This window comes from Elaeis guineensis, chromosome 9 (assembly GCF_000442705.2).
Source record: "Elaeis guineensis isolate ETL-2024a chromosome 9, EG11, whole genome shotgun sequence".
Taxonomy (NCBI): Eukaryota; Viridiplantae; Streptophyta; class Magnoliopsida; order Arecales; family Arecaceae; genus Elaeis; species Elaeis guineensis.
In genome coordinates, this window is record NC_026001.2 from 26,440,325 (window position 1) to 26,502,292 (window position 61,968).

Sequence of the window (61,968 nt, forward strand, 5' to 3'; positions counted from 1 at the left end):
GTTGGATGGAAAAAAAGAAAAGAGACAGGATCTCTTGTTCTTCTTTTCTTTAGATCTTCTTTTTTCTCTTGAGAAGAGAAAAAAAATCAGATTAGATTTAATTTTTTGATCTTTCTATGGATCTCTTTGATTTTTTTAAGAAGAGAATCCAAAGAGTTCAAAGATTCGACAATCCAAGGAGCGATCTCTACAAGAGAGCTAGCATCTCGATAAGATCGAGATCTCCTAATCAGATCAGCCTTATATGGATATTTATAGAGGTCAGACATTTGTACAGCTTCAAAATGATCTTGAAGACATCCACAGATCATCAAATCATGAATTCAACGGATCATGAAGAGATCCATGGATCATCGGATCGCAGTGAAGATCTACCCATGCAAAAAAAAATAGATTTTTATTTTTGCTTATATCTTGACCTTGTACAAATGATAATGCCTGAATTATATTTAGATATGATCTCTATATGCATACTTGATTAGATTAGATCTATTTAAAGATATGTTTTAACATCATTCTAACATAAGGTTGCTCTAGCATAACGAGGGTCGCTATGTTGTCCTAGAACGAAGTTGAAAAACTTTTGAAATTTTCTTCTGCTGCATGTTTAAAATTTTTGAAATCTCTATATGCATATCGGATCACCATGTGATGGTGTATACTCACACTGGCTTCTTCAGCAATTCTGGAGGATCCGATGGTATATTTCAGCTCAGAGATTTTATCTTAGGCATCACCAAGCTTCTCTTGACAAAGAACTACCTTCGCAGCCACACCCCATCTGGCTTTGCTTGCCATCCGAATGAGCCTATCGTGCTCTTTGATCAATTTGCTCCTTTCCATGAAGTGTTCCTTCCAAGTTTGCTTGGAGCATGCCCTCAAATGGTTTATTTCTATCGAAGCCTTCTCATATTTCTTCTTCATTTTTTAGAGTTTTTATCCTGCTTCGGCTGCCTCTTTTTCAGCCTTCCAGATCTCCTTTTTGAGGGCTTTGATATGAGGTCGAATTGGCAAGATTGTGATTATAAGCGAAGGTTCAGCATAGTATTTACATCACTTAGACTAAGAGTAAAGACATCACAAGCACCAAAAATAAAGAAAACAAAGAGAACAAAAGAAACAAGTTCTTTTCATTAACAGAAAAAATTTGTTTTACATTGACAGAAAGCAAAAGAAAAATGATATAAGATTAGGTGTCTGCAACCTCAACTTGGGGATCAGTGGAAGAACTTGGAGTAGTTTCAGTTGGTCGGTCAGATCCTTAGCTAGTGGCAGTGGGATCGACGAAGGCATAATGTTAGTAGTGGCAGACAGTGATGCTTCTTCTAGTGCTGGCTCTAGCCCTAGAAGCTTTTTGGCCATCATAGGTTCGGGAGCTTGATCTTCATCGGCTTCCTCTTCTTCATCTAAGAAACATAGGTCCAATTCGGAAAGCACACCACAATCTTCCTATGGTAGTTATCTTGTCTAACAGCACAAGCTTCCTCGCTAAACTCTACCTTTGCTTGAGAGAATTTCTCCGATACCTGAAAGGCTTTGACCACCAGATGCCCGACTTCAACGATTTTATCTTCTAGCTTCTTCTCTACCTCATCGGCCTTTGCTTGGGCTGCCTACCATTTCTCTTCTTAGAGGCCAGGTGGACCTCGGCTTTCACCTTGGAGGCCTCAGCCTTAGTCTTGGAAGCCTCGACTTTGTCCAGTGCTACCATCAGACATTTGGCTTTGGCCTCCATTGATTCTATCTTCAACCAAGCCTCAACCTCTGCAGCTTCCACCTTCTTCTGTGCCTTGGTGGTCTCCAACTTGGCAATCCTCAGCGAATTAATAAAAGCAGCAACATGATGGCGGATGAATACTTAATTTAAGCTACTAGAAGCACTAAATATTATAATAATTGATGTTATTTTATTGAAATTGGATGCTCTCTAGTCTATTTTGCAGGTGATGGGAAGTTTGAATTTATACGATTCAAATTGGACTTAAATCAGATCAGATTTGTGTGAACCAGACGACCAGCTCCTATTTCAGTGTGAACGGGACTTAAAGATCAAGGGTCCAAAAGTAGCCTCTCCAATCAAGGATCCAGATTAGAAGATAAATGGAATCAAGTGTGAACATGACTTAAATCTCAAAGGCTCAAATTAAAAGATCACTTTTCATAAAGATCTAAGGGTCCTTATTCACACTCCCACCTCTCTTTTCATGAAACTCTAGCCTCTTCACTCTATAAATAGAACCCTAAGGCCTCCATCTTCTCCAAAAAAAGCTAACCCTAAGTTATCTTCAAGCTTCTTATTTTCTCTCTCCCTCTTCCTCTTCTCCGTAAGTCTAGGGGAGGTACTAACTCTAGCACGACACCATATTCCTCCACAGATCTATTTTTCACATCCCATCAAATTTAGGAGAGATCCTAATCCTAGTGCCGCTACCCTTTCTCTTCTACATACCCGCTTCCATCTACCTTTCTTTTTTAGAGTTTTTAGACCAAGCCTTCCAACCATCCTGCCGCTGTCTGCATGGAAGAAGACAAAGGATTCAAGAAACACATCCACTATCAGGCACAGCGAGAAGATCAACTTAGTTTAATTATCTTGTATCATAATTTTATTTTTTTTTCTTTATGTATATTTTTTTATTGGATTAATGAAAAGTAATTGTATTGTAATTTTCATGCTTTTTTCTTAGTTTCTTGAATCTATTTTTTTTTCTTTTGTATTTTTGAAACAATCGATTAAGATCCCTGCGGATACAATCTCGACTTATCCTATCTACATAGTAGTGAGTAAGGTTAATTTTGGGGTGCTACAACATGCATCAAATTTTGAAGCCATTATCGGAGATCTTGTCGTGATTGTTTAAAAAAAAATCAAAAAAAATCTATAAAATAATAAAAAAAATATTTTACTGCTTTCTAAATTTTTATTTCTTATTTTAGATTACTTGACTGCCTTATATACTTTACTACTTTATATTTTTAATTAATTATTTTCTTCTCTTGCATCTGACTTTTCATACTTTACTTTGCTAATTAATAATTTATCTTTTATTGTTAGTTAATTTACTTAAATTGCTTAATTACCTTCTATTTACTCTTTTTAAAAAAAAAAATTACCTCATATTGCTTTTCGTATATGATAGATTTACTATTTTATATCTAGATTTCTTTATTTACATACATAAAAAAAAGTTTATACCTTTTATAACCTAGTGATTGACTGCTTTCTATAGCTTAGAATAATTTATTATTCTAAAAGTAAATTTGACTTGTTGCTTTATTTGTAGATTACCTACTTGTCTTTTAATCTTAACATTATTTATTCTCCATTTAGTTAGATTCACTAGATCTTCTTATACCTAATTAATCTAATTTAAAACTTACCTATTATTCCTTCTTGCTTAAAGATAACAAAATATAAAAAGAATACAAAGACACCATATAACACTTGACTAATATAAATAAATTAATTAAATCTTAAAAGCTACTTAACATGTTTGGATCCTTTTCTTTTTATATTACATATTTTCATAAAAAATCTTAAGGGCAAAATCCTAATCAATATAGGATGAGAATTTCATCACCCTTTCTTGGCCCACAAACCACCATCTTACAATTACATTGATCTAAACTGCTAATTTAAAATTAATTAGATGTTGACCCCTAAGGATCCTCGAACTCAGTAGGACAAAAAATTCTAAAAGCTGGATCGAATTCAGATTAGTCAGTTTAACTGGTGTCTAAAACAGTGGTTCAGAGATTACATTCTGAAGGAAGATGGTTCATTAATTGGTTCTCTTCGCTTATCTAGCCAATGCAGTTGGTGTCTAAGAAAAGCAACGGGAAGACCCCTACCAACCTTACACTTATCTGGCTAGTTGAGCAACTAGTTTGCTACTTGGAGTGTTTGAAGGTGATCTTGACAGTTAGGAGCTATCTAGATCTAGGATAACCCATAGTCAGGATTGAGTGAACCACTTATTTGTTAACTAAAAATATCAAACCTAATTAATTATTCTCTCTCTTCTTAGCCTTAAAACTCTTTAGGTTCTCTTTTTAAGAACTCTTTTCTCTCCCCCTCTTTCTTTTCTCATCTTCTTTTTCAAAAAAAAAATTACTGAAATTAAAACTCAGTGAGATCTTTTGGGTGCATACTAGGACGCCGATCATTAATACCTGATTTACACCCATTAGATCTAGAGCTAGAAAGAATGATTCAAACAAACCAAATCAAAATCATGGATCCAAAATAGAAGACTGACCCATCATGACAATTGAGGGAGTATTTTACTCCCTCATCATACACCTACTCGCCATGTATCCAGCCTCCTCCTGTGGAGGTGGCACAATACGAAATCAAGTCCAACATTATTCAAATGCTACCATCATTCTATAGACTAATGAATGAGGATTCATACAAATACTTGGATGAATTTCATGAGATACGCTCCATAGTAAAAATTCAAAACTTCTCCGATGATGTCCTTAGGTTGAAACTATTTCTTTTTTCACTTAAGGATAAAGCCAAGCATTGATTAAACTCCCTAGATTCCATAACCATTTCAACTTGGGACCATCTTCAAAGAGAGTTTCTCAAAAAATATTTTTTTAATTAAAAAAATAAATCAAATTAAAAAAGCCATCACTAGTTTTTTCCAATTGGATGGTGAATATTTTCATGAGACATGAAAAAGGTTAAGGGACCTTATTCGTAAATGCCCCCATCACACTGTCCCCAAATGGCAACTTGTTCAGTATTTCTATGATGGTTTATCGGAGAAATATCGATAAATAATCGATGCATCATGTGGTGGGATATTCATACTAAAGAGTAAAGATGAGTCTTGGTAGCTCTTTGAAACACTTAGTGAGAACTCTCTACATCACATATCTGCCACCTCTAGAGAACAACCTATGTCTCAACAAAAAAGAGGTAAAATTTATCAGATTGAAAACATTATGGATATCCACAGTAAGGTAGATGAGTTGTCTCAAAAATTAGATCATCTTCTGAATACTGAACGCTCTTCGATTCTACCTAATCCAGTCCAAGATGTTTGTGCATTTTGTATAAGTCTGATCCATTTTATTAATGAATGCCTAACCGCATCTCAATTTTTTGAGTTTATACATGAGCAGATCCAGTAAACTCAAACCCAACAAGCTTGTAGATCAGAAAATGATCCATACTCGAACACTTATAACTCTGACTGGAGAAACCATCCAAATTTTTTCTGAAGACCATAGTCACTGGTTGGCCCTACTGTACCTAGATCCAACTATCAAGACCTGACATATAAGCATAGACCATACCACCAGTTCCAAAATGCTCCTTAACCATCTACCACTGGTCACAGCTCAGCTTTTGAGGATAAAATTTTAAAAGCGCTAGAACGATTAGAAGTCAACATCCAGACCCTTAACTCTCACACGCAATCTATTGCTAAGCTAGAGATTCAAATAGATCAACTAGTAACTGCATTCAGTAGGAGGGAAGGAGAAAAATTACCTAGCCAACCTGAGAGCAATCTGAGAAGGCAATTCATGGTTGAGAGCTCCAATGCTCCAAAAATCTTTTCTGAACATGCCAAATCAATCATAACTCTTAAAAGTGGGAAGGTCATTGAACACACGAGTAAAATCAATGAGACCAACCCTAGACCTCTGACCAAGCCCGAATCACCCAAGAACAAGGAGGACCCAAAAATAGAGAATGGATCAACTGCATCGGAATCACCTTACTTACCTAAAACCCTATTTTTGAGTGTCCTAAATGCCCCTACTCCTATGGATAAGAAGCAAGGAAGACTCGACGAGATGTTAAAATTATTTAAGCAAATCTAAATTAATCTCCCCCTTCTAGACGCAATCAAACAGGTCCTAACTTATGCAAATTTTTTGAAAAAATTATGTACCCAAAAATATAAATCTCGATCATAACTTTCGAAGAAAGGATATCTCACCGAACAAGCTAGCTCTATATTCCTGCACGCTACCCCTCCAAAGCTTAAAGATCCAAGTACCCCTATCATTTCTTGCATTATAGAGGACTTTCACATCGAACAAGCTCTTCTAGACTTAGGGGCCAGTGTGAACCTTTTATCTAGCTTGATTTATGAACTTTTTGAGTTTGGAGAACTGAAACCCACATCGATCACTTTACAGTTAGCTGATAGATCAATTAAGACACCACGTAGGATGATCGAGGCTATTTGATCAAGATAGATGAGTTCTATTTTTCAATTGATTTTTTAGTCCTTGACATGGAACTGAGTGGCAATCCAAGGCAAATTTTCATTATCTTAAACAGACCCTTCCTAGCTATGGCAAATGCGTGCATCAATTGTAGGATAGGAGTCATAGACGTATCATTTGGAAATAAGAAACTGAGACTTAATATATTCAGTGCATCCCAGAGACCATCAACTGATAGTTGCTTCGAGATAGATACATTTGAGGACATCATAAAGGAAGCAACATCAACAATTTTTGCACATGATTTTCGAGACACCCACTTGACGCACTTTGGAGTGGATGACTGTGATATAGAGGGAGGTAGCGAAGAAATAAATATTCTAGTTGATACATCAAATGCTGAAACTACTTCTCCTTGGACAATCAAGTACGAGCCATTGCCCGCATTAGCCATTACACCTACAGCCTTGTTATTAGAATAACCACTTACATTAGAATTAAAACCACTTCTGACTGTACTCAAGTATACATTCCAAGGACTTAATGACACCCTCCCGGTGATCATTGCATCAAACTTGACCTCGGATCAGGAAACATAATTGGTTGGTGTTCTAAAGGAAAACAAACAGGCTATCGACTGGTCCATTACCGATCTAAAAAAAATTGAACCCTCCATCTATATGCACCACATTCATTATGAGGCAGGTACCAAATCTCATCGAGACATGAAGAGGAGATTGAACCCGAACATGCGAGAAGTAGTGAAGAAAGAGGTGGTAAAATGGTTAGATACTGGAATCATCTACCCCATATCTGATAGTAAATGGATCAGCCCTACCCAAGTAGTACCTAAGAAATTAGGTATTACTGTGGTAGAGAATGAAAAAGGTGAATTGCTTCCCATGCGCACACCATCTAGCTGGCGAGTATGCATTGATTATAGGAAACTAAATGTCGTTACTAAGAAGGACCATTTTCTATTATCCTTTGTCGACCATATCCTAGAACGACTAGCAGGTCAATATTTTTTTATTTTCTAGATGATTATTCGGGGTACAATCAGATACCTGTATTCTCGGATGACCAAGAGAAAACCATCTTCACTTGTCCCTATAGTACTTTCGCTTTTCGACGTATGCCGTTTGGACTCTGCAATGCATCTGCTACATTTCAACGATGCATCTTGACCATTTTTTTAGATATGATGGAAAAATATCTTGAAGTTTTTATAGATAATTTTTTCGTATTTGGAACCATCTTTGAAGATTATCTCCATAATCTCTCCAAAGTCCTCAAGCACTGTACAGAGATAAATTTGATTTTAAGTTAGAAAAAAAGCCATTTTATGGTTCGAGAAGAAATCGTATTGGGACATATTATTTCTGAAAGAAGGATTGAGATAGACAAAGCCAAAATTGAGGTTATTTCAAAACTACCATCCCCCACTTCGGTTCGACAAATATGATCTTTTTTAGATCATACTGAATTTTACAGATGCTTCATCAAAGATTTTAGTAAGATATAGAAATCCTTGTGCAATCTGCTGGTCAAAGATACGCCATTTGTCTTTAATGAAGAATGTCTACAAGCCTTTCACAAATTACAAATAGCTCTGACAACAGCACCCATAATAAAATCTCCTGATTGGTTCTTCCCATTTGAAATCATGTGTGATGCTTTTGATTTCATAATAGGGGCCGTCTTAGGTCAAAGAATCAATAAGGAGCTACATGCAATCTATTATGCTAGCTGTTGCCCAGCTATGCAACCCAAGAGGGGGGGGGTGAATTGGGTTTCTAAAAATTTTAAGCTTAACTAATGACTTATGAGAAATGTTTGACAAAGCTAAATAGATAGAGTGAGTAGAATTAATTCAAGTCTAATAGCAATAGCAAGAATGCAAGAGAATAATGAAGAGATAAAGAAGAGCAATTAGACACACACCAAACAAGAGAATTTATAGTGGTTCGGTGCCAACCTTGCACCTACATCCACTCCCCAAGCTCCTACTTGGGAATTCCAATCCACTAATCTTGTATTCAACCCGAATACAAACGTCGGAAACTCCGACTCTAGCTATCCCAAGCTAGTTCACTTATTTCTCGGGTACAAGCCAATCCTATACACTCTGATTCAAGGTTCGGATCAACCTTCCCTTGTTTTGAAACCCCTCCAAAACAAAACCAATCACTCAAACTGAGTATAACAATTTATAATACAATTAAGCACAAAGAAAGCTCCTTCAATGAGCGAATATAACTTTAAATACACTTTACTTAAGAGAAGAAGATCCTTTTTGGATTTTCTCAAGGTGGATGGAGACTTGATTGAGCACTTGAGGAGTTGGTGAGCTTGGAGTAAAGGCTTCTTGAAAGCTTTGAATGAGCTCTTGCTTAGGGCTGAAAAGTTGGCTTGAAATTCCTTTTTCAAAATCTCTCTCTTTGAATCCTCTCTTTTGTTCTTCTTTTTCTTCTTTTTGTTCTCCTTGTGTTCTCCTTGTTGATTTCCACATTTTTGTCCCTTTTATAGCTTCAAGAAATAGTGAAAAATATTCTAGGCTGAAAAAGAGCCGTTAGACCACTTTAAATGAGCATTAAAAGCACTTAAAACAGGTTAAAAACTAGCCATTGTGAAAAAATCCCGTCACAGGGGTCGACTCATGGGTCGACTCATGCCTGGGGGTCGACTCATGGGTCGACCTCTGTGGAAAAACAACAGAAAACAACCAGAAGACAAGGTTCTGCATTTTTTGGCCTAAAAACAGCAGGGGTCGACTCATAGGGTCGACTCATGCCTGGGGGTCGACCCCATCGGGTCGACTCACAGGGTGTGCCAACAAAAAATCTGCGTGCCAATCAGCTCATTATGCCATGAGTTGACTCATGGGTCGACTCATGATTTTCAAACATGTATAACTTTCAAAATACAAGTCCAAAATCAATAAAATTTTTACCATTGGATCACAAATTTTTTGTTCTATCATTTGATACCATCAAATTAGAGTTTTGATAAAATTATAATTTTACTCCTGAAGAGCAATAAGTCTTTTTCAAGTGAAAATCATTAGTATCCCTTCAACTGCTTTGTAATCATCAAAATCAATCTAAGGAGCAACAATCTCCCCCTTTTTGATGATGATAAAATATTTGAACAAAAGCATTTATATGAATCAATGATCATGAATTTCAAAGGAATGAAATGCATTATAGGCATTTTGAAGATAAAAAGGAGATTTACTACCAACTTATAAGTGCATTTGCTTGAAAAGAAGATTGATTCTTTTGGCATGTGATACATGTGCCCATTTGCATAAATAATTTGCCTATTGCTTAATGATTTAAAAATTTGCTCATTTGATTATGTGATTTTGGTATCAGAGTAGAAAATTTATTTTTGTTTTCAGAGCAAAGCAGAATTTACCTTATGATTTGAGAATTGCGTGTTTGAAAATATCTCATTTGTTCATTTGCTTGTTTTTCAAATTTCTTAGCATCTTAAAAATTTACTCATAATCATTTGATTATTTAGTTTTAGTATCAGAGCAAGTTGCATCTTGAAAATTTGCTCATTCTCATTTGATTATTTAGTTTTAGTATCAGAGCAAGTTTAACAATTAAGTGTATTATTGCATGTCTAAGAATTAATTGTAAAGTATATCAGAGCATGTCAAATTTTAAGATGTATCAGAGCAAGTTAAATTTTAAAACATATCAGAGCATGTCTAAGAAGTAATTTTAAAGGTTGCTCATTTGCATTGTACTTAGCAATTTACTCATTGTATTTTTAAGTCATTTAATAATTTTGCTTTTGATATTGTTCTTTAATTTCTCCCCAACTCATTTTATTTTCAAATCTTTTAATAATTTATAATTTTGCTTTTGATATGTTTCTTTAATTTCTCCCCAATTCATTCATTTATTTTCAAGTCTTTTAATAATTTATAATTTTGCTTTTGATATGTTTCTTTAATTTCTCCCCAATTCATTCATTTATTTTTAAGTCTTTTAATAATTTATAATTTTGCTTTTGATATGTTTCTTTTTCTTTAATTTCTCCCCCTTTTTGACATCATCAAACATTGTTAGCTCCCCCTCTTTCTCTGAATACGTTTTCTCTTTAGTGTTTCTTCAAACTTCTTGTGCTAATCATTAATGTTTGCTCCCCCTGAATACAGCAATCATTAACCAAAATATGCCATAGATTACCATAGATAAGAATTATCATCAAAGAGAAGATATATAATCAAGAGATGATTGACATCATAACAAAGAGTAGATAATTAAAAGATAATTGATACCATAGTTGTTTCAATACATATTCCATAAAAGTCAACCAGTTAATATCATTACATGGCCCAAAAGATAGATCCTAGAAAGAACAACACTTAGGATCTAGTAAAGCTCATGACTAGATGGATCGGAGTCATCAGAGATAGGGTGAGGAGATGATGGATCTGTACCAAGAGCACGTCCTCTACCCCGTCTGTCTCTGCCACGAGTGGAGGTGCTGGCACGAGCAAGTGAGCGAGATGAACTAGGAGGCTGAGAATGTTGAGAGGCCAAAGACTGGACTGAAAGAGTGAGTCTAATGGAATCAAAAATGTTCAGTGCTCTCGAAACAGACTGAAGCAGAGCAGTGAACTGAGTAGATGCATGCTCACTCGAGCCTCTGATCTCTCTCCTCAATAACTCATAACCACCCTCCAATGCACCTCTGAGCCTGCCAGCCTCTGCAGTAAGGTCTGTGACCTCAATAGTGCTCTCCTATGGCTGAGGATGGGCCAAAGCTAAGACTTGCCCCTGCAAGTCAAGAACTCTCCCAGTCAGTCTCAAAATACTGTCCTCGAGCTGCTGAATCCGAATAGACTGATCTGAGATCAACTGAAATACAGTAGAGATATGGGGGATCAAGGTCTGATCAGATGAATCTAATGAAGTGGATCCCGGTGCAAATGTAGAAGTGCTCCACTGACGAGAAAGCAAGGAAGCCACACGCTGTGAAATCTGCTCGATCTGATCATCAGCTAATCTGTACTTTGGAGGAGGTGCTCTGCTGTATGGCTGCTGAACTGGTGTGTACCTCTTGGTGAACTCTGAAGGGCCAGCCTCTGGGTCTGAAGCAAACTGGATATCTGGAGATGCTGCCCTGAAGTCATGGAGAGGAGATGAGGGACCTTCTTCCTCAGCTCTGTCTTCTACTCTGTCCTCAGCTCTTTCCTCAGAACCCTTGATCCAACCACCATCAGTTTTAGTAAATCCCATGCGGTGCAGAGTGTGTTGGTTGATGGTGTCTGCGTGAGAAAGCTTAGCAGATGCCTCCCCCTCAAAACTGACTCCAAACCTCCTAAAAACTAGTGTGAGAGCCATACCAAAAGGTAGATGTGCCTTGGATCTGTTCAGTGTCTCTCTCATGGCCTCAATCATTAAAGCAGGAAGGTTTAATGGGGTTTGAGTGATCACATGAAACATTATACAAATATCTCGGCCAGAAAGGAGGTCATGCCTACCACTCCTTGGGAAGAAAAGCTTTGTCACTAATTGATGTAAGATTCTCATTTCAATTGACAAAATTTTGGCTTCCAATTTATTCAAACTTCCCGAGTAGGTTCCTCCTAGAATTATATTGATCCCCTCTTCCTTCACTGGGAGTTCCATGTAAGAATATCCCTCACAGGGCAAATGTAGTATCTCTCCCAAAATAATAGGATCCAGACAGATATCAACTCCCTTAACTGTAGAAGTTACTGTTCCATTGCCATAATGCAGATTTTGATAAAATTCTCTAACCAAGTCTACAAAAGTAACTTCCTTGAGAGAGCAGTAAAAACCCCAACCCTGGTTTTTTATCTTTGTCCCAAAGGAGAAATCTTCTTTTTCAAAGAATCTAAAATCCACATTCTTGCTGGTTTCAACCTTCCTATCAGATAGAGGGATTTTGCTAGGGCTAAGGGGAGACTGAGAGGGACCTTGAGCAGACACTGAAGCCGGAATGGGAGTAGTGGAGGACTGAGCAGCTTGCCTTTTCCTGCGGACGCTTTCTTCCAGCTCACAGACCGATTTTCTTCTTTGAGGGAGCTTCATCTTTGGGGCCATTCTTACCACAAGAGCAGGCAGGAAGACTCGGAGGATCAAATAGATGAGTAGAAGGAGGGTTACAAGAGGATGTAAAGGGATTTTGGCAGAGAGAAGAGACGATTTTTAGAAGAACGGTGGAGGCTAGGGCACGCTCCAACCGCTTCAATCAAGGGAGAGAGATGCGAAAAGCTCCTTTCCCAGACGGTGATTTGAGGTGGAGAGGAGAAGGGAGAACATTCTTGGGTCAAATCCCTAGTTTTGGAGAGAAAGAAGATGAGGATGACGGGTCTTGGAGGGAGGAAGACGAAGAGAATAGAGGGTCGGCTCATGAACAGGTTTTAAGACAAAATGGAATGAGCCCGTGGGATGTTGGCCGAAAATTACAAGTTTGCCAATGGGTCGACCCTAGGGGGTCGACTCATGAATCACAAAAATTTAGAAAAAATATGAATAAATTCTGAAAAAATTTAAAATTTTGGGAGTAGGAATTTTGCTCAATGACAGGTTGTGAGAATGATAATCTTGAGCTTTTAGGACCAAGAGAGATGATAAAAATTGATCTCAAATCGATTCTTTGGAAATGGAGAAACACTTAGGCATAAGGAACAAGAATTCCTAGATTTCTCCTAATTTCATAGAATCTATCCTCGCTAAGGGCCTTTGTAAAGATATCAGCTAATTGATTTTCAGTGCAAACATATTCAAGAGTTATATCTTTGTTTTGAACATGTTCTCTTATAAAATGATGTCTTATTTCAATATGCTTAGATCTTGAATGTTGAATTGGATTTTTAGTTAGATTTATGGTACTTGTGTTGTCACATCTTATTGGTGTTTCATTAAGTTTGATACCAAAGTCTTCGAGTTGTTGCTTAATCCACAAGATTTGAGCACAACAACTTTCGGCTGCAATGTATTCGGCCTCAGCCGTAGACAGTGCTACCGAATTTTATTTCTTGCTAAACCAGGAGATTAGGTTAACTCCAAGAAATTGGCAAGTTCCACTTGTGCTTTTTTTATCTAATCTACATCCAGCAAAATCAGCATCTAAATATGCTAATAAATCAATTAGTGAGTCCTTAGAGTACCATAACCCTAGAGTTTGAGTACCATTCAAGTATCTAAGGATTCTTTTAACAGCATTCAAATGAGATTCTTTAGGATTAGATTGAAATCTAGCACACAAACAGACACTAAACATGATATCAGGCCTACTTGCAGTTAAATATAATAGAGAGCCAATCATACCTCTATAGTATTTTAAGTCTACACATTTACCTTCTTCATCCTTGTCAAGCTTACATGAGGGGCTCATGGGTGTGTCAATTGCTTTGGAGTTCTCCATTCCAAATTTTTTGAGTAATTTCTTGGTGTACTTGCTTTGGATGATGGAGATTCCTTCTTTTGTTTGTTTGATTTGGAGTCCGAGGAAGAAAGTGAGTTCTCCCATCATGCTCATTTCGAACTCCCCCTGCATGAGCTTAGCAAAGTCTTGACAAAGAGATTCATTAGTAGACCCAAAAATTATGTCATCAACATAAATTTGTATTACTAACATATCATTTTGATTTCTTTTAATAAAGAGGGTTGTGTCTACATTACCTCTTGAAAAACTATTATTTAGTAAAAATTTGCTTAGCCTATCATACCAAGCCCTAGGTGCTTGTTTTAATCCATATAAAGCTTTATTTAATTTAAAAACATGATTAGGAAAAGCATGATTTTCAAATCTCGGAGGTTGTTCTACATAGACTTCTTCAGCAATATATCTATTTAAAAATACACTTTTGATATCCATTTGAAATAATTTGAATTTCATAAAGCAAGCATATGCAAGTAGAAGTCTAATGGCTTCTAATCTAGCAATAGGTGCAAAGGTCTCATCAAAATCAATTCCTTCTTCTTGATTATAACCTTTAGCAACCAATCTTGCTTTATTTCTTATTACATTACCATGTTCATCTAATTTGTTCCTAAAGACCCATTTTGTGTCAATTATTGAATAATTTTTAGGTCTTGATACTAAAGTCCATACATTATTTCTTTCAAATTGATTAAGTTCCTCTTGCATTGCATTAATCCAATTATGATCATTTTCAGCTTCTTCAATAGTTTTTGGTTCAAGATGAGATACAAAAGCACAATGATTAAATACATCTCTAAGTGAAGAATGAGTTTTTACCCCATGCATAGGATCACCAATAATTAACTCCTTAGGGTGATTGTGAACATACCTCCATTCTTTGGGTAAGTCATTTGTACCTTGAGGTTGTTCTTGAATTTCTTCACTTCTCTCATCCTGTTTGTCTTCTTGTTCCTCGTCCTCTTGAGTTGTTGAATCTTTCAGAGTGATCTCCTTCATTTCTTCTATTAGAGGATCTGCATCATCAACACCCTCATTCTTCCTTGAAGGAAGATCGTTAGATTCATCAAAAACAACATGTATGGACTCCTCTACTACTAAAGTTCTTTTGTTAAAAACTCTAAAAGCTTTACTAGAGGAGGAGTAACCAAGAAAGATTACTTCATCTGATTTTGCATCAAATTTACCAAGTCTTTCTTTACCATTATTTAACACAAAACATCGGCAACCAAAAACATAAAAATATGCAATATTTGGTTTTCTTTCTTTCCAAAGTTCATAGGGGGTTTTCTTTAAAATTTGTCTAATCAAGGCACGATTTAAAATGTAACATGCTGTGTTAATTGCTTCCGCCCAAAAATATCTTGGAAGGTTGCTTTCACAAAGCATGGTATGGGCCATTTCTTCTAAGGTTCTGTTTTTTCTTTCTACTACCCTATTTTGTTGGGGTATCCTAGGAGCAGAGAAGTTATGGCCAATTCTATTTTCATCACAAAAGTTTTCAAAGTCTTGATTTTCAAATTCAGTTCCATGATCGCTTCGAATATTTTGAATTGAAAATCTTTTTTCATTAGTGACTTTTCGGTAAAATTTAGTGAAAATATGAAAAGTTTCATCTTTGCATGCTAAAAAGAAAATCCAAGTAAAACGAGAGTAATCATCTATAATTACAAAACCATATCGTTTTCCTCCTAGACTAGTGGTTCTAGTTGGTCCAAATAAGTCCATATGCAAAAGCTCTAAAGGTCTAGAAGTTGAAACAATATTTTTGGATTTAAATGAAACTCTTGTTTGTTTACCTAATTGGCATGCATCACAAATTCTATCCTTTTCAAAATTCAGTTTTGGCAAACCAAGAACTAATTCTTTCTTAATTAATTTTGAAAGAGAATGCATGCTAATGTGTGCAAGTCTGCGATGCCAAAGCCAACTTGACTCATTAATTTTAGCAATTAAGGATACTAGGCATTGCATGTTTATTTTGGCTAAATCATTTAAATCTACCATATAAACATTACCATGTCTATGTCCAATAAATTTAATGCCATCATTAACAGGACTAGTTACAATGCACACAGATGATTCAAAAATAACTTTATATCCTTTATCATAAAATTGACTAATACTTAGTAAATTGTGCTTTAAACCATCTACTAACAAAATATTTTTAATGTATTTGGAGGGAGTGATACCAATGTTACCTATACCGATGATCTTTCCTTTGCCATTGTCTCCAAAGGTGACCATCCCTTCATCCCTAGCATCAAGCGTGATGAATTGTGATTCATCACCAGTCATATGTCTCGAGCATCCACTGTCAAGATACCATTTTCTGTTTCCTCCTTGGGATGCTAGACACACCTGCAAGCAAAAGTCAAATTTTTGTTTTAGGTACCCAAGCTTTCTTGGGTCCTTTTTGGTTAGTCATAATGGTTCCTTTTGGAACCCATATTTTCTTTACATTTGTTTTTGCAGATTTGTTAGAGAAGCAAGTGTATGATTTATGTCCTACTATACCACATTTGAAACAAGTAATATTGGTAGACTTGTTACTTAAAGAGTTTATATAAATATTTTTCAGATATTTTTGTTTCTTCAAGGGGTTGTAGCCAAGTCCAGCCTTATCATACACGGCTTTTTGATTATCAAGAATCATATTGAGTTTATTTGAACTCAAGGTGAACTTTTCTACTATTGGTTTTAGCTTGGCGATTTCATTCTTTAAGCTTTGATTTTCTTGAAGCAGGGTGGATTTTTCAATTGAAATGTTTTCAGTTTGTTTCAATAAGGATTGATTTTTCAATTTTAGTTCTTTATTCTTCATCCCTAGTTTCTTTAATTCTTCAACCAAATCATAGAATGCTTCATGTAATTCTTCAAATGTAAAGTCACTAGGGGTTTCCGAAATTACCTAATTCTCGTGTGCCATAAGGCACAGGTTGGCTTGTTCGGTTGAGGTTTCCTCATCGGAGCTTGAGTCGTCACTCGCACTCCATGTGGCCATCATGGCCTTCTTCTTGAACTTCTTGGGACCTTTCTTCAGTTGTGGGCATTCGGATTTGAAGTGTCGTAGCAAATAAGGGGTTGGTCTTTCTCTTTTTCTTTGCTTTGTTCCCCTTTTGTGAATGGCCTCTTCCTCATCCCCTGTTTCTTTTTTCTCAAAAATTTTTTAAATCTTCGGGTGATGAGTGCCATCTCTTCATCCTGTTCTTCATCTTCAGTGTCATCAATTTCTTCATCTGGTGGAGCTGTGGATTTGAGGGCAATGGTTCTTTTCTTTTGGACTTCTTCCTCTTGATGTTGCTTCATGCTTAGCTCATGAGTCATCAAAGATCCAAGAAGCTCTTCTAGAGGTAGAGTGTTCAAGTCCTTGGCTTCTTGGATGGCAGTCACTTTGGCTTCCCAAGTTCTTGGCAAGGACCTGAGAATCTTTCTTACAAGCTCACTGTTAGTATAGGACTTACCAAGACTCTTTAAACCATTAATAATATCAGTAAAGCGAGTAAACATTCCAGTTATGGACTCATCATGCTCCATTTTGAACAATTCATATTTATGCACAAGCATGTTTATTTTAGATTCTTTTACTTGATTGGTTCCCTCATGGGTTACTTCTAACCTATCCCATATTTCTTTAGCAGATGAGCAAGTAGAAATGCGATTAAATTCGTTTGCATCAAGAGCACAATAAAGAACATTCATTGCTTTAGCATTTAATTAGGCCATCTTCTTATCAACCTCATCCCATTCTTTCTCGGGTTTGGTTGATTCCTCACCATCTATAATTTTAGTGGGTGTGTGAGGACCGTTCACTATGATACTCCACATATCATAGTCGAGTGCTTGTATAAATATTTTCATCCGAGCTTTCCAATAGGTGTAATTAGACCCATTGAAAAGTGGAGGTCGGTTGGTAGATTGCCCCTCGGCAAGAGAAGTACCGACGTGGGTTGCCATAGATCTTTGGCTCTTTGATTGTTTAGATCAAAGAAGGGCTAGAGCACCGGGCTCTGATACCACTTGTTGCCCAGCTATGCAACCCAAGAGGGGGGGTGAATTAGGTTTCTAAAAATTTTAAGCTTAACTAATGACTTATGAGAAATATTTGACAAAGCTAAATAGATAGAGTGAGTAGAATTAATTCAAGTCTAATAGCAATAGCAAGAATGCAAGAGAATAATGAAGAGATAAAGAAGAGCAATTAGACACACACCAAACAAGAGAATTTATGTGGTTCGGTGCCAACCTTGCACCTACATCCACTCTCCAAGCTCCTATTTGGAAATTCCAATCCACTAATCTTGTATTCAACCCGAATACAAACGTCGGAAACTCCGACTCTAGCTATCCCAAGCTAGTTCACTTATTTTTCGGGTACAAGCCAATCCTATACACTCCGATTCAAGGTTCGAATCAACCTTCTCTTATTTTGGAACCCCTCCAAAACAAAACCAATCACTCAAACTGAGTATAACAATTTATAATACAATTAAGCACAAAGAAAGCTCCTTCAATGAACGAATATAACTTTAAATACACTTTACTTAAGAGAAGAAGATCCTTTTTGGATTTTCTCAAGGTGGATGAAGACTTGATTGAGCACTTGAGGAGTTGGTGAGCTTGGAGTAAAGGCTTCTTGAAAGCTTTGAATGAGCTCTTGCTTAGGGCTGAAAAGTTGGCTTGAAATCCCTTTTTCAAAATCTTTTTCTTTGAATCCTCTCTTTTGTTCTTCTTTTTCTTCTTTTTGTTCTCCTTGTGTTCTCCTTGTTGATTTTCACATTTTTGTCCCTTTCATAGCTTCAAGAAATAGTGAAAAATATTCTAGGCTAAAAAAGAGCCGTTAGACCACTTTAAATGAGCATTAAAAGTACTTAAAATAGGTTAAAAACTAGCCGTTGCGAAAAAATCCCGTCACAGGGGTCGACTCATGGGTCGACTCATGCCTGGGGGTCGACTCATGGGTCGACCTCTGTGGAAAAACAACAGAAAACAACCAGAAGACAAGGTTCTGCATTTTTTGGCCTAAAAACAGCAGGGGTCGACTCATAGGGTCGACTCATGCCTGGGGGTCGACCCCATCGGGTCGACTCACAGGGTGTGCCAACAAAAAATCTGCGTGCCAATCAGCTCATTATGCCATGAGTTGACTCACGGGTCGACTCATGATTTTCAAACATACATAACTTTCAAAATACAAATCCAAAATTAATAAAATTTTTACCATTGGATCATAAATTTTTTGTTCTATCATTTGATACCATCAAATCAGAGTTTTGATAAAATTATAATTTTGCCCCTGAAGAGCAATAAGTCTTTTTCAAGTGAAAATCATTAGTACCCCTTCAACTGCTTTGTAATCATCAAAATCAATCTAAGGAGCAACACTAGCAAAACTCTATTCAATGCCTAATTGAACTATACCATGACAGAAAAGGAGCTACTAACAGTAGTATTCGCCCTTGATAAATTTTGTTCATATCTATTAGGGTCTAAGATTCTAGTGTATTTCAATCATACAGCTCTGAAACATCTACTCTCAAAGAAAGATACTAAACTATGATTGATCAGATGGATCCTTCTGCTTCAAGAATTTGATCTAAAAATTTGACATAAGAAGGATTTCGAAAATATGGTCACTGATCATATTTTTAGAATTTTAGTTGATCATACAATAGGTACAGATGAGATCAAGGAAAAATTCTCTGACGAATAATTTTTTGTAACCTCTTCTGACCAAATTTCATGGTTTGCCCATATCATTAACTATTTGGCAATAGGATAAGTTTCTCTCCATTGGATAAAACAAGAAAAGGATCGATTCTTTTCACAAGTCAAACATTATTATTAGGAGGAACCCAAATTGTTCAAACATTGTCCGGATCAAGTGATTCGACGCTGTGTCCCTGAGAGCGAGTATCAAAATATACTTATCTTTTATCACTCTCATGCATGCAAGGGACATTTTAGTGAGAAGAAAACGGTCGCAAAAGTATTACAAAGTGAATTTTATTGGCCGATATTATTTAAGGATGCACATAAATTTTATCTTGAGTGCTTGCGTTGTTAGCAGACGGAGAATATTTTTAAAAAAATATGATGCCCCTATCCCCCATCTTGGTCATGAAAGTTTTTGATACCTGAAAATTTGATTTTATGGGCCCCTTTCCTCCATCCTATAGATACGAATACATTTTGGTTACGATAGATTATGTATCTAAATGGGTTGAAACTATGGCAACTAAAATGAATAATCACAAGGTGATAATCAAATTCATCCAACAGAATACCTTAAGTCAATTTGATTGCCCAGGAGCCATTATTAGTGATGGAGGTGCACACTTCACGAATAGACACTTTGAAAGTTTAATGAAGAAATATGAAATCACTCACAAAGTTGTCACACCATACCACTCCCAAACTAGTGGCCAAGTGGAAGTCTCCAATAAGGAGATCAAACATATTCTCGAGAAGATGGTTAGGCCTAATCGAAAAGATTGGTCTGAATAATTAGATGATGTATTATGGACCTACCACACTACATACAGAATCGTAATAAGAATATCTCCTTACCGGCTTATTTTTGAAAAAGCCTATCATCTACCGATAGAACTAAAACACCACACATTTTGGACCATAAAGCAATTCAATTTCGACATAAAAAATACAGGTAGTAATAGGAGATTATAATTGAACGAATTAGAAGAGCTACGCAATAAAGCATACGAGAATTCATGAATATATAAGGCTCGAACTAAGGCTTATCATAATAAATATATTTCACGAAAAATATTTGAACCTAATCAAAAAGTATGACTTTATAATTCAAGGTTGTGACTATTCTCTGAAAAACTCCATTCACGTTGGGATGGACCATATGTCGTAACTCAGGCGTTCCCTCATAGAGCAATTAAAATCAAAGATCCTAAATAGAAAAATACCTTCAAAGTAAATGGCCAACAATTGAAATATTATGTGGATAAAATCAGAGAAGACGAACAAGTTGACTCAATTGAATTATAAGATCCAGTCTACAATCAAACTTTCACTTGGTCTGACTAAAGACCTTAAATTTAGTGCTTATTGGGGGGCAATCCAATATTTTATTTTTTTAGTTATCTAAATTTTTTTATTTTATAGGAATCTAATAAGGACGACTAGCTAAGTTGAGGGGAGAACATCATCAACATCTAACGAGGGCTCTTGAAAAATATAAAAGAACCTGCAAATAACAACAAATTAGATGGTATCCCTCTTTTTGTATTTTTCTTTTTCTTTTCTTCTATTAGGGATAATGAAAATTAAGTTAGAAGGGAGAATAACTAATTTAATTAAGTCCTCGAGTATGGTCAGAAATAATTAATTTTGTGTATATGGATTTTATCTCGATTTAAAATTAACTAGACATTCTAATCAATGAGTGATTAATGATCTAGATAATTTTAGAGATATCAAGAAAGAAATTATTAAAAATACCTAATTAATGGTAGAATTTAGATCAGACTAAATTTTGGAGTGATTCTAGAATCCTCTTTCGACCTACCTCAATGAAGAATTTGCTTCATGCGAATATGGGTAAAAATGTCAAAGTTTGCAAAAAATTTATCTTAATCATTAATTAAAAAAAAAAAATTTAGCATTTTTCACTAAATAATCGAGCTTCTTCATCTAAGTAAGCATTATTGTTCGCATCAAAAAATAAGAATGTGAAGAAACCTCTTATATAGTCAGTTTTAACTTGTAGTCTTTTTGACTCGAGTCAGTAAGTCTGAAGGATATTTTACACCTAATATCCTAAAGCCAACTAGTTTGAGAATCATTGGCCTAAAGCTCGCTACAAGAGTCAATTAGAAAGCTCAAAGGATTAGGATATTGCACCGACTGTACATATAAATATTTTTCTAAAAAAAAAGAAGAGAAAGAATAAGAAGAATAAACTGCAAAAAGACGCTACACTAAACCGACATTAAGTTAGAGGATTTAAAGAGAAGAGTGGAGAGTTGATAAAAGAAGATCTCTAAAAACTTTTATGGCTAATACTCAACCACTAATTGGGTCAAATTGATAATCCAATGAAGTACCTCTTTAATAGTCTAGCTGGATATCCACTACAGTTAGAAATGTCTAGGATAACTTTTGATTCAAGGATAATTTGGTGCACAATGCTAATGTATCTATTTTACTCGAAGATGAGTAAAAATTCAAGTTGGAGGGTGTGATGAATACTTAATTTGAACCGCTAGAGGTATTAAATATTATAATAATTGATATTATTTTATTAAAATTTGATGCTCTCTAATCTATTTTACAGGTGATGGAGAGTTTGGATTCATACGATTCAAATTGGACTTAAATCGGATTAAATTTGAGTGAACTAGGCAACAGCTCCCATTTCAGTGTGAATGGGACTTAAAGATCAAAGGTCAAGAAGCAGCTTCTCCAATCAAGGGCCCAAATTAGAAAATAAATGGAACCAAGTATTAACATGACTTAAATCTCAAAGACTCACATTAAAAAATCACTCTTCATGAAGATTCAAGGGTCCTTATTCACACTCCCACCTCTCTTTTCATGAAATCTTAGCCTCTCCACTCTATAAATAGAACCCCAAGGCCTCCATCTTCTCCAAAAAAAAAGCCAATCCTAAATTCCCTTCAAGCTTATCTTTTTTTTCTCTCTTCTTCTTCTTCATAGGTCTAGGGGAGATACTAACCCTAACACGACACCGTATTCCTCCATAGATTTTTTTTTTTACATCCCATCAAATCTAGAAGAGGTCTTAATCCTAGTGCTACTACCCTTTCTCTTCTACATACCTGCTTCTATTTATCTTTCTTCTTTGGAGTTTCTAGATCAAGCCTTCCAACTATCCTGCTACTGTTTGCATAGAAGAAGATGAAGGATTCAAGGAGACACATCCACTATTGGGCGTAGCGAGAAGATCAACTTGGTTTAGTTATTTTATATCATAATTTTATTTTTTTTCTTTATGTATGCTTCCTTATTTGATTAATGAAAAATAATTTATTGTAATTTCTATGCTTCTTTCTTAGTTTCTTGAATCTATTATTCTTTTTTTTATATATTTTTGAAACAATCGACTAAGATCCCTATAGATACGACCCCGACTCACTCTATCTATATAGTAGTAAGTAGGGTTAATTTTGGTGTGCTACGACATGCATCAATGACCCAGCTATATCTAGAAAAAGAAAGAGTCAACTATCCAAACAAAAAAGAAGAAGAGAAGAAAGAGAAAAGAAGAAAAAAGACTCACCCAAATGAAGGAGGTCACAGCCTCCCTCTGCCATCTCCTGATGCTCTGCTGCTTGATCTTGCTCAGATCGATATCAAGAAGCATCCCCTCGATTGCACAGTGGGCAGTTTTTCAATCCTCGAAGGTGGCATCCTTGAAAAATGAGGATGGTCCTTGCTCCACCCAACAAATATTTCGATAGAGTTCAGACTTGATTGTTCAACCCAAACAGAGATCCCCTCGGCCCGAGGGTAGGGAGAGCTGTAGGCTTCGAGGGATGAGATTGGATTAAGGGAGCCGATATAACTTCCACTTAAGTGGAAGAAGCCAAAGGAAGCATCTCTCTCTGATCAGCTTTAGGGGCTTTTTGCTTCTTCTGAGCCTCGACGATGGTCGATGAAGGTGCCTTCCTCTTCTTTAGTGCATTCTTCCTTCTCAGTGCTTCGAGCTCCTCAAGCTCCTCGGGTCTCATATCTGCAACAAGTCAAAATAAGTCAAAAAAAAAAAAGAGAGAAAGAGGAAAAGAAAATCAGATATCAGAAAAGCAACTAAACTGAACTCTGGGGTCGGTAGGGCTAAGACCAATATTAAAAAGGGTATGCTCTGACAGCAACTGTTTCAAAGGAGGAATGCTATACCTTTGCAATGTTGCAGAGTGCTCCAGATCCTCCTTTTCTAGCTTTTGGCTCTAAAAAATAGAGTCCCTCAGTCAACCCTAGAATGAAAGTCTCCAATTCTCAATGAAAGAATCCAAAAGAAATAAAAATTGGCTCTTCCATCCGTGGACCAAAAAGGGGGCCCTCTTTATTGAAGCAGGGACCCCTCTTAGAGGAGAGACGTACTATAATCCTCGATATGTCTCTTTATAGTGTAGAAGGATCGGAAGAGAGGAATAGATAGTTAGACTTTGGCCATGATACAAACAGCAACAAAGCCGATAATGAAGTGAAAAGAATTTGAGATGACGAAATAAAGGAAGATGTTGAAGAAGCAAAAGATTTCTACAATGAATGGATGGATGGACAACCTAAGTCCGGCTCGAAATGCTTCTTCATACAAGCCAATCCGATGAGAAGGAGGATCATCGATCCTATCATTGGGCCTTAGAGGCTCCAACTCATATGAAGGAACCCCCTATTGAGCCCGAATTAGACTTAGATCTCTTGAGTCCAACATGGACCCAATGGTGCCAAGCACGAAAGGTGGTCTGACCTCATGCCCGACATCGGAGCCTACGAAATTTACCATTGAATAATAGAAGGAACTGGAAGACCAACCCTCCTTAAAACCAGCCATTAAAAGGTAGAAGAAGGAAAAGGAGAAAGAAGAAAGAATGAAAGAAACAGAGGAGTCAAGGAAAATCGACAAAAAATGAAGGAGAGAAAATGAAAAATTAGCAGAGGATCAAGGAAACCCATCTGTGACTGCACAGGAGATAAGGACGGTTAATCGGAGGAAGCCATCAGAAGAGGTCACCGGCAATCCAAAGGAACTGAAGGAAATAGCCAGAGGGAGAGCTTCTCAAAATGCTCAAAGAGAATCGAAAACCTAACCTAGGGAAAGAGGAGGAGAATGGTCTGGGAGCGTAAGGAAGGATAAAAGAAGTTATCACCCCTTTTTATGAGCCTGGGAGGCAGTACGGCGTACATATAATCATCTTTGGCCTTTCAGTGATCAGCATCTAACGCACTCTTATTGGCTCACAAAGCTGTCAGATGCCCATTTATGGATTGCATCCAAAATGAAGCACGCCGTCCTTTGAATCTTGCAAAATCGTTCCACTTTTTTTTATCATGATTAACCCTTGACATGACCTTTCCTTTCATCGAAAAAGCATGCATGTGTCATTTCGGCTATGATAGGAGCGCATCTTCAGCAGCCTTGGATCAATGTACTTCATTTGTTCGAACCTCTTATGATTCGAACTTGGGAGTAGGGGGCATATGTTAGGGGTTGATGTATCATCCATGCCAAAGACATGAACCAATGAAGGATCCATAATGAAGTATACAAGGTTGTTGCCATAATATCGATTGGAGATAAATGAGTGTAATTTCAGTGGTAGATATGTAATCCCAGTGATAGATATGTCATCCCAGAATTATTGAAAAATTATGCTAAAAGAAGTCATTTAGTACATAATGAAGTAATGTAAGATCTCATTTCAAACCTCACTAATTTTCACTCTCTAACTGACCCTTTCGAATGAAGCTTTCTGATGAAAAATTCTACCGATCTCGCTTTGGTCGCTAATCTTAACTTTGACAACTAATCTAGGCTTTGACAGCTAATTTTAGTTTCGATCGTGGGTCATTAGCCACTGACATTAGGACGGCACCCAGACATCGGACATCGATGCATGAAAGGATCTCTCGTCGTCCTCGCCTTTAGCCGTAGGCTTCATTTCCTTTAACTATTGTTGACTACCATATTTGAAAAGGTCAATCCCATTCGGTCCCATCAAGTTACGTCACTCAACGTCTGATCATGCTATTCTAACGGCTGACTACACGCCAGATGAAGTCATATCAAATCATGCCACCCCTGAGAATGGCTAACTGTGCACCAGATTAGGTGACATCCGCCACCAAAAATTAGATCGGACATCATGGAGTGGTACGTTGAGAAAGGTCGCAATGGTCCCCCATTACTTTTTCCCTCATGACTCTCATCAAAAGGGGACTCTCCAAGTATGCAAACTCGCACCCTCTTTTCCTCTCACACTCTTTCTCATCTATTCTAGTTTTCTGACTTGATCGTCGGAGAATCTTTGTCGGATCCAACTTTGATCATGACTTATTTTGCAGATCTCGTCATGCTCATGATTCCCAATCAACTCCAATCATTCTGATCAGGATCAAAAATCTACCGCAACACTATCAAACAACAAAATGTATGTAAAATTTTTTTTAATCAAAATATGACTCGAGTCTGTACCAAAAGGGCTCATCTAGTTTTGGGTCTTGTCGTGACTAGGTCCAGTGGCCATAGTCATAAAGACCAAAAGAGAGTGGTGCCCGCACTTTTTTTTGGTGATAATTACTTGAAATTATGGTTTCCCAACAGTATGCTAAATCAAACTTTTCACTAGGATTTTAAAGATTAATTGCTTAAAGGTGATACTTTTTTCACGAATGAATAGTTTACTTCCGTTAAGATTCATAGGGATGCTTGTATTTGTCCAAGTATTTCTTTATTATTATATACTTGATCCAGCTAAAGATGTTGGCGGCATTTTATCGGGTGTTAGCTCATTACTTTTTTTTCCTTGTCATATTTTATGCAAAGCTTGTGTCTCGTCACCCTAGGGCCATCACATATGTTACGGTACCTGTTTTTGGTGGCATCTCTCGCAATCAATGGCAATGTGGTGAATATAGTTATAATAATTTAGCATTTCTATATATAGGCCACTAGTTGGAGCATGCCTATATAAAAATTTTAAAAATTAAAATTATTTAAGATAAAAATATAATATAAAAATATTAATATTTTTTTCATCAAATATCATTATTGATTTTTTATTATAATATAAATAAAAATCATCATGAATTATTGATTCTTACAGATTTTGTAAGAAAAAATAGATATGAATATTGGGATACATAGAAGTTAATTTTAAATATTTTTAACAATACATCTTTTAAAATATCATGAAGAATAAAAATAAATAAGTTCATTTTTCATTTTTATGTAATAGAAAAAGGGTTCTATTAGAATAATGAATAAAATATGAAACATCATAATGTACATCAAATAATTATTTAATGACCTAAAATATATGTGAATACATTAAATTTTTTTTTTTTTTTGTGATAATGATATATGTTGTATCATGGTTATTAAGGGCTTGCTATTAGAACCAGAGATTATTTGTTGGAATATTATAGTTTATCATATAATTGCAACTAATATTTGAATAAAAGCTTTAATTGATGCTGCTGGACCTGGTCCAACTAAAAATTTCATCTTGGTGCGGGCTTTGGTGGACATAGATGAGTTAATTCAAGCTTCCAATCCTCAACTAAAGACATAGATGAGTTTAATTCATTTAATTGGGAGAAATCAGCTTGTTTAGGTTCCTTGAAGACAATGATAGAGTACACTTTTTTCCATTTCTAATGAGTATATGAAGTGATATTGCCCCTGTAATGCTTCTAATATGCATATCTTCGTTATATAATGGCTTCTTTCATATATATTGACAGGACCATGAAATCTGGTCAAGTTGACTTATCAAGCTATAACATATGGGGAGGCATTACATTTTCAATCATTTAATCATTCATTCATCAAGCAATACTTATATCATGGATTCATCCAGCCCCTTCACACACACACACACACACACACACAAAAGGCATTTATCCAAGTGGTTGAACCATATTTAGCATGGGCTACCATAACACCAACACATAAATTTAGGAGATTTTGATATATTTTTGGAAAGATTAGAAGCAAAATGTTTTTTTAAGCCTTTTCTTAAGAAAGTTTATGGTTAAAATAGCTTAATTAACTATAAATAAATGATCAATGAGAGAAGGCTCACTGATATGTTGTCATATGACTACATTGACTGCTCCAAAACAAATCAAGCTAGTATACACACACCCTCCTCCCTCTCTGTTCATGTCCTTTAAGCTGCCAAATAAAGCTAACCAGCTTTCTGATATATCGTCCCTCTGAAATCCTCCTCATAGATGGGACCATTACACTGTTCCCATTTTCTGCCATCTTTTTCTGCAACTGTGCCCCAGATTCCTCAGACTTTATCCTGCCACTGCCATCTTAGATCCCTATACTTTTCAGCAGCCCTTGAAAAGACCTTTTAACCAATCCCATTAACACATGCTCTATAAAACTTCCCTGCCACTAAAACAAAAAAAGACCTTTTGTTCACATGCCTCTTTTTACTCGAATCTTTTTCCTCACATTGCTTTGTCCCCCTTCTGCACTAAATGTGGCAACTGATTGCGTACGTTAAAATCCCAGGCTCCAAAATCCATGGTAATAAGTACAACAGATGAGAAGTTAATTACTTGAATTACAGAAATCCACTCCCTTTTACTGTGCATGAGATTTAGATCTTTGTTTCTTTAATTAGAGAGAGAAGTAAACATGAAAGCCTATGGATATAAAACTAGATAAATCGCATTGGTTAAGGAAAAGCCAGTACCTCACAGAGACCTTCCCTCCCTCCCAAGGACCACTCACTACCTCTGCTTTCTTCCCTGTTATTATTATATTGGTGATGATGGGTGGCAATAGTCTATATCCCTCTCTTCTCTATGGTCTCTGAATTCCTCTCCCCCAATTAGGCTTCATCCAATCCAATTGGCAAGTCATCTTCTTCCTCTAAGAAGATGCAAGACCAATTCCACATCTCTTCCTGCTTCACATCTGGTGAGCCGATGGCCGATGATCCCGCATCAATTGCTGCAACCAAGTCAGGCCGGAGCGTCATGACATCGGTATATCGGACAAAGATTGCCGGCCACTGCCGGTTGATCACTGTGACTTGGTGCAAAGATGTCCTAGTTCATGGCCTCTCTGTTTCAGTGGCGGAAAGATCAGACAATGCTGATGAGACCAACACCAACACTAATGCCAACCAGCACAGCTGCAAGGTGGAGCTGCGGCCATGGTACTTCTGGCGCAAGCACGGGTCGAAGCGCTTCCATGTCGAAGGGAAGCCTGTGGATGTGTTCTGGGATCTCAAGAATGCAAAATTCTCAGGAGAACCCCAGCCTCAATCCAACTACTATGTCGCAGTGGTCTCCGACGAGGAGGTGGTCCTACTCCTAGGTGATCTTAACATGGAGGCCTACCGGAGGACCGGGTCTCGGCCGGCAACCATAGATGCCACCTTGGTGTCTAGAAAGGAGCATGTCTTCGGTAAGAAGAGGTTCGCGACAAGAGCCAAATTCAGCGAGAATGGGAAGCTTCATGAGATATTGATAGAGTGCAAGAGTGGTGGCAGCGGCAGCAGCATCGGTGGTAACATGGATCCAGAGATGGTGATAAAGATTGATGGGCATGTGGCCATCCATGTGAGACATCTCCAATGGAAGTTCAGGGGAAATCAGTCTGTAACGGTCAACAAAGCTAGAGTGGAGGTGTATTGGGATGTTCATGACTGGCTCTTCAGCCCTGGTCCAAGTCATGCATTGTTCATATTCAAGCCTTCACCACTTCGGCATTCTTCGACGCCAACATCATCTTCATTGAATTCTTTCCAAGGAAAGAATGCTGATGTAGATGGGTCATCTGGATTTTGCTTGTTTCTTTATGCCTGGAAATTAGAATGATGGAATTTCTTACCCGAGTCTTAAACCATGTTATTACTACAATTTAGAAGGAATTGAGAGGTTGGCTCGATTAAACCTTGCATGCAATTAACTGTAATTTATGTTCGATTAAAGTTCTTTTCCTTCAGGAAACACTGCGAGGGAGAGGAATTTGGTACCATGTTGTCCCTTTGGAAAAATTGTGTGACATTGAAGCCCAGACAGAGAGGTTGTATGGTGGTAGAGTTCTTTTCTCTGCAAAAGCCGATAGTGGGAACACTGAGCAGTGAGGAACAGAGAGAGAGAGAGAGAGATGGGTTGGCAAGCACATGGGATGTAGGAGGTGGGTTCCAGTGGAAGATTGTAAGTTAGCTACAGCCTGTCTGAACAAAAGGACGCCATAAAGAGATGCCAAACTGGATTCACACTAGCACGCACTTTTATAAGTCCCATACCCAAGCTTCTCTATTTTCCACCCCTCAGCATCTTCTAATACACACCACACCCACCCTATATGTTAGAGATTGTACTTGTTCTTCATTTATTCTCCCATTCCATACTAACAGCACCCAATTTTTTTTGTTGAAAGAAAGGAATCATGTTCCTAATTACAATTTGTTTCATGTAGAAAATGAAGTGAAATGAGTATATAGAAAAGAAAGAATGAAAAAGGTTTGAAGAAGGATTTTGCCAATAATTTCTTTTCTTCGTTTTTGTTTTATTTTTCTGCTAGAAGGTGATTATCTTGCACTACAAAGGCTTTACTTCTTGAGAAATACAAGATATTCTAATGAATTAGTCCTGCCATCCTGATCCTTGGATACCAATTCTGGCTCGCATATTGTTCTATTTTGCTTATGTTGAACCGACAGTGGACACTGCCAACTCTGAAAAGATTTTTTTTTTTTTCTTTCTTGATTAGTTATGGATCTGAAAATCTTATATTACTCTCTTTCCAATGTAAAGCAACAAAAAAAATTGCTTCCCAAAAATGTATATATATATATATGATGCCAGAGGAGCTGTCAGATTCGAGTATAGGGATCCAATGGAAGAGACTTAAGCCTATCATTCAGCCTTCAAGGTGCATGTGTCCTGTCTGGTAGGATTGGGCTGCTGACGGTGAGTATGTGGCACAGGATACAGATCCCCTACGGTACTCGTGCAGCACCATCCATTACTGTATAGCTATGGATTGCCACCATCAAGAGATGAGCGGTCATTAAAAAATACGCACCATGTATGATATGGCATATGCTCGTAGACTGTTTTGTTTGATCGCCCTCCATCTCTTGATAGCTATAATCTAATGATGCACGACATCTTGTGTTGTGCAGATCGCACTGTAGAGGATCCTGATTGACATGGTACAGCAACCTCTGCTATCAAATGGTAAGTTGTCTCCCAATTTCCTTTTTAGTGCGGTGCACATGGAACCCTGGTGTCTAAAGGCTTGCGTACAAGAAAAATCCAAAGCCATGTTTGAAGGTTGAGAGAGACCACTCGAAATGGGATGGTCTAAATGGATGAAGTGGCATCCGCCATCTGGATTTGGTGACTGTCGTGATCGACGGGTGGTGGACTTTGAATTGCAGGCCGCTGCCAGTCATGCATGTGGTTCTCGGGCTGTGGGAGCCAGTTCACAATAGATTGATGATTCCAACTCTAATGAGACATCGTCCTAATTTAAAAAGCTCCTACATCTAACATTGGATTATTTTGATTGAAGAATAGAAGGGGTATGTTGACCAGAGCTTTGACGATTTGTTCTCTTTGGGGAGAGAACCAGTTGAGTTGATCTCAATTGCAAGGAACCACATGAAAGAGGGAAGATTTCGGACAGTTGACTAGTATTAAACAGTCTTATATTGCAAGTTGTTTATCAAGTTGTCGTGGAAAAGAAAGAAAATATCTACTCTAGCACCAAAGAAAAGTAAGCTAGTCCTGCAAGATGCTTATAGACAAATATATTGAGTATGATCAATTTATTGCGTGAACATGACCAATGACCATGACCAAAATTCACTGTCTCGATACTAAGTATCAGTACTATATTGGTACAATATTGATAAGATTGGTTTGAGATTTAGTACACCCCCATAATGAATCTCAATTCAGGGTAGGTATGTTACAATGAAACTGATATGAGACAGCATGCACCGGTATTGTCAACCTTATCCCTAGCAGCTTCCAAAATTATTAATTTGAGCTCCCCTTAAATAAAGTTTTATTCTAGTTGGCTTACAAATATTCATTTCCAATTGCAAAGTGGGGGGTATTGTTGAATGATTGATTTTCTTTAAGTTTTCAGAATTTTGAGATTTTTCTAACCTTTTGATTGGAGAACTTCAATCATTGAAGCTTTCTTGTTCCAAATCTTCATTTATTGTTTAGTTTCATTTTGGAAAATTAATATAAGTTGAGTTGCATTTAGTGCTAAAGTGGATCCTGCTTGGATTTGAAGATTTGGCCTTACATTACCATTAGCAGTCTACAATGGCTTTTTCTAGACATAGCTGCCCGGGATTTTATTGGAGCTTTAATGGGTTTGTTCACACACCAGCCATTTGAGCTCATCCTCCAATATCAGCTAAGGGGTTTATATAACATTTTTCAACCAAGTTTGAGCACGAACCGAGACCAAAAGCAAGCCCAGTCCCAAGCTTAGATGGGACAGACAGGAATCAGGCCTAAGCGGGTCTAACTCAAGACCAGATCAAAGCTCGATGAGCCCATCCTTGTGTTCATCTACGAGAGAGACGGGGCAAATTTAGGAGGAGTGGAGGGAGGAAATCTAGGAATAGAGGTGGAGGGGATTGTTGTTACAATTTGGGGTGTCTGGGGTAGGGATAACAATGTTGAGGGAGTCCATCTCTAAAGCGAATGAGGTACCATCCGGGCTAATATGGCCCAAATCTAATCCACCTATCATGGGTGAACATGTGGTGAGTATTTTGAAAAGATTTGAATTTGAAAAAATTTGAATTCTTTGCGGGATCCAAATAAAAAAAAAATTATAGCAGATTTGAATCTAGAAAAGGAAGGGCATATAATAGTCCCTTGATTCTCGCCTCTAAATCATAATGGATCAATATTTTCTTCTCTATATAAACAGAGAAAAATTTCAAGGGAAGAAGGGGAAGGAAATGACCAGAGGCTTCCAAGCACAGATGGCAAGAGATTCCTAAGGAGAGGCTTTCAAGCTCTCATGACAAAAAACTTTCAAGGAGAGCCTCTCAAACACTTTAGGCGACAAGCTCTCATGGTTCCTAGAGAGAGACTTTCAAGCTCTCATGGCTACCTCTACATCCGACCCCTCTTCCATGGCTATCCCCACATGCTGTCTTCCTTTTAGATGGAATGCACGTCTTTACAAACTAGGACGTGAGTCCTTAGAGGCCATCTTTCTATGCCACCTGAGACATGAGCATCGTGCACATGGAACATGAGACCGCCGACCAAAATCAGGCTAAGATTCCATGCCAAGCACTCTTTCATGCACTCTTGATTAAGCTCCCATGTCAAACTCTCTAGGCCAAGCATTCCAAGCCAAGCTCCCATGCCGAGCACTTCAGACCAAGCTCTCATATTGAGCACTTGAGGTCAAGTACTCTAGACCAAGCTCCTAGATCAAGCACTCCTAAGCTGAGCATCCTACAGCCAAGCTTCCGATGGTTGAGCCTCTGATAGCTAAGTCTTCAATGGCTAAGCTCCCAAAAGTTTAGGCTGAGCTCTCTGTCCAAGTACTACAAGCCAAGCAATCTAGATCGGGAACTCCAGGTCAGGCATTCAAGGCCTAATGATCCAGAGAGATCACTCTACTCTGCTTTTCAGTATATCTTCTCTTGCTATTTCTTGCTATCATTCCAAAGCACTACTTGACTTAAGCATCGGAGAAGGCTTGACTGGAGCCACTCTAATAAGCCTTTCTCTTCTCTTTATGTGTAAATCTACAACTCTCCATGGTAGATTGGTAATCCATCTTCCATTACCATAGACTGAGTGAATAGATCTACACCCTCCATGCCTCTATATTATCAGAAATTGGTTGAGCAGGATTTAAGTATCAACAAATTGGCACCGGAGAAAGGGCCAAACCTTAAACTTGTTAGAAATGAGGACATATATACTTTCTTTCTTTACTAGATCTAAGTGCCTCAACAATAATCTTATCAATCGATGAAGGTGCTTTCAAGCATAACAAGTAGAGTAAGCCATTTAACAATCTTAAGAAGACAACACCTCTATCCAACAAGCCATGGCTACTGCAGGTTGAATGAGCTATTTAACTGCCCTAAGAAGGCAATACCTCTGTCTTGTCAACCTACACAGCGACTATAGGTCAGGTGAGTCATTTAATGGCTCTAAGGAGGCAACACCCCCGTCTTGCAAGCCTATGAGACTACCACAAGTAGAACGCGCCATTTAAGGCAATACCTCCATCATGCAAACCCATGTAGCTACTACAAATTGGGTGAGCCACCCAATGGCCCTAAGACAATACTTTTATCTTATACCAGCCCTCATACCAACGATCTCCCATGTTAAATAAGCTCTCTAGGTCAAGGTAGTCTTAATGTAGGAATTGGCCCTTGCACCAAAAGCTTGGTGAGCTAACCGATCTCTCTAGATTAAGATGGTTCAATAGAGATGATAACCTCCAGATGATCACAAAGTTGACTAGATCCCTCCACCAAAAGGATAGGATGAGCCCAAGGGAGCTAAAATTTAAACTGACTTAGGACACCTAGCTCCATCATCTTGATCAACAATCATGTGATTCCAGATCTCAACAGCTCAAAAATTGAGCCTTTAAGTCCTGTTGACCTATAAATTTACACTTGAAAAAATCCAAGACTTTCCCCTTTGCTAAGTAGGGCTAAGAATGAGTGAGGGAGGGCAGGCAACTATCTAGCAGGCCAATCTATTTAGCAAGCTAACCTATAGCAAGCCAAAGAGCTGACCTTCAAAGAACTCAATGCAGAAAGCTAACCCTAGCAGCTTTCTAAATAAAAAAATATTTAATAATTAGCCGAGGTTTACTCACCTAATCACACTCTCGACCTACAACTTTAAAAAATGGATAAAGCAAGATGAGCCCAAATCAACCTACATTTGGCAAACTTGACTACTTCCTTCATCCAAGCCCAAAAAAATAACTCAAAATCAGAATGGAGGTGTAAGTGATGTGGTCTAAATGCTATCTGACTATTATAGGTTGACATGTAGTAAGCATGTTAAAAAGATTTGAATTCAAAAAAAATTGACTTCTCGATGGGGCCCAAATGAGAAAGGAGATTGTGATAGTCTTGAATGTAGAAAAGGAAGTTATTGGCAATCCTTTGATTTCTCACCTCTAGATTGTAACAGATACATACTCTTTCTTCTATACAAACCGGGCCAAAGGATCCTAAGGGATGAAGGGGAAAGGAATGGCTAAAGACTCCAAAGCACAAATGGTGAGGGGTTCCTAAAAAGCAACTCTCAAACTTTTTGTTTTTTATAGGATGGAGCACTCATACGAATCTTATGAATACAGCCAAAAAAGTCAGAAAAAAGGATGTCCTGAAAGGGCACTAGTAACATAGTGGCATCAGTGAAGAGTGCCACGATAAAGTACTCAGCTACAAAACTGGTGACCAATTACAATCCTGTTCACCTCGCAATAGACATATCAAATATCTAAATTAGCACACCTCATATTAGCCTCTAGATATCATGAAGCGATGGATAAATAGCAGCAACTCCCACCTATAGCAAGCCAATCAACCCCTAAAATCAGCCTTGCATGAGTAATACCCTCTCAGGCTGCCCAAAGTTCCATGTCAGGACTGGTGGTTCCAAAAAGATGGATCCCACCAGCCATGATAAGTTTAGAGTCAAGGCCCTAAATCACAAATCCAGCTTCTTTGTAGCTACCAGTCATACTACTGTCAAAGTTGATCTTAAGAAAATTTGGGAGTGAGGCTCCTAGGTACTAAATACCTAATTAGATGCTACATAAGTGTGGGAAAAGTCTCAAGTATCCCAAGTCCTCAGGGAGCAAACTAGATGATAAAGTATTCGCCAACTCAGTAGCATAAATCAAAGCCCTCTCGAGCACAAACCTCACTGGCTGCCATCTTGCCTTGAAGATGCTGGTGTTTTGGTCTGCCAAATGTGGTGAACATATATAGGCAGCTATAATGTGAGATGATCTGGTGGCTTGGCTCTCCATGCACTGCCACAATGCCCCATAAAAAGCTTGGACTGGCTACTCCGATTGGACAACCACGAAGAAGGACGTAGACAATCATCAGACCTGTGTAGCTCTTGGACACATGAAGAGGGCATGCTCCATCATCTCATCATCTAACCTGCAGTAAGGGCACATGAGCAGGATGTCCATCCCAGGGACTCTTACCAGTGCTCTGGTGGGGAGCCAACTCCAGACAACTTTTTTAGAGAAACAAGCTAACCCTTAAGTGAAACCCGAGCCTCCATATCTAGACATTTCTATCCTCCTAGTCAACTCTCCCTTATAAAGGTTATACAGATCCCTGGCCATTATCTTGGAGGTGCTCGATGACTGCTAGACCCAAAGTCCAGGCCCTTAAAAAATTTAATCACTTGGGATAAGACCCTATACACCAATTGGTCTCCAAGAAGGTGAGTCACCAACTCCACATTCCAAGCCCTTCCCTTTGACTGAAAAAGATCCCAAACCTATGACAAGCCTTCAATCTTAGAGCTGACAAATGTTGGCCACCGACATAGTAGAAGATCGGCCATCCATTGGTCTCGAGTAACATCAATCAACCACCTCTCTCCCATGAGCCATCTTATCTGGGTCATCACATTAGTGCATGTGCAAATCTCCTTCCACATGAAGGAGCTATTCCGGATGGCACGAATCTCCCCATCGAGACTTTAGGAGCCATACCTAGCTTGCATTAATGAGCTCTTAAGGCTATGGGCCTAGAGCAAAAATCTTGCAGTATGATGAGTAATCAAAGCATCATGTTAGACTAGCAAGGATTGAATGCCAAGCCCCCTTCACTGATTAGTTGATAAATAACATCCCATGTCACATGATACACCCCATCCCCTCAATGGTGTGATCCCCATAAAAAGTTCTTTAAGAGTGTTCAAGGTTCAGGAGAGAGGTTCTCAACAAAATAGTGTTGGACAGTAGATAAACAGAGATAGCACTAGAGACAGATTAAAGCAAAGTCACCCTCGCCATCATCGAAAGGGCCCGAGCCCACCATCCCTTTAACCACTTATGGATCGATGCCTCCACATCGGTGCACTCAGTCTTCTGAAGTCTTTATCCAATAATAGGAATGCCTAAGTAACATAAGGCTCTAGTCTACTCTGTGATACCCAAGATCCCCTGATCTCCTACCTATGTTGAGCTCTAGTCTTCAAGCTAAAGTACATCATTGACTTAAGGAGGTTCGCCTTCTATCTTAAAGCTGTATAATGGTCCTCCAAAATCCTCCTAAAAAATAGCCACATTCTTTGCAGATGTCAGACCAACTAAAAGACAGTCATCTATAATGAGCAAGTGCAAGATTGATTGGATCCTTTGAGCCAGCACATAAAGGTCTACAACTCAACCAAGAGTCGCTGCTTGCGAGACATGAGAAAGGGCATCAGCACAAATAGTGAACAAACAAGGGGACATGGGACAATCTTGGCAGGGACCAACAATGGAGTGAAAGAAATCTGTCGGTGTGCCATTGATCAGAATGGAGAAGGATGGCACCTGCATGAACCCCATGATTCAATTGATCCAATGACCATGAAATCCAAAACTCCCTAGGGCATGGTAGAGAAACTCCTAGCATGCTAGATCATAAGCTCTCTCTATGTCAAGCTTGATGGCTATGAGGTAATGATGGGCCGGAGCTTTTTGAAGGTTATGCATGAACTCCTATGCAATTAACATGTTGTTGAAAATATTATGACCACCCATAAGGCTCCCTACTTATAACTGATTAGATAGGGGAGAATATGCTTCATCCTACCTACCATAATCTTGGCTCAAACTTATACAAGCTAGTGCATAGACTAATGGGCCTAAAACAACCTAGCTTCAAAGCAATTTGCATCTTCGAGATCACAGCAATGAAGATCTTCTTCCAAGCTATCGGAATCAACTCTAGGGCTAAGAACTACTGGATCGCCTCCGCCACCTCTACTCAGATAATGGCCCAATACCGTCTGAAGAAAAGAGGAGGGAAACCATTTGGACCGAATGCTTTGTCCTCCACCATTGCCCAGATTATCCCTCCAATCTTATCCCTGGACATAGCACCAATCAAGGAGGCATTCTCCGAAGTCAAACCTAATTAACTAGGATAGCTGAGAAACTCCCATCTCCTCCTAAGTTCACTGACCATCTCGACCTGAAGAAATTGAAGATCTCCTATTTGACCTCGTCCTCTCCATCGATCCAGTGCCCCTCAGCCACCCTCAATGTCTATATCCAGTTCTTATGCTTCATGAAAAAAGCTGCTTGATGAAAAAACTTAATATTTCTATCTTCCTAATCCATTGGACCTTTGACTTTTGCCGCCATAATATCTACTACTACTACAAAAGTGAGTGGTGCAAGAAAAATCTAGTCTGAAGCTCGACCAAGTCATCAATGAAAAACCCATGTCCCTATCCTCACTCATCTGGAGGTCCATGATAGAGGCCTCAACCTCCTCAAGCCGTCTGAAGATGTCACCTATCTCAACCTAGTTCCACCTCCTGAGCCCATACCTTGTCAACTCCATCTTACGAGTAACCCAATATATGGCATCATCTTGGATTGACATTCTTTAGACATCCCACACAATATCTCAAGAATGAGAATAGGACAACCAAAATTTTTCGAATCAGAAGGGGCACCGATAAGAGAAAGCAGTATGTATGAAAATCAAAATACGATAATGGTCATAGGTCATCTTTGAGAGATGGCGAACCTGATGGCTAGGGAACCATTGGATCTAGCTCACCATGGCAAAGGCTATGTCAATGCGTTCCCACACCCTAGCTCTCCTTGACAATTATTACATCCAGTGAACTTGGGCCCAGAGAAGCCAATACCCATAAGCCTATTCCTCATGATGAACTCCTTGAACTCTCCATCTTCAACACTATCTGAGAAGGGCCTACCACCTCTGTTCTCCTAGGGCCCATCAACACAATTGAAGTCCCCAACAACAAGAAAAGGAATCCTCTAGTTGACCAGTCTAGAAATCTCATCCTATGGTACCCTCCTCTATTTGTACTTGATACTAGCATAGACTCTAGATCGATTCCAAGGGATTTCATTGACTAAAAATGATAGCAATAATATTCTGACTACAACTATGTAGGACATCTACATTAGCGGCCCCCTGCTTTCATACAATAATAATCCTACCTGCAAGGCCATATGACTTTATAGCATAGAAGCCCCATGACGTCGAAAAATACTATAGAGCATGCTCCAAGCTCCTACATGCCAATCGAGCCTCAAGCAAAACACAAAGATCTGGGCTTGTTGGTGCATCAATCTCTTATAACTGGAGATAAAAGAGGGCTTCTTAGCCCCCTGCACATTCCCTAGCAGAATCTTCATTAGTGAGAGCCATCAGTGGTAAGGACCTACCTCAACTCTTCAGTATGACTCTGAGACTCTACCTTATTCTATACATGCCTTTCACAACTAGGCTATTACCTTCCGCCATTAGAACTACCTTGATCTATCCCACAAGTCTCCTGTGCATATCCATTCCCAACTGGGCTGACCCCACTTTGTGCTGGATACTACCCAACTAGGCCGGCTCATTCTCTTTTCGCCACTCATCTCCAACTGAATCAGGCATAGCTGAAGGAGGCTCCCCAATAAGAGCGGAGATAGTTGATGAAGATGCTCTACTAGCCAGAGCAGAGCTTTGCTACCCTATGCCAATCGGATTTGGCTTTTCACCACCACCTTCCCCCCTACCCCCAATACAAGATAGCGGAGTCGAGTGGAGTCATGATAGAGGGTGGAGCCACTGGTCTGATGAGAGAATCCACTAGAGGAAGGCTCTCTAAGTCACCCCTCGTTCAGATAGAGGCCATGGCTTGTCGGCTTTTGGTGATGGCACCAAAATCCCACTGCGATCACGCCCCTCCTCTATAGAACACCCTTCCTCATGCCATGGGTTGGACAAGGCTAATGGACATGGTCCATTACCTAAGTCCCAAGTTGAAAGTACTGGCCTAGGCACTACTGGAGTGGGTTGGGCCTCAAGATAGGCACAAGGTCTACCATCAGACTTCAAACTGGAACTAGATACATACTCTGATCACTGATCAATGCCCATGCTCTGAGCCTGCTTAAGGTGGGCTGAGCCCAAACCCACTTCAACCATGGGAAGGTCCAATAGTATTGGACCCTACACACAGCCCATCTCCATATCGACTTGGCCCAACCTTAAGTCGGACGACATAATAAAGTGTGACTCGGGTTGAGTCGACAACTCATCGCTCATCGAAACCCCCGAATCATGTCAGCCTAGTTGCTGGTCGAATGACCACGACAGGCCACCTTGAAGGGCTTTTGCCATCTTTTGGAGTTTGGAGGGGATGTAGGTAGACTCGATTGCCTCAAAGGTGAGTCCAACCTCACCACGAGTTGGGAGCAAGCATGATGGGTTATGACTCATCCTCCTTCTCCTTTGATTCGTTCGAGCTAGCGCTAGATGGTCGAAGCTTGAACAAAACCACCCAGGGACCAAGTTGAGGATAGACTATAGTGGCCTGGCCCTCACCACAGGCCATTGACCCCTGCTTGACCACCACCTCCATGGGAGCCAAGTTGACCTCCACAATATTTCCCAGTCAGAGGGAATGATTGCTTCCATTTGGGGGAAGGTCGGCTAGAGGGAGGTAGCAACTATCGTCGAAGTGCCCAATCCGCCTGTAAGAGAAGCAATTCAACAGGAGGTTTTCATAGACAAAGGATTGCCAAAACATCATGTTCTTCCCCTTGATGGAAACACCAGGCTTCAGTGGCTCGATGGAGTCAATCTCCATCCTAATCCTAGCAAAGTCAATATATTGAAGCTGGTAAGCAAAATTATCAATTGCAATGGGCTTCTCCATTTTCTCTGCCATGCCCCAAAGTCTCATTGTGCTCTAAAACTCGATCGAGAGATTCGAGATCTGCATCCACACTGTTGTCATCTTAATAATGTTGGTCCTTGGAACAAAGTCCAACACCTACGGTTCAATAGCTAATAGTTGGCCGACGATGATCTTGAGGCTGTCTTGAAGAACAATATCGAGTTCTTTCTTCGATTTAAATTGAAATAGAAGATGATCCTTGAACTCATTTTGCAACATCTCTTTTTCTTTTTTTTGGAAATCCCTGGCAATCCAATCGATCCGGACTCACCAACCTAAATCCATGCAAGCATCGCCACCTTCTTCAATTTCCCCCTTGATTCTTCCATCTCATCCTCAGGGAATTTTAAGACTTTGATAAAATAATACTGAAGATTTTCAACCTCTACCTATGAGATTTTGTGGGATGTCCAAGTTAGTGCCGTGGTGGAACTTGGGCCACTCTCGCCCAAGTCCAATCCCCTTCATCGGAGGCTGACAAGGTCCAACCTCTATCACTCCCAGATTTTCCATTATTTTCGATCTGTGGCTTGTCTCACCTAGCCCCACCACCAGTTCAAAGGAAGGCGAAAAAGAAGTACAAAAACAATGCAATCGCTCACCCAGCCAGCAGACATAAATTGTACACTCTCAAACTTTTATGATGATAATTGTGTAAAAAAGGATATCATTAGTACTATAAATAGAGACTATATACCTCAACTTTTAGATAGAGAATCAATGAAAGAAGAGGAGACTTAGGCTCTATTTTTATAAGTCTTCTATTTTTTGTAGTTTTTTTTTGAGAGATTCGAATTGAGTTGAACAAGTTGAACTTCTTTCTTCCTAATCAAGTGAGCATGTTTCAAAAAAATTGTTCGATCTTCCAAATATAAATTACAAGTTTGCAAACTTGAACAAAGTATGCTTCTCTACATTCAACATTCTTTGTCTCCAAATAAGAGGACAAGTTTTATTATCTATTAAATAAGCAAATATAAGTGTCAAAGGATAAAACAGAGATAAGAATATTGAGTGATACACTTGTACATGTGAAACTATAATCGACACCATAACTTACTGATTCGTTGACTAATAGATTATTCTTTCTATATTGATTATCATATCTAGGATGCATTAAATCCAAAATTTGATTATCTACACAAACCAATAGCCAAAGCTAACTTGCCTATGCAAGCATTTTTGTTCTATGCTTTTGTTTGAGTTGAGACTTCAATTTGTTTGGTCATCATTAACATTTGTAAAGCTCTTCTTTTCACTCAACTCATTTCCTCTGTTCTCTACCTTCTTCCCTTCCTTTCCTCCTTTCTCTTCTTACCTCATTCCCTTTTCACAAACCTCACCTTGCTAGCTCCCTATTGAAATCTCGATGTGCGGCCATTAATTACTTGTTCTATTCCTTGACTTTATCACATTAGTGATCATCACTCATTATTTTTTTACTATCTATGCTACCTTGTCTCCTCTCTTCTTCCTCCTCCTCTTCCAACCTTTTCATCCTCTTCCGCTCTCTCCTTCCCTCCATAATTGCACTGTCTTTCATCACTTTTTCTCATTTTAGCACACCTACACTGGCCCTGTGATTTTTATAGTACCTCATCACTCATCTTCATGCCATCAATTCACTCATGAATCATCATTATCTATTATTTTTTTTCTCTAACTCGTTTCTTGTTGACTTTTGTCTCCTTTGCTCTTATTCTCTTCATTGAATTGAATGTAGGTTGACAAACTTATTAATTAAATTAGACTGAAGTTTGATTTGCCAATAGATTGAGGTGAATTTAATTTAGGATCTTGATAGCAGATATGCTTGTGACATCACTAACCTGTTTCAGTTTCTTTTCAACCCAAGGGTTTCATCACAATAAAGATTTTGATCTATATCCATACTAAGAATCTACTATTGCAATATTCATAAATTCTTAGCTTTCATTATCTCAATTGGTATACGAAGGTATAAACACATCAATTTATATTTTTATTATTTTTTATTTTTGAATAAAATTTTAGCTAAAAAATATAAACTCAATACCTAAAATAGTCAACAATTTCGTTTGCAACCATATTTGCTTTGATTTCCATATATCAAACTCAAAAAGAAATATCCATCCTTTCCAAAATTTTTCCGCCACCGCGTATTGTTTTTAAAGAAGTTTCCCACCTTCCATCTTCACGAATAAAATTAAGATCTCCTCATCATGTCCGCTTCACCTTTTGAATACCTTTCTCCCACCCTCGCCCGCAAAGAAGGTTTTTTTTTTTTTTTGGGACACTCAGAAGAATTCTTTTCCTTTTTTTTTGTTCGGATTTTATAATTACGAGGGATGAGACCGGAAACCGCTACCAAGCAAGCCGCCTTCTCAACCCATGCCGATCTCCGGCGTAACGTGCCGGAACCCGAAACAATGCCAAAAGAAGACGCCGGGGAGGCGATCCTCGAGCTGACTCTCCTCGCCGCCGACGGCCTCAAGGGTGGCGCCACCTTTCTCGGCAAGGCGGCGAAGCCCTTCGCCGTCGCGTGGGTCGACCCCGCCCTCATCAGGAAGTCCCCTATCCCCCTAAATTCTAGCTCCTCCAACCCCCCCAAGCTCCACCTCCCCCTTTCCTTCGAAACCCTCCAAAACCCTAGCTCCTCCCTTACCGTCCAGATACTCTCCTCCCGCCTCCCCTTCCGCGCCGCCAAGCCGGTCGCCTCCGCCGTCATCACCCTCTCCTCCCTCCTCGCCGCCGGTGAGCCCTTCGTCCTGCCGCTCCGCCGGCCGTCCGGCCGCCCCCACGCCTCGCTCCACCTGTCCGCCCGCATTCTCTGGTGCCTGGCGCCCGCCCCATCGTCGGATCCCGTCGACGGGGCCCCTGTGGTCGCCGGAGTTCCGAGCATTCCGACGGAGGTCGAGGCGCCTGAGTTCTTTTGGGTCGAGCCGAGCGCGCCGCCATATCCGGCACCGTTGCCGCCGCCGATGCCAATGGCTGAAAGGATTGGACCGTGGAAGAGCTTTTTGATTGGATTGGCGAGTGGAGCAGTCGCCGCAGTGTTGATGGGGGCTGCTGTGCTGTCTGGGGATTGAACGAGAATTTTGTCTGCAATTTGGGTGAATGATGATGTTCTGTACAGGTTTTATACCCTTTTTTTCGCCTCTTGTTTCCTCATAGCAAAATGCTTATTTGTTCTGCTTGGTGAAGAGATGGGGGATTTTGCTTATGGGTGCATGAGGAATTTTACAGGACAGGATTACTGATTTTCGTTTATTATCATGTTTCTTTGACTTAAAGTGCCCGTTTTTATGTTTAATGAATTCAACAAGGTTGTTTTGTGAGGTTGTCTTGTGAAATTGACTGATTCTTGTAGATGCTTTGCTCCAAGAGTGTCCAATCAGAACTATTAGTTACAGTGCAGTTATTGTACTGATAGTTTTGGTAAAGAAAATAGAAATTTATTTCACAGCCTACTGTAATTCTAGACTTCAACTTATCTCCTATTGATAATGAATCTCAACTCTTGATAGATCATCAAGTTAAATAACCTAAATCCTATTCATAGTTGGATTATGCATATCCAAGATGTTAAAACAAGTGAAGAAGGAGAAAAAACTCTGTAATTCTAATGGATGTAAAAATTATTTGAATACGATAGTATGTACATGGTGTATATATAAGCCTAACTATAATAGATTTTGAATATGATAACAACTTTATTAATATTACAATTTGGTTACGATAACATCCTCACTCAAACTTAAGATGGTATGGTGGAAGCTATCTTGAGTTTGAAAACTAAGTCTCGAAAATATCCAAGTGGATCGGCCTTAGTAAAGATATCTGCAATTTGGTTAGAGAAGGAAATAGAATAAAGCTATACAGTACTACGACGAATGTGCTGGTGAATGAAGTGACAATTAGTTTCAGTATGGTACACTTACGAAAGACATCATTATAAGCAATTTAAATGGTACTTTGATTATCATAGCAAAGAATGATAGCACTATGATGAGTAACTTTCATATCCTCTAGCCACCATCTAAGCCAAAATATTTTATCAGTAGCATCAGTAACGGCCCTATATTCAGCTACAATGCTGAACCTAAAGCTAGTAGTTTGCTTCTTACTATGCCAGGCGATCGGACAATCACCTAGAAGGAAACAATAGCCCATAATAATGCTTTTATCAGTAGAATGATCAGCTCAATCAACATTAGAATAAATTATGGTATTCCATACCGACCGATACACCTCGTATCGTACCATACCGGTAGGAAACTAGTTCGGTTCAGATCAGTTTTCGAAAAAATAGCATGAACCGGATCGAATCGATCGGTTTGGTACGATATCGGTCCAAACCGCCCAATATCAAGTGATTTGGTCCAATCTGATATAGTACGATACTGGTTCGGTCCGATTTGACTTGATTTCTTTTCTTTTTTTTTAACCATTAGGTGGAATTTTTTTTAATTTTTTTGTTATCGGTATGATCTGATATGGTTCGGTACTTTACCGATTGGCAACCGGCATAGGTGCTGGTATCGAGTCCACGAACCTTGAAATAAATACTTTAGTACAAGGAGGAGTCAACAGTATAATGTGAGCCATGAAATAGGGTATCTTTGACAAAGCATAGAATATGCCAAACAGTGGCACCACGAGCGAAAGGACTTACCATTAATTAATTGACAATATGAACAGCATAAGCTATGTCATGACGAGTAACCATAAGATTTACAAGACTACCAACTAACTATCTATAATGAGTAGCATCTAAAAGAGGAGTTCCCCCGGTGGGTATTAATTTGGCATGAGTCTTAAGAGATGTAGAAGTAATCTTACTATCTATTAATCCAACTTTAGAAATAAGATCAAATGCATATTTGGCCAATGATAAATAATATCCATCAAAACTAGATGTAACCTCGAGGCCCAAGAAGCAATTCAAAGCTCCCAAGTCTTTCATCTCAAATTTTTGATTAAGATATGTTAGGGATCATGAATGCCCATGAGATCATCCCGGTTGTAGTCATATCATCCACACTAAGTAATAATAAGGTGATACCTTTAACAATTTTGCGGATGAAAAGAGTGGAATCATAAAAATTGTGAGTGAAATCAAATTGAGAGACAATAGCTGCATTTATACTTCTTTCGAAAGATCATTATGTGGAGATAGCCCTCACTAGGGCTTTAGATTTGAAGCCTCACAAAGAAGGAAACATCTTCTTCGAGTTCTAGTCCATCATATTTGAATCCAAATTTGTTTAGATCCATTTAGACCTAGGCTCAAATTCGCTAGATCTGTTTATCCATAATTCGTGCCATGTCGATTGCTACATTAGCTTCAAATGCTAGTTCCAATTGCCATGTCAGAGCCACATTAGCAGTACTGCCATGTCGGCTCGACTGCAAACTTTCACTGTCATGTTAGCGCCAGGTTAGCAGTCCTACCACGTAGGCAACAAAGACCTAATTTTGTTGTGTTGATCATTTTTTGGCATCTATTTCCACAAATTCTGCCTCTACAACAAGTTTCTTTATTGCTTGTTTGGATTTTTGCAACAATTATGTCTACCAGTAAGACTCATTCTAAGATTTTCAAACCCTTTGAGATAGTCTTGAATGGATCCAATTAGTTCCTTGGGCTAAAGCTATGCGTAGCTTTCTCGAAGGGAAGAAGTTATAGTGACTTGTTACTGGGATGTCAAACAGCCTACCAAGCTGGATAATAAGGATGAGTGTTATAATGCTAATGTTGTTGCCAAAGGTTTGACATGGGAGTATGGTACTAACTATGAGGAAACATTTGATCCAGTTGCTCGACAAACCATGGTTAGGAGCCTTATTGATGTTGGTGCTGCTAGGCAATGATCATTTTTTCATATGGATGTCAAGAATACCTTCCTTAATGATGATCTTGAAGAAGAAATGCGCATGTAGCCACCATCGGATTATCCTCATCCACCTAATAAGATATGCTAGCTTCGTCATGCTTTATATGTTCTTAAGCAAGCTCCTCATGCCTGGTTTGCAAAATTTGGTGCAACCATCTCTTGATTTGGTTTACCTCATAGTTCTTATTATTCCACTCTTTTCATCTCCACCCGCAACGTGTGTTAGCAAGTGCTTCATGACTCTCTGTTGCGCCTTCATCTTCTCCAAATGATAGGATTCACCGAGAGCCTCCATCTTCTCTTCCATGAGTTAGAGCTCACCGAGACGTCCACCAAGAGGCCTTGGCTAGACGGGTGTAGACGGCTTCAAGGTAGGACTTTGGATTCGAAGCCTAGTGAAGAAGGAAATATTTTCATGGATCTTGGTTCTGATCCATCATATTTGAACCGGGATCTAAATGGACCTAAATGAATGTGCATTTGATCCGATGGATTGCAATGCAGATCCACGAAGATGTTTCCTTCTTTGTGAGGCTTTGAATTTGAAGCCCTAGTGTGGGACTGCCGCCACCTACCCTAGGCCTCTTGGCAAGCCCTAGCATATGGAGGACAAGAAGATGGAGTGTCACGCCTCCGACCTAAGATTGTGAGCCGAAGGTCATGGCAACCGCGCATACTCATAGAAAACTCTCCCCACAAGCATATAAGGCATCTTATCATGCTAATATAAAGCAACAACGGAATAATTTATCAATAATTTAAATCCAAAATTATAACCATCCAAATTTCTTCTTTAATATCTCAATAAATTTCACAATGTTCAATAAGCCTTACATTAAATTCAATAAGACTTTCAGTTTAAATAAAAGAATAGAAGTTCTGCTTCTAATTACTCTTCGGTTCCTATCTTGTATCATCTTAATTCCTCAATATCTGTAAAAATAGTAAAAAATAGGAGGTAATGAGCTAGACAGCTCAGTAAGTAATGATTACTTTCAATAGATTTCATCAGATATTAAAGTAAATAATCATTTATAGAAAATAATGCATATAAAGTTCATCAATTCGAAATCAACTTCAATTATGCAATACAATTCATACTAAATTCATTTTTTTTTAAAAAAATTTAAGTTTCTTTCAAGATTTTAATTTCTTTCATTCTTACGTTCTTTTCATCAACCATGAGCTATGACCATATTTTTTCTGTGGTGGATTATAATACCACGTATCTTCTTGCGGTAAGCTGCGAATTATCTGACAGCAAAGTCTTTCGAAACCACTGCTCTCGCTGGCGGTTTGTCGCTGGTCTCACTGGTGATATGTCGCTAGTCTCGCTGGTGACATAAACCCTCAGGATAAATCAATTACCAACGTATATGCCCCCATTGACGTGGTCCTTTACATAGTCAGATTGTTAATTCATATTATTCTTATATCAGAATTCTTCATAAATCATGTTTCATATTTTAATTTTGATAAGAAAATATATAATCATGTAGTATCGAAATCAATCAATATAATACATCATAAAATCAATATGTTCTGTTGGGTATAAAATAACCCCCAGCCGAAGTTCATGACAGGAGTGACCCTCCGGGGATTCTACCGACTTCCGACCTTCGGAGACATCTCTCCGAACCTCTCTCGCGGTCGAGCCTCCGCAACACTCCCAAGTTTTGCCGACGGATAAGCCCCCACCAGCGTCGACCGGATTCTTCGCGACGGACAGACTCCACCCAAGTTTTCACGATGATCGACCACCTTCTAGACTTCGCCCGGACTCCTACGGGAGTCGGACTTCGTCCCCGACTCCGACTGCAGGAAGACTTCGCCCGGACTCCTACGGGAGCCAGACTTCGCCCCCGACTTCAATTGCAGGTAGACTTCGTCCGGACTCCTACGGGAGCCGGACTTCACCCCCGACTTCAATTACAGATAGACTTCGCCCGGACTCCTACGGGAGCCGGACTTCATCCCCGACTCCGGCTGCAGGAAGACTTCGCCCGGACTCCTACGGGAGCCGGACTTCGCCCCCGACTTCAATTGCAGGTAGACTTCGCCCGGACTCCTATGGGAGCCGGACCTCGTCCCCGACTCCGACTGCAGGAAGTCTTCGTCCGGACTCCTACGGGAGCCGGACTTCGTCCCCGACTCCGGTTGTAGGAAGACTTCGTCTGGACTCCTACGGGAGCCAGACTTCATCCCCGACTTCGACTTCGGGAAGACTTCGTCCGGACTCCTACGGGAGCCGGACTCCGAGCTCCTACTGCAAGCGACCCACTCTGAGTTTTCGCTGCAAACGATCTACTTCAAATTTCACCACGAGGGTCCGTGCCGGATTCCACCGTAAGCCTTCACCTGAGCTTCCATTATGGATGAATTCCTTTCGGATTTCTGTTGCAGACAGGCCTTGGCCGAGACTCCTCGACAAATGATCCCCATTCGGGCTTCTATGGAGATCAGACTCCGACCGAACTTCTATAAGCGGGCAAATGCCGTGCTCACGGAATCCAGTAGCTGGACCCTCCGACGGACGAACCTCTCCAGCACCATCCGACATCCACCGTCGGTCGGCCCTCTGCCAAAGTCTGTGCGAAACTGGGCTACGCCTGCGGAAAGCCTCTGACCGAGCTCCTACGGCAAGTGTCCTCGCCTGCCGCCTTAACGCCCAAGGCACCCAACAGATTTGCAGCATCCGAGCTCCTCTCAGATGGGTAGCTAGCCACCTCTCTCTGCCAGACACCCCAACCGAACTTCGACCGACAGGCCTGGACCCCTGGCAGGCCGCAGTAACGGCCATGACTCTGCTCCACTTCCTGCAACGATTCGCACGGCTCATCACTCCCTGGCAGGCCGCAGTAACGGCCACGACTCTGCTCCACTTCCTGCGATGGATTCCGTGCGGCTCCATCACTCCCTGGCAGACCATAATAATGGCCACGATTCTGCTCCACTTCCTACGACGGATACCGGCAGTTCCTCCACCCTCTGGCAAGTCGCGACAACGGACGCCACTCCACTCCCCGCACAGACTCCACGTGGCAGGTCCCGGTGATGGCCACGATTCCACTCCACTACTCTTCACAACAAACTCCTCCTGACCCGAGCGGCCCACGGCCAGACGGCTACAAACGTCGCTATCAGTCCGTTGCGCCCTCCACCTATAAAAGGGGGACCCCAGATACGTTATTCTTTAAGCTCTAATTTCTATCCCAAAAACTCTGCTAAAATTTTCGTTCGAGCACTCCATTCTTGTTGAGGCAGAGAACTGACTTGAGCGTCGGAGGGTCTTGCCGGAGCAACCCCAACTCCGGTTTAGACTTCTTTTGCAGGTCCCGACGGCGACCGCGACTCCCTCGACTCCAGCTTCTCCGACGCAGGCGGATTTTTGCACCAACAGGATTGGCGCTAGAGGAAGGGCTGTATCTTCGCAGTACCCTTGTTCTTAAAGGAGCGCTCAACGGGACAGCCTCCGGTCATCTTTTCGACGTCCTCTCCTCCTTCCCCACTAGGTCTTCGCCCGATGCCTCCCCGCAAAGCATCCACGCGGCGATCCACGGCCTCCGTGGCCAGATCTCAGGCTCCGACCTCACCTCCAGTTTTCCAGCCTCCTCCCCTCCTCCGCAATGACGGTTGGCGGGAGCAATTTGACCTACTGGTGCAGCAGGTCAGAGGCCTCACTGAAGCTGTGCAGGCCATACAACAGCAGCAGCAGCCGCAGGCATCAGTGCGACTGGAGAGAGCATCACCAGAACTCCAAAATCCGACGGTAGGATGGGCCACTTGGGCCAGCCGCCCCGTCTTTCTCGAAAGATGAATCCGAGGGTGGAGAGCCCTCAGTCAGATCACGATTCACCCCTGGAAGATCTCTACCTCCATTCTGCCAGAAGACCCTTGAGACCCGTAGTCGAGAGGATTTCCTGGACCGGAGGCTCCAGGAGATGAACCGGCGGATCGAAGAACTCCGCCACGCTCCCCCGCTTATGGTGAGGATATTTGTACTGACCCTCCCTTTTCTCAAATGATCATGCAGGAACCGATCCGCCGAACTTCAAACTCCCTCAATTTGAAAGCTACGACGGGACTTCAGACCCAGTTGACCACCTGGAGGCCTTCCGGACAATGATGCTGCTTCATGGCGCCCCGACGCCATTCTATGCCGAGCCTTCCCATCCACCTTGAAGGGAGCGGCGAGAAACTGGTACTCGACGCTGAAGTCGGGTACCATCTTTTCCTTTGATCAGATGAGCCACCAGTTTGTGGCTCATTTTGTTAGCAGCCGGCATCCCGGAAGGGTTCGGAGTCCCTCATCAACATCAAGCAGAGGGAGGGGGAGTCCATTCGGGCCTACATCAACCGTTTCAATATCGCCGCATTGGAGGTCCGAAACTTGGACCAATCGGTAGCGATGGCGCCCTGAAAGGCGGCCTTCAGAAGAACGACCTTTTATTCTCCCTGGAAAAGAAGTACCCCAGGATTTTGCTGACCTGTTGGCTCGGGCCGAAGGGTACGCCGAGCGGAAGAAGCCTTCAAAATGAAGGATGAGGAGACCGCGAGAGAGCGCAGGCGGGAGACTCGAGTAAGCCCGCAGTCGAAAAAGGGCCGAGAGAAGCTCGGCCACTTCTCGAACTCCTCCCGGGCACAAGCGCGTCCAGACTCCTCCCGAGCACGCAGGCAGGGAAGCCCGAGCGTCGGGCTCGGCGGGGCTCTCCCCAGGAAGATTCTGCAGCTATGCCCCCTCAACGCATCGAAAACCAGGTGCTGATGGAGGTCAGAGAGCAGCTCCCAAGGCCAGAGAGGATGCGCACGCACCCCGAAAAGCACAATCCTAACAAGTTCTGCCTCTACCATCGTGACCACGGCCACGACACGGAGGAATGCATCCAGCTCCGAGACGAGATCGAGGAGCTCATCCGACGAGGTCGACTCGATAGGTTCATTCGGCGCGGCCTGAGGGTAGAGAAGATCGGCCAAGGCCCTGCCGCAGCCTGAGCCGCCAAGGAGGGAAGAGCAGCCCGGAGATCGGCCTCCAATTGGGATCATCAACTCCGTCTCTAGAGGATCTTGACAGGAAGCAGACCTTCCACAGCCCTAGGGTTTGAAACTTGTAAATGTATTGCGAACGATCCCGCTTTAAATCAAGATTTCTTTAGACTTGCACATCTTTCCCTTTTTGGCATAGACTTGTAACGACAGGGGACGACCCCATCGGACAACAAAAACAAACCCAATGTGGGCAAGGTCGAAGGCCCGTTATTTGTAGACCGGATGGGGGAGAGGCCATACAGCGCCCATATGCGCCCCACAGCCATGTTAGGACAGGAGGAGAACCTCGCCCTAACATGAGCAAGGTCGAAGGCCCGGTTATTTGTAGACCGGATGGGGGGAGAGGCCATACAGCGCCATATGCGCCCCCACAGCCATGTTAGGGACAGGAGGAGAACCTCGCCCTAACATGAGCAAGGTCGAAGGCCCGTTATTTGTAGACCGATGGGGGAGAGGCCGTACAGCCCATATGCACCCCCACAGCCATGTTGGGACAGGAGGAGAACCTCGCCCTAACATGAGCAAGGTCGAAGGCCCGGTTATTTGTAGATCGGATGGGGGGAGAGGCCATACAGCGCCCATATGCTCCCCACAGCCATGTTAGGGACAGGAGGAGAACCTCGCCCTAACATGAGCAAGGTCGAAGGCCCGGTTGTTTGTAGACCGGATGGGGGAGAGGCCATACAGCGCCCATATGTGCCCCACAGCCCGTTAGGAACAGAAGGAGAACCTCGTCCTAACCTGAGCTGAAACCGATCACATCAGAAATAGGGGAAGAACCTCGTCTCGACACCAATTAAGGTCCGGCCATTCGAGACCCGGCAAGAAAGAAGAAAACCTTCTCGGACCCTTCTACGCTACCGCGACTCCGTAAAAAGCTAGGGAGAACCTTGCCTAAAAAAAAAAAAAAGAAGAAGGAAAATGTGAAGGAACAGCGGCGGGCTACCCAACGAAAAATGGAGGCGAACTACACTAAAAGCACAAAGGACCTCGTCTCTATGAAGAGGGAGGAAGAGAAAGTAAGATCTATGGTCGCGAACAAAAGGCAAATCGACACGGCGATGGCTAGGAACCTCCAAGCGGCGTCGACGCCGAACCAATCAAAAGCACAAGAAACTCGGTAATGATGACCTAATACAAAGATGAACAAGGAACCTTCGAACAACATCGACATCGCACGGGACAAAAATGAAAGAAGTCCGGCGACGATAATTCAACACGACGTACGGGTAAGGTAACAAAGACCTTTTCATTTCATTAGCAAAATGTGCGTTACAGAGCCTGGAAGATCGAAAAAAAAAAAAATAACAAAAATAACAACGACAACAACAACGGGACAACAAACAGACAAGCGGCAAAAGAAGACACTTAGAGGGACGAAGGACAAAAAGAGCCCTAAGGGGCCCGGCTTCCTCCGACTTCGAACTTTCGACTTCGACCCTCATCAGGGAGTGCCTTAAGCTCTCGACTTCTTCTTCCAATTCCTTCTCTCTCATTAGCATTTCCATATATCTCCGATGAAGCCGCTGGCTTTCGTTCTCCGCCTCTCGGCCTTTTTCTCAGGACCTCAGATTCGCCTCTGCGTCCTTGACTGCCCGCTGCTCGTATACCAGCTGGATCTTCAATTGCTGCAGTTCGGCCTTCCCCTCCCAAGGGCGATAGATAGCTCTTCTACGTTCTTCTCAGGGATTGGAGTTCGTCGGAATCCGAACGGGAGCAAACTGAGCCCCTTCAGCTAGCTGCCTTTGAAGGCGGCAACCTCGTCGGTCGCCATCCTGAGCTTCCCCCTGTATTCATCCACCTGCCTGCACCAGCGGTCCGGTATGCATCATAGCTCGCCTCGGCATCCTGGAGCTGTTGCTGAAGGTCGGAGAACTTCTTCGACCATTCTCGATCGCAGTCGGCCCGAGTCGAAAGCGGGACGAGCTTCCTTCCAACTGGCTAATCCTCTCCTGTGCAGCCGACAGCTCCACTCTGAGAGAACTGATCTTGGCAGCTTGAGCCCAAGATCGATCGCTGGGCGCTTCTTGTGTTCCTCGAGCTCCTTCTCGAAGTTCGCTTTCCTCCGACTGTACTCCATGATCCCTTCATGTGGAGGTTCGAAAGCGGGTGGCCTCGCGGTGGCTTCAGAGTGGCTCTCCCTCAACCTGGAAGCTCGCCATCCATCTCCTTCGACCTTTTTGTTAAATGATGAACTTTCTTCTTCAGACGTTGGATCGTGGACTTCAGCGGAATCCCTGTGGCAGGGGAAGCCTTCGGCAGGACACTGCCATCGGGAGACAAAAGCGTCAAGGCGCATCTCATTGCATAAAGCAAAATAAAAAAAAAGGGGAGCAGAGTGGAGAAGCCTCCAAAAGGAGAAACTCAATTTTATTGATTGAATGTTTCTTAAAGACAAGAGGGAAAAAAAATTACAATAAAAGAAAAATACAAAGTCAGAGGTCTCAGACCTCTGAAGTAGGAGTCGGGGAGCTCGGTGTTCTTGGAAGGGGTGCTGCGGTGGCAGTGGAGTGGGAGAGGGCCCGGCTTCGTCTTCAGATGCCTCGTCCAAGAAGCTGAGATCGAGCTCGGAAATTTTCTGACCACCTTCTCCTGGCAGAGCTCGAATCCTTTGATGAATGCTTCTTGGCCGAACTTGACGTTCAGGTCCCTCATCTCTGCAGAGGCCTTGAACTCCTCCATCGCTAGAACCCTGGCCTCCGAGACCAGGACGGATCTGCTCCACCAAATTTGCGACCTCGGCCTCCGCCTTCCTCACCGTCTCCTCTGAGGTCTGCTTTTCTTTCTCTAGGGCCTACTTTTCTTTCTCCAGGGCCTCTTGGAGGGTGGCTACCTCGGCTGCCTTTTCTTTGAGGCGAGCAACTTCGGCCCGGTGACTCTCCTCCGCCTGGATGGCGTCTCTCCTCGCCGGTTCATCGCCTCGATATTGGCAAGAGCTGGTTCCCGATCTGCAAGGGGGTTAGGAGGTCAGAATGAAGGTTGAAATTAATAAAATGAAGGAGCGAGGAGAAGGGGAAGGTGAATCTGTTTACCTCGAGAAAGGACCCTAGGGAGTCCCAAACCCGCTGTTCGGGATCGACACGATCAATCCTCTGGATGACTTCGGGCAGGATGCAGCCGTCGATCAGTCACTTTATCAGGTCCCTGTCATTAAAGGGATTCTCCCCCGGCTTTTTCGAAACGAGGGACTCTTTGATGGCGGCTCGGCAGCTACTCACCCTGTGGGCCATCGACTTCCTTCTCCTCCCCCTCTCAACCCCTGGGCCTCCTCGAAGCGGACCCCCGAAGCGGGAGCCTCAGCGGGGGAACTCCTTGAAGAGGCCCGGAGAGCCAGAGGTTCGGCATCTGAAGGAACGTCGACTCGAGGGCGCCTGGGCAGGCATGGCCGAGCTCGTCTCCTCCGTTCTGGCCTTCTTTGCTGATCCAGAGACCGCAGTGCCTTTTCTTTTGTGAGCCTTGAGGCCCCTGGCGAGCATCCGTGCTGCTTCGCATCCATTCCTGAAAAAAAAAAAAAGAAGAGAGAGAAAAGAGATCAGTAATGAAAAAAAAAAAAAGAAAGAAAAAAGAGAGAGAGAGAAGAAGAGCGGGAGAAAAGAAAAGGAAGGAAAGATGGGATACTCGCAGGGTCCAGGGGGCTCAAGCCGATGTTGAACAAAAACTGCTCCTTCAGAAGGTTGGAAGGGAAGGAGTTGAGTAACTAAGAAGTTTTGGACGGCCTGAAGGTCGTCCTCCCCCAAGCTAGGACCCTGCAGACAGAGTCCTTAGGGAGCCCCAAGGGGCAATCCCAGCCTCAAGGTCGGGCATTGGAGAAGAGTACTTCCCTTCCAGTTGTGGATTGAAGAGGGAGCACCTTTCAGCAACCCCTTCTTGCCAAACTGAGGGGAGAAATACCACCAGTCCTTCACCGAGGGGTGGCGCTTGAAGGTGTAAAAATACCTAAACAAAGAAAGAGATGGCTGAACTTCGACTACATGGCAAAGGGAGAGGAACCCTATCAAAACCTAAAGAATTCGCGCAACCGAAGCTAAAGAAATGTCTAAAAAATGAAAGGGCGAGACGAAGGGCGGAAGCGGAAGCGGAGTCGAGCGGAAGGCCTCCTGATACAGGCAGAAACGGCCAGGTGGGGGTGCTAGCCCGGTCGGCGGACCAGGAAGCTCCAGATCATACTCCGGAGGAACTCCATACTGAACCCTTATCAGTAAAAGTTCATCCAGAGTCAGGGAACAGGGAATGGCACCGCGCAAAAATCGGGCGAGGCCAGCCCTAGATGTGGGTTCGTCTACAGTGTGGGGTTCTGGGGGGCTGAGGCGGACGAACTCCTGGAACACTAGAGGCGGAGGTGCCGGAGGATATTTAAACAAAGACCCTAAAGATCCTGGAGAAATCAGCGGGACAAGAGGCGAAAGTTTGCGGGGGACCAAACCAGAGGAATGCGGCAGAAGAAAAATGGAGGAGAAAGGGCACCTAGATGGCAAGAAGAGAAACGAAAGTTTCGGGACTAACCTAGATCGCTCCGAAGGATGCAGAGGGGCGAGGACAGGGATGACTCGAAGAACGCTTAGGGCCAAGGTGGAGCCAAAGAGGGTCAGAGCTCTCGGAGAGAAGGCAGACACTGACAGAACTCTCAGGCAGAATGAGACTCCTGAAGGCGGAAAGGCGGGTTTAAATAGACCCTGGGATCCGACGCTATAATGATCGCGGATCTCCCAGGCGACCCACGCTCGCCACGTGTCCACTCGCCACCCAGGCGGCTAAAAGTGGCTGACAGCTGACAGAGCCATTACTGCACCGTACCTGGCCAAGCTCCAGCAAAATTTCGAAAGGTCCCTTCGGATCGACCCGATTTGAAAAGACTCCAGCACGCCGCATTAAATGCCAGAATATCTGAGGGCGATCGTGCATAGGATTCAAGGGGACAACTTCGCTGTGAAAATTTCTCTGTACTTCTTTCATTCGAAACTCGAACTCGAAAGTAGGGGGACTGGTGTTGGTATAAAATACCCCCCAGCCGAAGTTCGTGACAGGAGTGACCCTCCGGGGATTCTACCGACTTCCGACCTTCGGCGACATCTCTCGAACCTCTCTGGCGGTCGAGCCTCCGCAACACTCCCAAGTTTTGCCGACGAATAAGCCCCCACCAGCATCGACGGATTCTTCGTGACGGACGGACTCCACCCAAGTTTCCACGATGATCGACCACCTTCTAGACTTCGTCCGGACTCCTACGGACCGGAGTCGGACTTCATCCCCGACTTCATGCAGGTAGACTTTCGGATCCGGACTCCTACGGCAGCCAGGACTTCCGACTCCTCCGACTCCCGACTTCAATTGCAGGTAGACTTCGTCCGGACTCCTACGGAGGGACGTCCGACCCGGCGGGGACTGTCGCCCCAGCCGGACTTCCCAATTCAGCAGGTAGACTTCGTCCGGACTCCTACGGGAGCCGGATTCATCCACCAATAAAGACTCGCCCGACTCCTCGGGCCTTCCCCGACTTCAATTGCAGGTAGACTTCGCGGACTCCTACGGGAGCCGAACTTCGCCCCCGACTTCAATTGCAGGCTAGACTTCGATCCGGACTCCTAATGGGAGCCGGACTCGTCCCGACTCTAGAAACTCGTCCTCCCCCGACTCCCCGACTTCAGTGAAGACTTCGTCCGGACTCCTACGGGAGCCGAACTTCGGACTCCCCCGGCTGCAGGGATTCGTCCGGACCTACGGAGCGGACTTCGTCCCCGACTTCAGACTCCAGGAAGTCACTTTCGTCCGGAACTCCCTACGGGAGCAGACTCTGAGCTCCTATGAAGCGACCCACTCGAGTTTTCACTGCAAACGATCTACTTCAAATTTCTACCACGAGCGGTCCGTGCCGGATTCCCATCGTAAGCCTTCACCCGAGCTTCCATTATGGATGAATTTCTTTCGGATTTCTGTTGCAGACAGGCCTTGGCCGAGACTCCTCGACAAATGATCCCCATCCGGGCTTCTACGGAGATCGGACTCCGACGAACTTCTATAAGCGGGCAAATGCCGTGCTCACGGATCCAGTAGCTGGACCCCTCCGACGGACGAACCTCTCCAGCACCATCCACATCCACCGCCGGTCAGCCCTCTGCCAAAGTCTGCGCGAAACTGGGCTATGCCTGCGGGAAGCCTCTGACGAGCTCCTACGGCAAGTGGTCCTCGCCTGCCGCCTTAACGCCAAGGCACCCAACAGGATTTGCAGCATCCGAGCTCCTCTCAGATGGGTAGCCAGCCACCTCTCTCGCCAGACACCCCAATCGAACTTCGGCCGACAGGCCTGGACCCCTGGCAGGCCGCAGTAACGGCCACGACTCTGCTCCACTTCCTGTGACAGATTCTGCGTGGCTCCATCACTCCCTGGCAGACCACAATAATGGCCATGATTCTGCTCCACTTCCCACGACGGATACCGTGCGGTTCCTCCACCCTCTGGCAAGTCGCGATAATGGACACCACTCACTCCCCGCAACAGACTCCACGTGGCAGGTCCCGATGATGGCCATGATTTCACTCCACTACTCTTCACAACAAACTCCTCCTGACCCGAGCGGCCCACGGCCAGACGGCTACAAACGTCGCTATCAGTCCGTTGCGCCCTCCGCCTATAAAAGGGAGGACCCCAGATACGTTATTCTCTGAGCTCTAATTTCTATCCCAAAAACTCTGCTAAAATTTTCGTTCGAGCACTCCATTCTTGTTGAGGCAGAGAACTGACTTGAGCGTCGAAGGATCTTGCCGGAGCAACCCCAACTCCGGTTTAGACTTCTCTTGCAGGTCCCGATGGTGACCGCGACTCCCTCGACTCCAGCTTCTCCGACGCAGGTGGATTTTTGCACCAACATGTTCAATCATGCTTCATCATAACATTTTAAATAAGATATTTTCATAACAAAATATAATTCATCCAATTCATGCATCGTTTCACAAATTATATCAAAAAAATATATTATAATTTATCAATAAATCTAGAAAAAATAATAATTACTTACCTCGAATGTATTCCAATAATCCACATAATTCTATAAATTTTTTTTAAAAAATTTTGTTTGTAGATTATATCACAATATCCCATGATCAAACATCTACAATCCTATACAAGATCAATTTCAATAATTAGAAAGGACGAAATAATTAAGAAAAATAGAATTGATGGACATCCGTATCCAATCATCCAGATTGATCCGATCATCTAATTTCATCTGGTTAAAATCTAATTAGGACATAAACGATCCAAAGTTTAACTATCAGATCAAATCAGATTCAAAGTGATAAGACGAGGTTCCTTCATTGGGTTCATGAATCAAGTGGAGAGAGAAAATTAGAGAGAGAATTCATGAGATACGATCCAAATTAATCAGGTGCCACAATCCAACATCTCGATTGGTGTGATCAAAATAATCTAATCCAAGTCATGGTTAAATTAGGATCATGGATAATCAAATTGAGAAATATCATGTCTGATCAAGATGAGTGCCAGAACGCTGCCCGACAATCATGGATCAAGATTCTTCATCAGATCAGAAATATTAAAAAAAAAATTTCATTGATAAATCTTTTTAGAAGAGAAATTGAATAAGAGAGAGAAATAATTTAGAGATAGAAAATTTTAAAGAGAGAAAATTTATCTTGAACTCTTCAGACGATATGATTCAATAAATTCGATCGATCAGATCAAATAATGCTAAAATTATCATGTGAATAATTCAATAAAATCATGAAAAATAGAATCTTAAAAAATATTAGGTCTGATCAAGATGGATACTGGTATACCGTCCGACGATTACAGATCAAAATTTATTATTAGGATCAATTTCAATTCATCATCATTCTTCTCAAAATTCTAAAAATCTTAGGAGAGAGAAATAATCTAGAGAGAATTTTAGAGAGAGAAAGTAGAGATAGAAAGTGGAGAGAGACTAGAGAGATTAGAGAAAGAAGAAAAGAGGGAGAGAGAGAAGAGAGAGAGTCTATTTATTATTTTTTTTTTATTTTTCTTCTTCTTTTTCTTTTTTTCTTTTCTTTTTCTTTTCTTTTTCTTTTTCTTTTCTTTTTCTTCTTTTTCTCTTTCTTATCCTTCCTTCTTCCTGTGGCCTCCTTCAAGTGAAACAGGGGACCGTGTGGTCCCCTCCTTTGGTCGGTCAATCAACGATGCAATCGGCATGACGGTGGTCGATGGTAAAAGGATGACGATAGGATGGCTTGAAAGAAGTGAATCCGGCGATCGGCGATTACCACCAGTGTCGGAAAATCGAGAAGAACAATAAAAAAAATAGAGATTTCTTTCGCACAAAATCTGGTAACTCCGATCGTCAGCGATCGTACACACGGCACGGGAAGGAAGGGGAGAAGAGAGGGAGAGAACCGAGGCTTACCTCGAGCTTCGACAACACCTCCGACAAGAAATTGAGGTGAGCACGGTGACGATTTTCACAAGTGATTTTCGACGATCTTCGCTGTTTTGCCTCAGGATTCTCAGGTGAAGGAAGGGAGAAGGGGTCTCCCCCTTAAATAAAGTCGGAGGGGAGGAGTTTGACTCCTCCCCGACGAGCTTTCCGACTCCGTTTAGGAGCCGGGAGGGAGGAAGAAGACTCCCTACGGGAGTCTTCCTCAATTTTTTTTTTTTAATGGGCTTTTGTGGGCTGGGTTCAGAGCTCAATTGGGCCAAGTCATAACATTCTTCTCCTTTAAAAGAAATTTTATCCTCGAAATTTTTCTTGCTTAAGTCTTCATAATTCTTACTTGGAATTTATGGTAAAAATCTCATCCCCAAATATTTCAATATTCTAATTATTGATACCAATTCATTCTTAAATCATTTTATAAGGAAAAGATCAATACATCAAATTTGATCTGAAATAGAACCATTTATTCTTATTATCAAAATCAACATCCCAAAGATTTTTCAATTTTTAAGATTTCAAAATCATGATCTCATTTTCTATAAAAATAAGGTTCAATACCTCATGACTAGATCAAAATCAAATATATCTCTTGTAAATATATCTTAATTTCTGAATAAATTTTTTTTTAAAAATACTAACCACTCTTAATTAATCAATCCATCATAAGATAAGAAAACATACTTCTATGAATCACATGATGATATCCAAATCAGTCAAAATTCAAAAATATTTTCTCTTATTCATACTTTCAAAAGTTAAAAATTTATCTTTTTAATCTCATCCTCAAACTTTTGATGTTTTAATATTTTTTGATATAAATTCAACATTAAATCATTTCATAAAGAAAAGATCAATATCACTAATATTGATTAGAATCAACACTACTATTTCTGATCATCGAAATTAATCTCTCAATTCTAGATAAAGATATCAATTTTTCATCAAAAATCTTTAACTGCTCAAGATTTAATCAATTTATCACAAGATCATAAATAAATTTTACTACATTCTCCATAGATAAACTTTTGAGTATAAAAATCTAAGATCAAAATCATTATTTGATAAACAATCTCAAATTCTTTCTAATAAATAGAGAATTTTTCAATTCTAAGATAAAAAAAAATTATCTCTAAATATTCTAAATCTAAAATCAAAATCAAGGATCCACTCATTCTAGAATTAGGATGCTAAATATTTTCTTAGCATAGTATATGGAAGCGCTACTTTTGAAAATCACATTAGGATATCTAAAATAATCTAAAATTTTAAAAATATTATTCTTCTAATATCAATAAATTTTTGTATCAAATTATATCATCTATCAAAATTTTTTAACTTAAAGAGTCAACATTTCTGACTTATTCAAAATAATCCAGATCACCATGCTTCCGTTGCACACTATGTTCTAACAATCAAATTTTTTAAGTTCATCAAAAAAAAATTGATCAAATTATTTCTTTATCGTATCAACAGAAAAGATCTAAAATTTCAAACTTCAATTGAAGTCAAAGATTAACTTTCGATTCTCATTCATACTTTTACTAGTGTATAATAATCTTGATTAACCCTGTGTCCAATATTACATTTAAAACCATCATATAGGTTTACTATAAATCAATATGAATCAAATCTTAATTCTCATGTCAATTCAATTCGATAATTTCAAATCAAAATTCTTATAAGTCAAATCAACAAAAAAATCTTTTGTTGTGCTCCATTAAGTTAGGACATAATCAGAACATATAAGAATTTCAAATCATTATCTTTTCTAAACTTTCTATCATCAAAATCTTCAATATCTATCAAATATCTTTTCATAACAATCATACAAGCCTCAAAAAATCAATTCTCTACTTAATAGATTCAATTAGAGACCTCATTAACAAAAGTAAAGAACTCCATATCAATTCCTAAATCCAAAATTTTTAAATTATAAATTCACATGAGTCCATAATCTCAAATAAATATAAATCAAATCTTTTATCTTAATCTAAAGATATCAATTTTCATTAACAATCTCAACAATAATATCAGAAAATTTTTTTGATCAACTTAGATACGAAATCTTTAAATTAAACTTTTATACACATCATATAGTCTCCAAGAGACATAATAAGATCTATTATTTAGAGCCAAAGATGATGATTAAAGATTTCAGTACATTGAATATCCTACAATCTTATAATCTATTTCATCAATAAGAAATAGGCTTCTTTGTAATATCCCCAAATATGCATTCATCCTAATAGCCACTTTATATATATCCACATATCAAGTTTAATTTCGATAAATATTTCAATCAAGCATCATAAAAGACT

At 40.8% G+C, this 61,968-nt stretch overlaps 2 protein-coding genes and 1 non-coding gene across 3 annotated transcripts; 2 read left to right on the forward strand and 1 right to left on the reverse strand.

Moving 5' to 3' along the window:
• Positions 1 to 4,624: 4,624 nt before the first annotated feature.
• LOC114914529 (small nucleolar RNA R71) lies at positions 4,625 to 4,730 on the reverse strand. The gene has a single exon (XR_003801874.1). It is a non-coding gene; the product is annotated as a small nucleolar RNA R71 (small nucleolar RNA).
• Positions 4,731 to 27,924: 23,194 nt separating this feature from the next.
• On the forward strand, positions 27,925 to 29,272 carry LOC140851589 (uncharacterized). The gene has a single exon (XM_073243468.1). It carries the CDS (start codon positions 28,246 to 28,248, stop codon positions 29,188 to 29,190), a length of 945 nt encoding a protein of 314 aa, XP_073099569.1. The 5' UTR covers positions 27,925 to 28,245; the 3' UTR covers positions 29,191 to 29,272.
• Positions 29,273 to 42,473: 13,201 nt separating this feature from the next.
• Positions 42,474 to 43,655, forward strand: LOC140851599 (uncharacterized). The gene has a single exon (XM_073243522.1). The coding sequence runs from the start codon at positions 42,630 to 42,632 to the stop codon at positions 43,368 to 43,370; it is 741 nt and encodes a 246-aa protein (XP_073099623.1). The 5' UTR covers positions 42,474 to 42,629; the 3' UTR covers positions 43,371 to 43,655.
• Positions 43,656 to 61,968: the final 18,313 nt, after the last annotated feature.

Coding starts and splice junctions, on each gene's coding strand:
- LOC140851589 (XM_073243468.1), top strand. CDS start 28,246: ATGCAAGACCAATTCCACATCTCTTCCTGCTTCACATCTGGTGAGCCG.
- LOC140851599 (XM_073243522.1), top strand. CDS start 42,630: ATGAGACCGGAAACCGCTACCAAGCAAGCCGCCTTCTCAACCCATGCC.